Source organism: Polypterus senegalus, chromosome 5 (assembly GCF_016835505.1).
Source record: "Polypterus senegalus isolate Bchr_013 chromosome 5, ASM1683550v1, whole genome shotgun sequence".
NCBI lineage: Eukaryota > Metazoa > Chordata > Cladistia > Polypteriformes > Polypteridae > Polypterus > Polypterus senegalus.
In genome coordinates this window covers 165,442,402-165,514,490 of record NC_053158.1, presented here as the reverse complement: position 1 = coordinate 165,514,490, position 72,089 = coordinate 165,442,402, and the positions used below count along the sequence as shown (strand labels likewise).

At 38.4% G+C, this 72,089-nt stretch overlaps 2 protein-coding genes across 4 annotated transcripts; one reads left to right on the top strand and one right to left on the bottom strand.

Annotated features, from left to right (window-relative positions):
• Positions 1-25,299: 25,299 nt before the first annotated feature.
• Positions 25,300-53,652, top strand: gtpbp4 (GTP binding protein 4). Its single transcript, XM_039753576.1, has 17 exons — positions 25,300-25,402; positions 32,037-32,207; positions 32,295-32,398; positions 32,497-32,633; positions 34,117-34,217; positions 34,598-34,690; positions 36,720-36,911; positions 37,001-37,066; positions 39,036-39,125; positions 39,239-39,349; positions 40,888-40,965; positions 41,868-41,919; positions 45,530-45,630; positions 47,552-47,749; positions 49,250-49,315; positions 52,404-52,541; positions 53,011-53,652. The coding sequence occupies exons 1-17, from the start codon at positions 25,355-25,357 to the stop codon at positions 53,161-53,163; spliced, it is 1,899 nt and encodes a 632-aa protein (XP_039609510.1). The 5' UTR covers positions 25,300-25,354; the 3' UTR covers positions 53,164-53,652.
• A 5,885-nt stretch (positions 53,653-59,537) lies between these two features.
• idi1 (isopentenyl-diphosphate delta isomerase 1) lies at positions 59,538-68,503 on the bottom strand. Of its 3 annotated transcripts, none has more exons than XM_039753574.1 (5): positions 68,161-68,503; positions 66,238-66,410; positions 63,602-63,694; positions 62,190-62,320; positions 59,538-60,553 (listed from the first exon to the last, which is right to left on the bottom strand). In XM_039753574.1, the coding sequence occupies exons 1-5, from the start codon at positions 68,220-68,222 to the stop codon at positions 60,236-60,238; spliced, it is 777 nt and encodes a 258-aa protein (XP_039609508.1). In that variant the 5' UTR covers positions 68,223-68,503; the 3' UTR covers positions 59,538-60,235. The 3 variants fall into 3 exon arrangements, with proteins under 3 accessions (XP_039609508.1, XP_039609509.1, XP_039609507.1); XM_039753575.1 differs by having other exon boundaries at positions 68,077-68,186; XM_039753573.1 differs by lacking the exon at positions 68,161-68,503 and adding an exon at positions 67,177-68,060.
• Positions 68,504-72,089: the final 3,586 nt, after the last annotated feature.

Sequence of the window (72,089 nt, the reverse complement as noted above, 5' to 3'; positions counted from 1 at the left end):
ATGTGTTAATACATATAAACAAGACAGGGGCTATCTTAATAAGACTGACCATAAGGTCACACACAGTTAGATAGATAGATAGATAGATAGATAGATAGATAGATAGATAGATAGATAGATAGATAGATAGATAGATACTTTATTAATCCCAAGGGGAAATTCACATAATCCAGCAGCAGTATACTGATACAAAAAACAATATTAAATTAAATAGTAATAAAAATGCATGTAAAAGCAGACGATAACTTTGAGTAATGTTAGCATTTACTCCCCCGGGTGGAATTGAAGAGTCACATAGTATGAGGGAGGAACGATCTCCTCAGTCTGTCACTGAAGCTACTCCTCTGCCTGGAAATGACACTGTTCAGTGGATGCAGTGGATTCTTCATGATTGACAGGAGTTTGCTTAATGCCCGTCGTTCTGCCACAGATGTTAAACTGTCCAACTTTACTTCTACGATAGAGCCTGCCTTCTTAACAAGTTTGTCCAGACGTGAGGCGTCTTTCATCTTTATGCTGCAAATTCTGATGCTGTTTGATGAAAGCGTAAGTACTGTATGTGTATATGTGCACGTTCACTCAGTTTACATTCAAATTTGCTACACAATAGCTTTGAAAATGAAGGCCATTATCTGTCAAAGTGTGCCCGATGTGCCTATAAGGGGTTTTCTGTGATAATCTGTGTACAAATCTTCTTTCTTTTGCCAGGGCTTGAGAATCATGTGCTAAGAATAAAGAATGAGCTTGTCATTTGTTTGGCCTTGTGGAAAGTGTGCCAAGGCTGCCTGGGGCACCCTTTCATAGTTACTGACATTATTGGCTGCAAGAATCTAGGGAATCTATATTCACAAAGCACATTTTCTCTAGCCGGCTGTGAAAAAAAGCATTAGAGTGCAAAGTGTAATATATTTTTAAAATATAAAAGCAAACAACTCCAGCAAGCCAGAAGCTATGTGTCACAGATCAATTTTTGTCTGCCATGTGTCTTTGATAGATGACTTAATTTTAGGCATAAGGAAATTGGTAGATTTTTTAAAAGCATGCCAGCAAAGGAAAAAAGAATTGTACAGTAAAAGTGTTTCATTAGACATTAGCATTAAATATTTCATCAGGGTTCTGAATCAGCATAACATTCTGATGAGATTATTGTTTCAGTAAATTGTGTTCATTGAGTAAATCTGCCTTCTCCTCTCTTGGTAAAAGTCTATACACTACCATGGGCCAATGGTACCCTCCAATAAAGCATCATGTTCTGCTCACGTACTGGTGGCACCCAGTTTACTATAAAGCATCACTCTTGGCCACACGCTGGCCATAGACAAACTCATTTCCTGTTCCAGAGACATTAACACTTGGATAAGTGCAAATCAAGTAAATGGGTGAACTCTGCAATGTCACCTAATTTTTAAATCATAGATTTTTTTGTTTTGCTTTCTAAGTATATCATCCAAATGACTTGAAGTCTAAAACAGATGAGTAATTTTCAATTCTTCACTTTCTCTTTAGTTTCATTCTGTGTGTTTTCTTAAACAAAATACTGCGCGATAAAGACACATGGGTGTAAATGGAAAGAAGCTAGATGGAGAACTGCTGGTTCCTTTGTCATTTGCATCTTACTGCAGTTTTGCATCTTAGAGCAGTTAAAACAATGAATGCAGCTGTTTAAGACTAAATAAGCAATTAAGGATTCAAATTCTTAAGAAGCAAGACAATTAAAATGAAGATGAAGAACTTGATCAATAAGTCATTCATTTGCAATAAATGACTTCTCAGGAAGCAACTGGGATGGAACAAAAACCTGAAGCCACTGCTGCCCGATAATTAAGTAGAAATTATATCTTCTGTTAAACTATTTTCTACAGTACACGTGTTCTGGGTAATGGGAAGGCAAAGGCAATGCCAAAAGAAATGGGCACAAGACATTTATAATATGTGCTTTTTCAAGGCAATGGCTACCATCTTATGCACAGCTGACTATATTTTTACTGAGTAAGCAAATTACTTAAGAATACTTGGCTTTGATCGGTCCTTACACTCTGCTGTCATAGCATCACCTGGTTCATCTGCCTTGTCAGCTAAGTGTACGTCTCATTTTATTACTTTGACTCTGTTTTTGTCTTCCCCTACCACTTTTGTTTGGCGTACATGGGTTTCAACTCCCCTCTTCATTATATTGCTTTTGTTGGTTTTCTGTGCTCTTGTTCTGTCATGTACTTGCCTTTGTTTGTTTTAACTAGGGGGTTGCTTGGCACAAACATGTCTATAAGTATATCAACTTTAAATAATGACACAGATGGTTACCATAGCTTCTGGCATCCAAAGAAGTCCAGGCACCTGTGACAAGCTGGATGGTCAATTCATAGTGATGTGATATGCAGCCCCTATGGTGTACCAGCCTGCTGTCGGTGGTTTTACACATACCACAGTTAAATGTTGTGTTTTTTCATAAGATGGTAAAAGATGTTGACCCCTGTGATCAGCTTTGTATAGAAAATGACCAGTATGAATAGCATGACTTATGATTAGTTAGATTTCATTTTACAACACTGACAGGAATTTGAGAATGAAGGTGTTATAGGAGCTCTAGGACAGACTTTCAACGGAAAAACGTTAAATTGAATTTCTCCGGATACAGTACAAATGTCCACTCAGCTGAAATCTTTTCACAGCATTTTATGTTTTGTAGAAGTCAGCTACATCCCTTCATTACTGAGCCGACTTGTATTAGTTGTGCTTCATCTTTACCCTGAGGACAGCTTCAAGTTTGGTCTTTATGGTCCCTTTTTATGCCTCAGTTATTTATCTACTGCATGAAGTGCTCAAATGATGAAGTACAACTTGAAATCATCCTTTTTTGATCTTTTGGGATTAAAGCCAAAAATTTATATTGAAGAAAAAAACTTTTTACTAGGTGAAGTAGTTTTCATAGCACAAAAGAAATATTTAATATTAAGTATATTGTTTCTTTGTCAAAATCAGCAGATGGCTCAAACACCCCTGCCCTCCCATCATTTTAAAATTTTTAAATATTAAACAGTGTAGTCCTTCTAAGCTTTTTTGTATATTAGTGACTTTCTCCAGAATTAAATATTAAAAATTATTTCATTTAATTCATTATCCATATTGTTGTGTGGTCTTCTTTTCTAGTTGACAGCAGAATATGTGTGTTTGATCTTAATAAATCACTCTCTACTGGCAGGTAGTGGTAAAAATGTATAAGAGCCCACAAATACAAATTTTGCTTAAGGCTATATGACATGAAAAAAACGCAAATCCACTGAAGTATGCTTTTTTAAATGGACAATTTATCACATCTTAGCTGGCAAGCTGGCATGCAGCAGAGTCATCTTAGTTAATGCAGTGACACGGAGGCTCAAAATGGAAAAATAGCATATAGTTGCCTAACAGATATTTGCTCATAACTAGCCAGAAAGCACACTGGATCTTTGATAAATATATAAATAAAATTAGACACAAAGCAGGCAAAAACTGAAACTGTTAAAATACCATGTTTGAAGCAAAGTAAATGGTTTAGCACAATACTAGGCAAAAAAAAAAAAAAATTCTGTTTTTTTTAATAGAATAAGAAGAGCCAACTGCCTTTGCCTGGTTTTATGGGGCAGATATCACCCATGTTTCTGTCACAATAGGTCAGGTTATGTAAGGCAGACTTTATTATCCCAGAGGGAAATTTGCCTGCTGCAGGAAAGCATAAGGCACTGTTACACAGGTGCAAGAAAGCAAGCAAGATTAGTACAAAGAAGACTAACATCCTTTAACAATACATAAAATAATTCAGAATTCAGTAGCATCCCTACACATAATAGAATTCAACATGCTTATATAGCTCTTGGAACAAAAAATTTCTTAAATCTGTTACTCTTCACCTAAATATGCAGCCTGATGGCACCAACTGAAATTTGAAGATGGGTGCTGTCTGAAAGAATCAAGTTGGTCTTTTTTATAACCCATGTGTGTGATACAGCTCAGTGACAGAGGTCTGTTGCAAAGCAGTCATTTTACTGTTAATTTGTGCTGTGTTGTTAAGTTTATTTTCTCTAAGGTTGACAAACCAACATATAAAAGCAAACATAACAACATATTCAATAAAAACATACAAAAAAGTGTCATTACGGTTTTGTCCTCTTTAAAACAGTGGAGTTTCCTAAGAAAGAATAGCTGTTTCTACCCCTTCTTACAAATTTGTTCTGTGTTGCGATCAGCGGCTAACGTGATATCAGTAACTGTCCTTAGATAATTATTGTGCTCCACTGTCTCTCCTTTAGTTAATGCTGTAGGAGTAAAAGGAGGGGAGCACCTAAGATCTACTGCCATATCCTTTATCTTTGAGAAATTTAGCTGTAAAAAGGAACAATCACACCATCGAATAAACTCATCAACTACAGGTTTATGGCTGTCCTCCTTATCTTGTAGAAGACTCACAATGACATTTCTGCAGATTTTAGGATTTTTCCGTCAATGTGTAAATAACTAAAATTATGTATAAGATAAATGGAAGAGACAGACAGGAGCCTTGAGGTGATCCAGTGGATGAGTTAAGACAGTCAGTGAATGCTCTTTGTGCAGGGCCGGATTAAGGTGGGTGCTATTGATGCTGCAGCATTAGGCTCATTCCTGAAATAGGCCCAAGAATTTTCTGGAAGCCGAACAGTTTTCCTTTGCTATATTAACCTCAAAATAATTCTTAGAATGAAATTTGGAGTCTGACTTTCAGACTACATCGTTATTATTATTCATGTTCAATAAAGGCTGGCTGGTTGCATCGCAAGCAATTAAGGCTCCTTGGTCGGTCTGAGTGTGCATGTACGGTGAGTGTTGAATGCACATGCACCAATGTCGAGAAAAAATAGGCCTTTTTGCGCTGCAGCATCAGGCCCAATTTCATGTTAATCCGGCCCTGTCTTTGTGTTCTGTTAATTAAAAAGTTCAGAATCCACCCCACCAAGTTGGGGTCTTAACAGAATCGATAAATCAGTTTGTCAAATAAAATGTGGGAATGGATTGTATTAAAAGTTGACAAGAAATCTACAAACAGCAATAATATGTGGTTCCTTCTGACTGCTCATACAATAAATTTAGAAGTGTCACTATGTCATCCTCCATTCCCCTCTTTGCTCTATATGCAAATTGATAAGAGTCAGTTTTGTTAAGTAGTTGTCTGTTTATCCACTTTCAAAGGATATCATGATATGAGAAGTTATGACCACTGATCTGAAGTCATTTAATGCTTTTGGGTGTGTAGGATTTGCTATTGGATTATCAAACCCCAACTGAAGCAACCAAGTCTTGGATGACTGAAGATTGCTTTTCGAACAAACAAAAATAAGCAAGACAATAAAATGTATAAAAATGTAATCAACCAACTGATACAAATGAACTAAGGGAGCTGTGAAGTGGACACACTTATCTCTTTACAAAACTTGAGGTACCTTTGCTTTACTAGGTAATACTGAGGATCCTCAGATGCAGGAAGCATGTATAAAATGTGATATCCAAAACACAGGAAATGAGAATAGTGCAAATATTGCATAACTTGAAGATCCTAAAATGCTTATATCTTTAGTTTAGGATTATAGGGTCATTATTGTCACATGCGCAACACATGGAATGTGTTGTGCCATGATTGGGAAATATAACTACTGTTACGTTACCTTACCTTTAAACTTCGGTCTACCCCATCTAAAAAATATCTGAGCATATACAGAAACTGCAGTCACACTGCTGGAAGCCCAAATATTTGTAAATGTCCAAATATTCTTCATAAACAGAATTAGCCTGCACTTGAAATCGAAATTTGCAGTGTCACAATTAGTCCTGAAGTAATTTCATGTAGCATAGGACTACTGGCCACTTACAACACTAAGGAGTGCTCGATGGAAATTCAGGAATGCTCTTTTGGGACCAAGATAGAATCAAAGTCATTTAAACAAAGAATCAGAATACTTATTAGGAATATATTGTATATTTTCAAATCTAATTCACACTCGAATCTAATCCACATTCAGTTTTTGTCGATTCGTTCAATGAAAAGAAGTTAGTTCTAATCCGCACCTTTCCTTCAACCACCCCTTGCCAGCCTGCGCCACAATCTTTCAGTGTTAGTTGTTGAAATGTGGGAGGTGCTTGTTCCAATTTGTCGTGTATTGTAGTTATGGAAAAGGGACGCCAGAAATCTAAAACACTCTTGTATATGGCAAAGATCAAATGTGAAGTTATTTGGTGCACATAGGAGAAGGGAAACCACAAAGCTGCTGCAATTTTTAGAGATGATAAAAGCAACGTTCGACTGTGGCAGAAACACAAGGCAATGATCAGTGGGTGTGAAGTGTCACAAAAGAAATTCACTGGACCTAAGAAAGGGAGATTTCCTGAAATTGATGATGGAGTCTTCACATTCTTTCAAGACAGACACAAGACTAGACTGTGAGTTATAATCTACTTTGCGAGGAGACAACGAAGAAGGTTAGGTCTTTGAACATTCCCCGAAGTCGGTTTAAAGCCAATAAAGGATGGTCCATAAGGTTCATGCACCAAAAGGAGGTGGCGTTGTGGCATAGGATGACAATATGTCAGAAGCTCCCAAAAGATTTTGAGCAAAGGTTGTTGAATTATCAGTGGTACATCACCAAGCTGAAGTAGACGGGAAATTTTCTGATGGGGCAAATGGCCAATGCTGATGAAACAACCATTTATTTCAATATGTCGCCAAACTACACTTTGGGGAAGAAAGGCATGAAAGAGGTACTTTTGAAAACCACCGGGTGCGAAAAGCTTTGACTAACAGTGAGTCTGGCAGGAACTGCTGATGGGGGAAAACTACCACCCTTGCTAATTTTGAAAAGGAACAGATTTTTCCAAAGGACACTGTAGTCAGGGCCCAGGAAAAAGGAGAAATGATGGAGGAGCTGATGTTGGAGTGGCTGAAAATAATATGGGGTTGCAGGCCTGGAGCCCTCTTAAATCAACCATCAATGTTTGTCCTCGATGCATTCAAAGGGCATCTCACTGATTCTGTGAAAGACCAGCTCCACAAGATGAAAACTGAGCTTGTTGTCATCCCGGGTGGAACAACAAAAGTGTTGCAACCAATTGACATATCCATTAACAAACCCTTTAAAGACAGGATGAAGCAACACTATCTGACCTGGATTGTGGATTCTGACCGTGAGTTAACAGAAACTGGAAAAATCTAAAGTGCAGCTCATTCAGAAGTAGCACAGTGGGTGTCGGCTACATGGAAAGCCACCATGGACAGCATTATCATGAGATATTTCAAAAAGTGTTGCATAAGCAATTTTTTGGATGGATCTGAAGATGACACTATATGGGAGAACGATAGCGAAGATAAAGATGATAGTGACTGGAAGGAGAGCATGGACAATCATTCAGTTATAAGTGATGACAGCGAGCCTGATAAATAAAAAAGATTGATGCATTTTTCCCTTTTCTTTTATTTTCAATTCCTTTCCTTTCAGCCGGAAGACCTACCCCAAGAGGTGTAATAGATAATAGTGCAAATATACTGTTCTAACGGCACGTACGGCTCTCGGCTGCAAATCTAATCCGCCTGCAATTCTAATTCGCATTCGATTTTTTAGCCCTCTGAAACTGTTAGGAGGTTGTGGATTAGATTTGCAAATATTCAACACAGCTTTCTTAGGCTATTAAAATGTCCTAGTATAAAAGAAATAAGCAATAAGGATACATAAATATTTTAAATTACACAATAGATTGTGATGAGATACTGTAGGCTGTTAAAACAAAAATCAAATTGCAGTTCTTTATGTGACTGATTGAAAATGGAAGTTAAGTAGCAGAGGATAATTCCAAAGCAAATAAAGTAGCAGAAATTCTTTAGAGTAACATAATTTTCTCAATGGATGTTATTAAATGCTTCACTATTTTGCCATTACCATTTTTCTCTCCACTGTCTCTGCCTTTGGAAGCAATGAGTCTATATGCTCGGGTATCTTCCACTTTGCACATCTGGACACTTCAGTTTTTTCCTGTTCTTCTCTACAGAACTATTCAAGTTGCACTGGGCTCACAAATGAACAGCCTTTTTCAAGTCCAGTCACAACACAAATTCTTAGTTGGCTTAAAATATGGTCTCTGACTCAGCCACTGAGTGTTGTTTTAAAATCATCACCACGTAGCTTTGGATTTAAGCTTTGGGTTGTCATCTTTCAGGAAGACAAATCTTCCCCCAGGGCACATGTTTCTTGCAGATTGCATCAAGTTTTTCTCCAGGATTTCCTCTGTTTTGCTCCACTAATTTATCCCTCTACCCTGGGCCTACCATAGAGAAGCATCTTCATAGCACGGTGGAGCCGCTACCATGCTTCATGGTGGGAATGGTGTGTTTTTGGTAATGTGCAGTGTTTGGATTATGTCACACATGCCATTTAATCTGATAGCCAAAAAGATTAATTTGGTCTCATCAGACGACAGAACCTTCTTTGAGCGTCTCCCGACTGGCAAACTAAAGCCGAGATGCTGTGTGGTTTTTATTTAAAAAAAACAAAAAAAACTGGCTTTCTCTTTGTCACTCTCTTATAAAGCTGTGACTGGTGAATAGTGGTCGCCAGGCTACACCAGTTCTCAGTAGTGGCTAACACAATTGCAATGTGAGTACCAGCAGCTGAGATACGTTTGCCATGCAGTATAACTGGGCTTACACTTCGTGATTGGGTTTGGAGCTCAGCAATATGACAATATCTCATACTTGAACAACTATTCATGTGAATTAGGAGGATCTCTTGGTGCCTCCTATTAGGGATGTGCCAGGTATGACCAATTTGGTCTTTTCCTTGTTCCCAAAACTGCTAGGAAAGGGTCAGCCTCACCTCCTATATAATGGACTAAGCCAAGAGACTAAGGAGAAAAAAGTTCAGTGAATGACCCAGTACCCCATCTGAAAGCCATGTCATCAGTATTATTATTCAGCTGGGAGTATTTTTAGGGCTGATTAGTTGGAAGATAACATTTTTTTAATAAAGGAATGGAATCTAGACCAGCTCAAAAGGCATATGTTGTATTCAATTTTCTGATGAAGAATAATATTAACAGTGAGTGTTCTATCCAGGGAATGAAATCAGCTACAACATGCCAAGGCATTACACTGGGAATATATTTTACAGCCACATACCTTATAGGGGAGTTGCTGATTTGCTTTTAGCACTTTATAATTTCACACATCTAACAGAGTATAACGCACATGTCTTCAATGACACTTATACTTTCATATACAAAGATATGTTAACGCATTGCTTAATTATTTTTAATGCACATCACCCTTTTTTATAGGGTAGACTATAAATAACAGTTGTAGGAGAGACAGTTTGATATGCTTACAGTAAAAATAAATAGTCTAGTTAGCATTTTTGTATTTTGTATATACTGTACTGTAGTGTTCACTGCATCATCTACATTCAGTAGTCACTATATTAAGTACACTTAATAATTAAGAAAAGTAGCCTGCTTCTAAAAACAGCAACTTTTGTGGATACACAAAATATCCAGTGAGTAGTAGTTTTGTGGTTGAACACAAATTTTTAATCAGAGAAGTCAGAGAAGACTCTTTTGAGCTAACTAAAAAGTCCACAAATATTAAAATAAAAGCTCCTTGCAACAGAAGGGCACCTCTGAATGTACAATGGAATCAAACAAGGAAGCAAATGGGCTACTGTCAGCTCTTTTCTTGTCAGGTAAAAACAGAAAGATAAGGCTACAGTGGGCATATGATTACTAAAATTGATTGAGTGACGCTGCGGTGGGTTGGCACCTTGCCCAGGATTGGTTCCTGCCTTGTGCCCTGTGTTGGCTGGGATTGGCTCCAGCAGACCCCCGTGACCCTGTATTCGGATTCAGCGGTTTAGAAAATGGATGGATGGATGGATTGAGTGACGATTAGAAAAACACTGATTAGTCTGGCAAATCTGGATTTCATTTGAGACATAAAGACTGTAGGCTTATAATTTGGCATAAACAACACGTAGTCATGCATCCATCTTACCTTGCGTCAATAGGCTGGTTGTAGAAGTGCAATCAATTGTGGTAAAAATGTTGTCTTGGCACACATTAGGTTTGTTAATACCAGTTGAGGATTACTTGAATGCCACAGCATGCCATCCATTGTTCACAACCATGTGTGTCTCTTGACAGGCACAGCCTACACTTTTCAAATAGACACTTCCAGCTGGGTAAGGCACCATATCACTAAGCACTCATGACAGTGACTTCTGTTTACTCTAAAGGCCTGTGCAATACCCAGATCTCCGTCTAGCAAATCACATTTGGGATGGCACAGAGGTTTTCAGCATAAATGTATGGATACAACATCTACACTATCTCTTTGATGCTATTGAGTCAGAATGGACCAAAATCCCCAGGAAATCCAATACTTTGCTGAATCATGCCAGGATGAATTCAGATTGTTTTAGAGACAAAAGGTTATGCAACCCAGTACATAGATAGGTGTGCCTAATAAAGTGGGAATGGAGTGTATATTGTTCTTTTGCTTTTGGTCTAGCACAGGGGTCCTCAATCACGGTCCTGGAGAGCCGCAGTGGCTGCAGGTTTTTGCTCCAACCCAGTTGCTTAATAAAAAGCACTTATTGCTAAAGTAACACTTCTGCTTCACTTTAGTGATTTTGAGCCCTTATTGCTTAATTTTATCTTAAACAGCTATTTTAATTTCTCCTTATTATCAATAACATGCAAATGACAAGAGAGAGCAGCATTTCTCCATTTATCTTATTTACATTTACACCTGTGTGTATTTATCTGCACTATTGGGTTTAATTAAATACTTGGAAGAAAAATGAAGAGAAAAAAGTGAAGGACTGAAAATTACTCGTCCATTTTAGCCTTCAAATCATTTGCATGATAGAAAGGGAAAGAAAATCTAGGATATGAGAATGACCTGACATAGCAGAGTTAATTTAATTTCATAGCTTGTTAGTGCTTTATTGGCAAGAATTGCTTTCTAATTAAGCAACCAGGTCAGAACAAAAACCTGCAGCCACTGCGGCTCTCCAGGACTGGGATTGAGGACCCCTGGTCTAGCACAGCGCTGAGGCAGGCGCAGCAAGGCCTTAGGAAAAGGAGTGGAGCATTCACTAGAAAGAAATGAGGTATGTAGTCATGCAAGTGCAGAAGGAAGGTTTTACTAGGGGGCAGTATGTCCTGCATGTGTACTAATATCTACAGAAATGTTAGAGAGAGGCATGTGCACTTAGGATAAGGAGAGAGAAGGGTGATCTGGGAGGAAACAAAACAGCTCTTCCAAAATTCTAAAGGGCAAGCAAATGAGCTGGATCCAGGAATGCCTGACAGTCATAATGAGAAGAGAATGAAGTCAGGAACAAAACTCCAGGGGTAGCAACAGCTCTACTGTCCCAGTGTGAAACCTATAAAGCCATGCTAATTATCTAACAGATTTACTAGTAAGAGAGATGCTTTGGACAGTGACCTCCCCTCTTGTTTACATACAGTACATGTAAGACACGCCATATTAATTTATCTTAAAATACAGAGTATGATAAAGAAGCAACCAGTGCACCTCTTTCACCATTTATATATGGTACCATGAGTACTGCAAAGCAGAAATGACCTGCTGCATTGTAGTTACTAAACTCACATGTCCAATTCAAAATCCATGAGTAAAGCATGCTTGCATTAGATCAACTCCTGTTTTTTTCTGCTTTTCCTAGTGACTTGACTTTTGTTGATGTTCAGTGTAAAACACAATTTTATAGGCAAGTGTGTTCTTTTCAATTGAAATGTTTAATAAGCAGGAGTAATGAGAAATGTGAGTATATATTACTATCATTATTAGATGTTTACAGTTTTCATTTGTTTATGACATTCACTCAAGTACATGATTTCTTTTTGCGTTTTTCATCAGTTGTATGTAGTTCCCATTTTAAGTCTGCAGCTGTAAATGTGGATATAAATAAGAGCCAATACCCTATATATGACACTGATCTATTAACGTGAAGAACCGCAAAGCATTTCTCCATTAAAAATTTAAGCACCATTGTCCGAGTCCAAGCTGGGGTACTTGGGCTCGATTTTCAGTGCTGAGACCAAGAGTTGGGAGTTGACAGAGCGAAACTGATAACCAAGATGAGAGGTGGTAAGTATTTAAGAATCAACAACAAAAAACAGCGCTAGCTAACCATTGAGCTTTGCATATATCTTGAGCTTCACCAAACTTTCTCCTTCCATTTCACAATGTGATCACATCCCTTTTTTCTTATCCAGGACGCTACCCAGCCTTCAGTTGTCCATCCATCCTGTTGGTTAGTGGTGCCTCTCGCATGGCCCATCAATTGCTTCTGCTCTTTTCTTCATTTGCATAAAGCACACTGTCAGTGTAGCACAGGCCAAGAAAGTTAGCATAGTATTAATAAATATTAAAAAATAAAAAAACAACTATTGTCAGATAATTTTCTTTTTCCTATAATGTCACCAAACTTCAGCTTTTTAACTAAATGGGAAATTATGTTTTTCTTGATAAGTAAGCGGGTGAAGGAGTCAGTCAGCTTTGCATTATATATCTTCTTCTTTTTCTTTCGGCTGCTCCTGTTAGGGGTCACCAGAGCACATCATCTGTTTCCACATCTTCCTGTCGTCTACATCTTGCTCTGTCACACCCATCACCTGCATGTCCTCTCTCACCACATCCACCTTCTCTAAGGCCTTCCTCTTTTCCTCTTGCCTGGCAGCTCCATCCTTAGCATCCTTCCCAATATACCCAGAATCTCTTCTTTGCACATGTTCAAACCAATGCAATCTCACCTTTCTGGCTTTGTCTGAACTTTGTGTATATATATATATATATATATATATATATATATATATATATATATATATATATATATATATATATATATATATATATATATATATAGATTAGAAATTTTTTATGGCAATAGGTCAGTGCTTCCCAAACTCGGTCCTGGTGAACCCCTGTGGCTGCAGGTTTTTGTTCCAACCAGCTTCTGTTTTTAATTGGACTCCTGGTCTAATTAAGTGAACTGTTATTTTCCCAAGTTCTGTGTGTTGGGAACAATATAGAAATTAGAAAACTAAGTTTGGTAAAAAAACATATATATTAGAATGTACCAAACAGTTATATGGGAATAATGTATTTTTTTTCTTTTTAACAATATGTCTTATAAATGTAAGAAATAACAGAAAAAATATACCAGCTAATTAAAGAAGATAGATAGATAGATAGATATACTTTATTAATCCCGAGGGGAAATTCACACAATCCAGCAGCAGCATACTGATACAAAAAACAATATTAAACTAAAGAGTAATAAAAATGAAGGTAAAAACAGACAATAACTTTGAATAATGTTAGCATTTACTCCCCTGGGTGGAACTGAAGAGTCACATAGTGTGGCGGAGGAACGATCTCCTCAGTCTGTCAGTGGAGCAAGACAGTGACAAAAGTCTGTCACTGAAGCTACTCCTCTGCCTGGAGATGATCCTGTTCAGTGGATGCAGTGGATTCTCCATGACTGACAGGAGTTTGCTCAGCACCCGTCGCTCCGCCACAGATGTTAAACTGTCCAGCTCCATGTCTACAATAGAGCCTGCCTTCTTAACAAGTTTGTCCAGGCGTGAGGCGTCCTTCATCTTTATGCTGCCTCCCCAGCACACCACCAAGTAGAAGAGGGCACTCGCCACAACCGTCTGGTAGAACATCTGCAGCATCTTATTGCAGATGTTGAAGGATGTCAACCTTCTAAGAAAGTATAGTCGGCTCTGTCCTTTCTTACACAGAGCATCAGTATTGGCAGTCCAGTCCAATTTGTCATCCAGCTGCACTCCCAGGTATTTATAGGTTTGCACCCTCTGCACACTGTCACCTCTGATGATCACGGGGTCCATGATGGGCCTGGGCCTCCTAAAATCCACCACCAGTTCCTTGGTTTTGCTGGTGTTCAGGTGTAAGTGGTTTGAGTTGCACCATTTAACAAAGTCTTTGATTAGCTTCCTGTACTCCTCCTCCTGCCCACTCCTGATGCAGCCCACGATAGCAGTGTCATCAGCGAACTTTTGCACGTGGCAGGACTCTGAATTGTATTGGAAGTCTGAAGTATATAGGCTGAACAGGACCGGAGAAAGTACAGTCCCCTGCAGCGCTCCTGTGTTGCTGACAACAATGTCAGACCTGCAGTTCCCAAGACTTGATACCTTTGGGACTTGGGTGATACAAGATGTTTTCCAAAGCCTCGGGACTCTCCCCTGTTCCAGGCTCAGGTTGTAGATGTGCTGTAGAGGACTCCCCAGTTCCAACGCACAGGACTTCAGCAGTCGTGGCGATACACCATCTGGACCCGCTGCTTTGCTGGCACAAAGTCTCCTCAGCTCTCTGCTCACCTGTGCTGCTGTAATTGTGGGTGGGGATGTCTCACCTATGCTGGTATCAGTAGAAGGATGGTTGGAGGATGAAGTACTCCAAGGTGAGATTGGGTTAGGGTGGTCAAACCTGTTAAAGAAGTTGCTCATTTGGTTTGCTCTCTCCACGTCTCTCTCGATGGTGTGCACCCTGCTTCGAGCTACAGCCAGTGATGATCTTCATCCCATCCCACACTTCCTTCATGCTTTTATTCTGCAATTTCTGCTCCAGCTTTCTCCTGTACTACTTCTTCGCTGCCCTGAGCTGGACTCAGAGTTCCTTCTCCACACGCTTGAGCTCATGCTGATCACCGCCTTTAAAAGCCCTTTTTTTCTGGTTCAAAAGGCCCTTGATGTCACTTGTAATGGCTTGTTGTTAGCATAGCAGCGTACTGTTCTTACTGGAACTACAATGTCCATACAGAAGTTGATGTAATCAGTTGTGCATTCAACAGCCTCTTCAATGTTCCCACTATGTGACCCTGGCAGTATATCCCAGTCTGTAGTTCCAAAGCAGTCTCTCAGAGCCTGCTCTGCCTCAGTGTCAACTGGATGATAACATGCATACAAGATCAGTGTTATTAGGTATTGTCACTGATTATGAACCTGGTTGGAACACAAACCTGCAGCCACAGTGGGTCCCCAGGACTGAGTTTGGAAAGCACTGCAATAGGCCATTCAACCCAACAAAGCTCGCCACATCGGCTCCACCTTATTTCTCCAAATAAACATCAAGCTCAGATTTGAAGATCATCTTTCCTCAAGGTTCTTCCCTTGCAGTCTTGGAATCAGCCTGGTCATTCTTTTCTGGTCTTTCTCTAAAGCTGCAATGTCTTTTTGTAGCCTGAAGACCAAACTTGCATGCAGTACTCCAGGTGCGGCCTCACTAGTGCATAATAAAGTGTGAGTATAATCTCCTTTCACTTGTACTCTTCACATTGTGCTATATAGCAAAACATTCTGTTAGCCATCTTAATAGCTTCTGAACACTGTCTGGAAGTTGATGGTGATGAGCCGACTACAACTCCTAAGTCTCCTTCATATGCAGTGCTTTCACTTTTCAGAATTCCCATTGTGTATTCAAATCAAATATTTTTTACTTCCTGCATGTAATACTTTACATTTACCTATTTACAAATTTCATCTGCCACAAATCTGCCTAAGCATGTATGCTGTTTAAGTCCCTCTGTAATGATTCAATGCATTTTTGATTATCTGCCAGTCCAACAAGGTTGGCATCATCTGCAAATTTAACCAACTTGTTGTTTATATTCCTATCTAGATCAATTAGATATATTAAAAATAGCAGTGGTCCCAACACTGATCCCCCTGAGAGACACCACTTTTAAAAATCATCTAATTTTAATAAGCTTCCTCACACAATAACCCTCTGCTTCCCGTGTTTTAGTCAACACGCCCATGTACGCAATACACCCTGTGTTCCCACTTCTTTTAGTCTGATGCCCAACCTCTTACATGGGGCCTTATCAAATATTTTCTGAAAATCAAGATATATATATATATATATATATATATATATATATATATATAAAATTCAATGTATGTGTGTACAGTATGTATGTATGTATGTATGTATGTATGTACCTGCATCACTTCCGAACATCTGGAGCGATTTTCATGAAACTTGGTCGACTAAAAATATTATAGGGTCAAATCAACCCTAACCCACCCTAACTGGGTAGGGTGGGGGATGAGCTTGCAGTCTTGTATGCATGTTATCATCCAGTTGACACTTGGAACGACCACCAGAGGACGAACTGGAGGTAAGTGCCAGCATTCTTTATGTTTGAGCACCACTGCGCCCCTGTTGCTTTTGAAATTAAATAGAGTTGGCAGGCTCCGAGCATCACTTTGGAGGATAACATACATACAAGACCGCAAGTCTTCATTGTTTGTTAATTTATTTTTAAAGTTGTGTTTTTTTTCTTTCATTTTTCTTAAATAATTAAAAAAAAACTTTATTTTCCTCCCGGGCAATGCCGGGTATTTCTGCTAGTAACATCATACACACCACTCTAATTGTATCCTTTTGTTGCTTCCCTTATAGTAAAACACAACCTCCATCATCTGAACCCATGCGGACTATTCTCTGCCACTCCTGTTCTTGCCATATGTTGCTCAATATTCTCTGTAATAATTCCTTCCATTAATTACCCATAATGCAAGTTAAGCTTACTGGTTTACAGTTACCTGATCTGCCCGATCACAGTAAAATATGAATCAGTGCATGTTTTAATGAGAGGTAATTGGACAACACCGCTTTAAGAGAAAGCACAGTTAATATGAAGCAATGTTTTAATGTTTTGAAGTTGTGTAAAGGGTTTGTTGAATCACATATCTGTGTGAGCGTGTGTATGCAGTTCTCAAAACAGACAGCATGTTATGAATTGGAGCAAAATCCATTTCTTTATATAACATTCTCAGATCTGCTTAATGCAGTTCAGGTTTGTGTGAAGTACTGCATACATTTTACAAAAGGCAAACCAGAGTGTATATGGAAGTTATGTTTGGGCAGTAAACTGATGTCAAGGCAAAAATATCTGTGGAACACAAAGACACCAACTTTCTCTTTACCAGATCTTTGCCTGATCAGTCGCCTATCTTTTGCCTATTAATGAAGCTCCCTTCTCCTCTGTCCATCTCACATTACCAAATTCTCATTTTAAATGACAGCAATAACAACAACATCATTTATTTATATAGCACATTTTCATACAAACAAATGTAGCTCAAAGTGCTTTACATAATGAAGAATAGAAAAATAAAAGACACAGTAAGAAAATAAAATAAGTCAACATTAATTAACATAGAATAAGAGTAAGGTCCGATGGCCAGGGTGGACAGAAAAAACAAAAAAAAACTCCAGATGGCTGGAGAAAAAAATAAAATCTGTAGGGATTCCAGACCATTAGACTGCCCAGTCCCCTCTGGGCAAAACAATAGTAACTCTTTTCTTTCAAGGTTGGATCACGTGATACTAAACGCCATGTTGCATGATCTTTCCAGTGATTTTCAGTCGTAGCCTTCATTTACATAATCTTAATGTGGCGGCTGCAGCATACGGTGTGCACATGTGACATTCCATCGTGTAGTTTGACATACCCAGCGACACAGCCCAACCAGCCACTCACCCTGACAAAATAAAACAGGTTTGATTTCTTAGGCCATAGAGATGAGTCTGTGTGTGTTTGTGAGACAGCTGGTTATCAAAGAGCGTCCACCTGGATTTACAATGCAAATAATGCATTTACGAGGAATAAGGAACGTGGGTGCGTTGGACCTGAAAAACAGAAGAGAAACTCATCTGTCTGATGTTGTATGATTTACATCCTATGACAGAATAGAAAGAAGAAAAGCAAGTGCAGAAACTATGGCCAAACTCACCATACTGGTAAAGTTTTTACATGGCGGCAGGCTCTGTCAAGCAGCGCATTACATTTTCTGATTTGGCTGACGCTTTTATCCAAGGCGACTTGCAACATTTATGATGCAATCAGTTACATTTCTTTTTTGGTTTTCCAATTGGAGAACAGGCAGGTTAAGTGACGTGCTCATGGTCACACAGTGTCAGAAGTGGGATTTGAACCCACAACCTCGGGGTTTGCAATCCAAAGCCTTAACCACTACACTACACTGCCAGACATTACTGACTATCAGAAAAAGAATCGAGCTTGCAATGCTTTGGAAATACTCCTAAAATACTGTGCTAGAACGTCATTACACAGTCGTCTACCGTGACATACCCTACAATTTCTAGTTATGTACTCTGATATACTCTGGTGAGGACACCAGCTACTACACCTGTCAACACAGACATCTCCTCCAGCTAGAAGTCGTGTAATGTGACATGGGCTTAGCCATGGAAGACATCATGGTATGTACAGTACAAGGGGTTGAAGAAGCATCATGATGAAGTCTGCCCATTTCTTTGTGAAACTTTAACATTTAGCCAATCCCTTGCACGTCTTCTGTATTCATCGCTCCATTATGTGCTACTAAATATATTTGTTGGACAAAAAAGCATTACCTAGTGAGATTTTTGCTGTTATGTACTGCGTAATACTTTAATAAAATGACACTGTGGTAAAAGCATCAACCTTATTATCTGCAGCTTCAATACATTTACAAAAGTTTGCATTATAACATTGAAGCTGCTTGTCAAAGTGCAAAGAGGTGTTAACATTTGAGCGCTACTTCCACTGCTTGATGCATTGACCACCTGCATGCTGGACAGTAAGTAAAGTGTGGCAACCTAGCAAATCACATGAGTTCAAGCACATACAGATAATTAACCAATAAAGCACAAAGCAGGTTGCCAGTAAACAAGACCATCCCTCCCCCATCCACTGAATAGTTGCTATACAAAGAACTTGCTGTTTAATCCTGCTAGTGGCACAGACTCTGGTGTAGTACAATGCATTCTTGTTTAATTATCCAGTTTCTCATTTTTGTACCATTTAGCAACTCCATTACTGTAGGCCATAAAACAAAGGGCGTGTGAAATAAACATTCAAGATAATCAAAGGGCATGCAAGCCTAATAATGGGGAATATGGGGGCAAGTGGAAAAAATACTGAACAATAAATGCCGGACAATGCAAAGTATTACTTGGTCGTTAATGAGTATACAGTATGTTCAAAGGACAGCAAAGCCATATGCTACAGATAGCATTCCTACAGCGGAAGAATGTACCTAACACATTCATTGTAGGCTAATAAGACAAGAGCAGCAAATACAAGAGCAGTGAGAATCGGCACATTGCCATCCTGAGTAAATTCTTACAACTACATGAAGGGGCACAAACTAGCTTAATGATTGTGGTCATAATGACCTGTGTTTCAAGGACAGTAAAATAAAGGACAAACTGGTGATCTCACAGTATGTGAAAGCTACTGGGCGACATTCTGCCTTACATACAAGAAAGTGCAGATACAGCAGAAGAAACCCAAGTGTATAACAGAATGGGCAGCACACCAAATCAAAACCTATGACTTACTTGCCACCTGTCTACCTATAAGATGTATGACCCTTTGCACCATCCTGGCTTATGCATCAAGACAATTTAAAATTCTCTTGATTTTTTCCCGGTAGCAGTATTTAGGCAGCTGCATGAAACGTGAGGTCACCTCATGGTTCTTCTGGGGTGTTCCTAACAAAGCCTTTCTGTTTCAGCTTTCTTTGCAAGCTATATACAGTAGGCATTTAGCAATGACAACTGGATACAATGGTTTATTGTCAGAGGCTGACTGTTCATTGCTGTGGGCAATTATTTGACTTACAAAGGGTGGTTACATAGAAAGAAACAAATCAGTTGCCAATGGCCAACCTGCAAAGGCTTTACTCAACATGGTTTCACACCCTCTCTAACCAATCTGGTGAAGGGTTGTCCTTTTGCCCACTTAAAAGATTTATAATGCTAACAAACTCAACTCTGGCAACTTTTTCTCCATCCAGGAAATTACCACTTTTGCCCCTAACCCTGCCTCTGCTACTATAATAAGCACTCACCCTGGTAGCCATTTACATACACTTAGTCTCAGCTGCTATTTGTGCCGAGGTGTTTTGAATGAGATAACTAATGAGCAAAAGGGAGAGATCAGCTTACTTCGGAGGCAGAAACTGGAGCTCATGGTTTTGGTCTGGTAACAAAATATCATACAATTATTTGTATAACTATGGCTACATTTTGGGGTTTTCATTCCATTTTTTCCTGCTGAGCACTGCAGTGCTATAAAGCTGGGCAAAACAGACCATATCTCCCCCTCACCCTGAATCCCAGTTCTTCCCAAGGAATCACAAGATGTTTACATGTGAGCTAAAAAATATAAATCTGTCTCATAACCTCAGTATGTCCTGTAGTACATTCCAGGGTATGATGTCCATTGTAGCTACCTAATAGGAGTTTTCAGTAGATGGCCAAACTGTCTTGCTCGGTTACATGATCTTTTGCAGGGAAAAAAATAATTTTGTACATTTTTTGCTATTTTAAAATGTATCAGTTTTTGTTTAGGTTTTACTGAATTTTTGTGACTTCTTCACATCACCATTTTGTTTCTACTTTCAGTTGAGATGTTACTATTTTCTTGCCTTGCATTGCTGTGACCATATCGTTTATGGTTACTATACCAGTCATATGACATAGAAATCACGTGACACCACACTCCGTCAATGGACACCAACTTCTCATAAACAAATGGAGAGGACAACAAAGCACTATAGATTACAACATAAATAATAATCCTGGTATTCAGTTTGGCACCACTACCAGCCTACGATTGATTGCTTGAGTTTAGAGATTCTTCATTTTTATCAATGCAGAGAGCTGTAGCAGTTCTTTTTTTAAACAAAGTAACCTGGTCTTTAATGTACAGTGTAGCAGTGAATTTTAATACTTGTTAAAAGGGATTGTTCACTACTCCCATTTTCAATTTACAAGAAATTGTACCATTCATAATAATACGATTGATTTAAATTATTTGACATCTATTTGTACTGCTTCATTTTTCATAACAAAACAATAATCCTCTAACATAAGTAGCATGGGAGACATACAGATGGCAAAGTAAAAGTAAACAATCAACAAAGCAACATGACTGGAACAATGGGCTTTGAAAGAATTGCTAAAGACTGATTTGATTCAAAGTCAATATATAAAAATCTCCAAAAAAATAAGGTTTAATATTAAAAGATGTGTTAAATCTTGATAATGATCATTCTTTGTTGTTCAATACCATCTATGAATTGATTGACAACACACCTCATATTCACTCTTGGCTTACTAAACAGTTCTCTCTAGTCAGATGTCCCATTGGTGCATCGATCAAGTGGTGATAATTGTGTTCCCTCATATGCTGGTGTAGAAACAGCAAATATGAATCACAGTAACGGCACACTACACGATAACATGCAGTGAATACACTTGACTTGAGCATTCATAATTTTCAGACTCTTTCTCTGTACGTTTAGTATTTGTTTGCTCAGAGGTTGATGTGCTTGCTTCTTCCTGAGCAGCTCTTCTTTTCTCCACCCTAGCAGCCTGCTTCTTCTTCTCTTCTTTCGTTGGCATGTTTTCGCATTAAAACTGATTAAGTCAGCGTTTCTGTTACAATTACTTAGTACGTTTCCCTTAATTTTTGACTTAAGCTGGCACTTGAGGCAGATTGAAGACTTTAAGAATGATTTAAAATATGAAGAGGTAGGGGAAGTGACGGTGAAGGTGATGGGAATGAGAACCCTGTTGGCCGCTGCTGAGAGTTGATTCTACAATAAAATAAAATAAAAATAAAAAGAGGAATAACCTTGGGGGTCAATCATCACCCTAAAAGCGGGTAGTAGATGTCATGTAGTAAATGTGTACCAAATTTCAGGTCAATGGTTCAAACGGTTTGTGAGCTACAGGTGATTTAAAATCCTGGACAGACAAACGGATAGCCACGGTAGCGTGTTATATAAGAATATTGGTTAATATGGCAATGTAGAAACATAATTAAATTTTAGTTGTTTTACACAAAAAAGGGAAAGCCATGCAACAAAACAATCCTTATAACCAGTATCAAATATAAAAAAGAGAAAAAACTCTTAAACTCTTAAAAACTCTGGCATTTAAAAAAAACTATACAAAATATATATTGTGAGTTTCAGACTTTATGCATTTTTCCTGACTTCTGACATTTTTTCTCATTAGTTTTCTGCACTATGTTCAACGTTTCTGAATACACAGATTTTAAATAGTATTTCTGTTATGAATCTGTGGTATGGCATGATAAAAATGGTTTGTTTTTAATTTACTGCATCATCGTATGACAGGAATTTGTATGAACACCAGCCGATTGCTAGGCGATGAAATTCTCAAGTAGCATCGAATGACTCTGGCCTATGGTTTACAAGCCAGCCACTTAGTATGTTTCTTGTCCATGCCAGACTATTCTAATTGCAATTTAAAGTGTTTAGGTTATGGTCTTTATTTCAGAGAACTTAAACCTGTGTTTTGACTTGAATTTTGATTATGTTTTTGGGTTTAAATATCTTTTTGTCCTGATTTTCCTGGTTTTGATTATACTTGTTTCACAACCTTTGTTTCATCTTTGTATGTTATTATTCGGCCCTTGTTACCCGCCATTTTCAAACAGAAAACTCAAAATGTTGTCAAATTCAAAGTCAGAACAGAAAAATAACGGGCCCATCTGTGATCATGATTCCAAAATATTTAGAGCTAAACTTCACTTTCTATCATGTTTTCTTAATGAGGATTATGGTTGCAATGACAAGGTCACCCTGTATTTAGCAGAATTTTCCAGCTTATCCTGGTAAATTTGAAGGCCAGTTGAAAGATACAGTATCCTGATATACACTCCAATATGTCCTGGGTGTGCCCCTGCATCATCCACTAGTAAACATGAAAATCCTGAGCACAACTGGAGATAAGATGCACCCTTAGTAGTTTCCAGAGCCCAAAGTAGTTGGTCCTGACTTAAGAGGATAAATACAACTCTTCTGGCACCCTAGCCATCCAGGGACAAACTTTTTTATTTTTTATTTATAAATACAGCCTTACTTAATAAAGCAAACTTACTACAGCATTTGAATACAAGGCCCAATTATGAAAAAAATATTTTAACTTCTGACACTCATAGCTTGTTCTTTGTGTTCACTTCTCTACTCAACCATCCGCCTCCGCCACCGCCACCTCCTACCACCTTAACTGTTGAAGACTTAACAACATTTTTTCAGAAATGGTGGCTGTCATTAGCAGTTCATTCTCAGCACCCCCTACTGGCCTGTCTATTACCTACTGAACATAATAGAACATTCTCCATTTTTGCCTCTCCCTCCCCACCACTGATGTGTCCAACCTCTTCTCTAGTTTCACCACTTCTCTATGCAATCTTTGCTTTGCTCATTTCTGCAGTTATACATATCATAAACGATTCACTTAGCATCTTCCCTTCTGTGTTCAAACAGACTCTTATAACTCCCCTTCTCAAGAAGCTCATCCTTGATCAGTCTCAAGTAGGTACATATCAGTCTCTCTCCTCTTCATTCTATCCAAAACACTTGTGGTCAAGTTCCTTCTTTTCATTGTTCTAATCCTAATTATTCAGGCTCCAAGAGAGGACATATCACCAAGACAGTTCCACTTACTGGTGTCCTCCTTGCTACTCTGTCTCTGACCTTAGCATCACTGGCACTTTCCAGTGAACCACTATCTATTGGGCAGATCTTATTGTGTGTCCTGGCGAGGACAGATGTCAAGGGTACACCAGGAAAGTATGGAGGTGCTCCAAGGATCAGTGATGAGCCCTCTCCTCTTCTATCTATACAGCTCTTCACCCAGCCCCATCATCCATTTCCATAGTATCTCATATTAGTGCTGCGCCGATGATGAGCACCTGTACCTGTTGTTCTCTTCAGAGGACTACACAGTATCAACTAGAATCTCTGCATGGCTCACTAATTTACAATCTGGAATAAGAAGTTCCATTTCCAGCTCCTGGCAAAGGAAGACCTTGTATTCCTAGTTCGTCCATCTATTCAGCGCCCAGTCTCTGTTCAGCTATAGCTAACACTCACCATGTATGTAGGCAACCTCGGGGTGGTGATCATATTGTAATTGGGTCTTGTTCTTTCAGATTCACTCTACACAACATCCACAAGATGAGACTGCAACTGGCAGAGTATGCAGCACAAATTCCGGTACAAGCTTTAGTTCTTGTGTTGTCTGGCCTACTGCAGCTCGAGGACCAGCATGTATCACCAAGCCTCTGTGGATAATTCAAAATGCAGTTGTATATACAGTATCTGCTGTTTAACCAACTGAAGCAGGCACGTGTCAATCCTCTTTTCAGGTTACTACAATAGCTCCCAGTAGCAGCACATATTAAATTCAAATTTTTGATACTTGCCTACACAGAAGTCAACGAGGTCAGATGCTTGTGATGTCCTGTGATCCTTCTCACCCACTCAGATCTTCTGATGACTTGCATCTTATGATGCCATTGCTGCATGGAATCTAATTACAGTCCAAACTGTGTTCATGTGTAACTCCTAGCTGGTGGACCAACCTGCCCATGCCTATTTAAAATTCTGACTCTCTCATGTGTTTAAGAAGTGTTTGAAAGCTCTCTTGTTTGAATTTCTGTTTAACAGAATTGTTTTTTGCAACCTAGGAATTGTAACTACCTTGCATTTTGTCCTGAACCCTTACTTGTGATTATCAATTTTGTCATCTTGATCTCCCAAACAGTCGCCAAGACTGAGGTTTATTTGATAAGGTTCTCCTCTTCTGTAAGTTGCTTTGGATAGTGTCTGCTAAGCAAATAAATGTAAATATAAAACGTATCCTGTAGCATAAGCACAGGGTACTGAATTAGCAGGATGTAACTGACACGTTATTTGGGCTGTGATCAAGTATATACTGGATACTGGAAGGGTGGCATAGTAGTTCACTTTGCTGCTTGCCTGCTCCAATTCAGTTAATGGCCTGACAATTAACAGTGTGGACTTTGAATGTGGAGATGTTGTGTGTGTGTGTGATTATTTCCACTAGTATCCCGCTCTCCTTTTAATGTGAAAGAATATCATAGACTGTGGGGTCTATAAAATTCAAATAGACGGCAGTATCCATGATTGGCTTCCGCCTTGCGCTGCAATAGCTTTCAGAAAAAGAAGTTACCAAAAGTAAAACTTCATTAAGAGTGTACAGTGGATGATATCATAAATTCTAAAAGTCCAAACCGGCTTGCATTGCTCTTACCCCGTTTAAGCACAGGAGACACTGGCGGTGGCAGACAGAGGGCGCTTTCAGTTTTACAGACGCAGGGAGCAACTCGCGTGACACGTAGGGACGCTGTCGCGAGACCAAGAAGATCGCGGGGTTCTTTCTCCATGTGCGAAGATGGCTCTGTACAACTTCAAGAAGATTATGGTGGTGCCCACCGCTAAGGTAAAACACTTTTAATCATTAAAATATCTATGTGAATGCACGACTGGACATGTTTTAATACGGTTTTTAGGGCTTACCGTTAATACGTGTTTTTTCGAGCCTTCTGGCGCTTCTACTGAGCAACGCAGTAACGAGATGCGTGGACGACTGTATTAAAGGGACACCTTCTTCAGTGACTTTCGGCCTGGTTATTAAAGGGGTACCTCCGTCGGTGATTATTGACTTGTAGTTGGGTGTTGGCTGTTGGCTCATAATCACACTGAATCATTTGTTGTTGTTGTTAATGCTTTTCAAGTGGAATTAGAACAGCGAAGGTAAAGAACACGTGGAGCGCACCGATACGAACAAGGCAGTAGCGAGCTGGCAATTTTGAGGGCATCTATAACGCAAGTCGAGAGTGCTTAAGTCAGTAAAACCGCCCCAGTCGTGTGGACTGGAGTTCGGTGACAACCCTTTTTAACTTATTTAGTAGTGACGTCATCTATAATGGTGACGATGGTGTTTAAAGAGATACTCGCTCCATGACGGTCGGGGTCTTGTTACCTTAGGATAGTCACCTGCTTAATGCTGACCGTATGCGTTACCGTACGCAATGAGACAAAAGGGCAGCCTGTTGAGATCGGGTGCTCCCATAGTTAACGAATCTTTCAACTCTGGAATTCTCTTCCCTCTCATATTCGTCAGCTTGATTCAATAGCACAGTTTAAAACTGCCCTCAAAACGTATCTTTTCAAGCTGGCAAATCAATTGTGAATTCTACACTGTTACTGCCTGTCCTATTTGTTTGTTTGCTAATTATTGCTTTGTGATTTATCATTTTCTTGTTTTTATTTTAATTGTTGTTTAACTTTATTGTAAGGTGACCTTGAGTGATAAGAAAGGCGCCTATTAAATAAAATGTATTATTATTATTATTATTATTAGTCCGCTCTGTACCAGCAGCTACACATGCCATGCAGTGTCTTAATCAGGGGCCAAGTTTTGCCTTTAACTTAGCTGCCTATTAAAGAAGTGTTAAGAATTCTGTAGTCGGCACTCTTTCATTGGATTACACTGTTAGGATTTTTACAAGTATTTATATACCTCTTCTGTTGATTTTTAGAGTCTTTAATTTTAAATACATTTTGTATATACCTTTAAAACTGAATCAGGTAATAAATTGATGACCAGAGCGAGGACCGTTTACTAGTGGGGAGTACTTTTAAGTGTTCATCAGCTGAGTGCACTGTTAAAATACAACTAAAACATTTTTAACTAAATCTAGGACAATAATGTGACAAGTGTAAGAAAATATACTAGGATATAACAACATGTCAGTTAAAGGTAAGACTTCAGTGCAGAAACTTACATTTACTTATTCAGCTGACACCTTTCTCCAGGGTAACTTGAAACGTTTGAGATACAGATTGGAGCACAGGCAGGTGGCATGACTTGCTCGTTGTTGCACAGTGTCAGTAGCTGGATTTGAAATCCAAAGCCTTAACTGCTATGCCACACTATGATTCTGCCAAGATGAAGTGGGTGCTTAGAACTCCTAATCTACAAGGATATGTTAACAATTCTACTCGGGCCTTTTCTGTAAGACGGGGGTGTCTAGCTTAGTTCCTGCAGTGCAGCAATGGCTGCAATTTTCCATTCCCACCACTTTCTGCTATTAGCCAATTACAGATGCTAAGTGCATGTACTATGTTGCATTGATTTTAATTGACTTCCATTTTAGTTGATTCATTTCTTCTTTAACGAGCAGCCAAACAATAATGGGTTGCAAATTGAGCCAAAAGATGACCAGGATAACTTAGATCTCATTTGAACACGTGTCTTTCATACAATACCTGTTTCAGTAAAATATCTGAAAAGAAAATAAAAATGAAGGTCTGATAAATACTGATCTGCACTGGTCCAGAAAATGTTTATACGGTGATCTTAGGAAAAAAGAAAATCAGTTTTGGAAATGACTGGTGTGGCAGAATGAGAATACCAACAAGTCATCAAATTAAATATTGGGTTTCATTAACAACTACATTTAGGAGTCTGATTGGGCAGAAAATGATGACCCTCCAGTTAGCTGGTTATCAGTTGAGAAAATATTATTGTCTGGCTTCTGGGTAAGGAAACAGTCAAATCAGTCATAATTAGGAAATGAGCATTATGTTAAAGTAGCAGCAGTAGCTTGTTTCTAATTAAGAAGGTGGCTGGAATAAAAACCTGCGACCTTCCAAGACTGGAGTTGTACACTCCTGCTATAAGGCAATGCTTGGTGCCATTTGTAGAAATTTGAGTGTTGGGTGTAGTTAGCCCAGTACTGCAATGACATAAAATGGCACTAAAAGGAGCAGTGGCTGTTAATTGTGCAACACGTGTTTCATGTAGTGCAGGTTAATGGCATATGCTAACTCTATTACAAAACAATCAAGATCATCAAAGTAACACATTAAAAAGATCAGAACTAAAACTGAACTACAGAAAATTACTTAGTATTAACAGTACTAGGGTTTTGTTCTGTGTTAGCCATTATGAATGTAGTTAGTATTAACAGAAAAACTTGGCATAATGCAGAGAGAATAATTATATTGGAAAAAGAGAAATCACTGGGACTATACACCAGCAAGTTTGACGATTGGTGGTATAGTTTAGTATAACAGATCTTTTCACTGTGTACACTTAAAAATCCTTGTGGAGGAACAAATCATTTGTTATAAATGATTCATGACTACCACAGAATTCCCACAGCAAATCACTGCTTTGATTCATATCTGGAAGGCCATTCCTCTAATTACACCACTCCAGGTATCTCCATTGTTCCACACACAAATGTTGAAACTCCCAGAATACTACAGGGTTAGTAAATAGTACACTATAGTACAAAATGTATTGCATCTAAAATGACTGAATACTCTGAATACAATGTTTTGGTACATACTGTACATGCAAAAAGCAATGAAGGTTGTCTTCTAAAACTGAAAGTTGCATTGAAGTAGAACAGTACCTAGCCTTGGGCTTCTGAGTGTCCCCATGCCTAGCAAGGGCCTCTCTTTAGTGTAAGGTAGAGAAACTATCCATCCATAAACAAGTCTAGTTTTTGAGCTAGTAGTGTGCATAAAGGTGAGCCAAACTATATCTAACTGGTATTTTTCAGCCTACGACATGAGCACTCAGTCCATGCTTTCTAGAGATGTCATATTCCTACTCTTTAGAGTTAGTCTCCATTTCTAGGGGTCTCGCACTTGCCCTTCAGTCAGCTGTCACTGGATCTAGCTACGTACTCTTTGCCTTGTGGGCTTTGAGCTGTCTTGGCACCTGTATTTGCAGTTTTGTGTGGCTGAGCCTGGCAGGGCTAAATGAGTTGCCTCCAGGTACCAGTACCTACCAAATGTGTATCTTGGTGTCACTGTGCCTGGTGAAATTCTCTTAGATTAACTGCAATTGGAATTATTGTTGTGGGTCTTTATGAATTGTTCTTTCATGGGCCTCCATCTTTAAAAAATGAAAGTTAAAGTTTATAATAAATAATTAAAAGCTACATATATTGTTGCATGCATGCTGGAAACACACAGTTCATCTTCTTCTTCAGGGCAAGGATCATCTTATTGTTGAGACAGTTGTGCTAGAAAAGCAAAAGTAGCATTTAGCTCTCCTGGCCAGGGAGGTTACTACACCTCCTCCACCTTCCACCAGCTTAATGAATCTTCAGTGTGGAACTGTTGTTGCTTCCTTTTATTTCTTATCTTTGTATTCTGTTACACCATGTACTGATTGTGCTGCGATTTGAAATAAAAAAAAAAGAAAAAAAAAACAAATCTAGTGATGAATAGGATATTGTTTTTCCTTTGGGCAGGTAGGCAGACCAGTTTACCTAATCGGAGTAGGACAGTTGAAGGCTGGCTAATAGAACAGTGATATCAGTTAAAGATAAAATGACTCCTTGATTGTGAAACTTGTTGAAAAAACATCTCCAGCAACAGGAGGCTCTAGGGCTGAACTTCAGAAGTTTAGATAGATAGATACTTGATTAATCCCAAGGGGAAATTCACATACTTCAGCAGCAGCATACTGATAAAAAACAACATTAAATTAAAGAGTGATTAAAATACAGGTAAAACAGACAATAACTTTGTATAATGTTAACGTTTACCCCGCCGGGTGGAACTGAAGAGTCGCATAGTGTGGGAGAGGAACGATCTCTCAGTCTGTCAGTGGAGCAGGACGGTGACAGCAGTCTGTCATTGAAGCTGCTCCTCTGTCTGGAGATGATCCTGTTCAGTGGATGCAGTGGATTCTCCATGATTGACAGGAGCCTGCTCAGTGTCCGTCGCTCTGCCACCGATGTCGAACTGTCCAGCTCCGTGCCTACAATAGAGCCTGCCTTCCTTACCAGTTTGTCCAGGTGTGAGACGTCCTTCTTCTTTATTCTGCCTCCCAGCACACCACGTCATAGAAGACGGCACTCGCCACATCCGTCTGATAGAACATCTGCAGCATCTTATTGCAGATGTTGAAGGACGTCAGTCTTCTAAGGAAGTATAGTCGGCTCTGTCCTCTCTTGCACAGAGCATCAGTATTGGCAGTCCAGTCCAATTTATCATCCAGCTGCACTCCCAGATATTTAAAGGTCTGTACCCTCTGCACACAGTCGCCTCTGATAGTCACGGGGTCCATGAGGGGCCTGGGCCTCCTAAAATCCACCACCAGCTGCTTGGTTTTGCTGGTGTTCAGGTGTAAGTGGTTTGAGTCGCACCATTTAACAAAGTCCTTGATTTGGTTCCTGTACTCCTCCTCCTGCCCACTCCTGATGCAGCCCACGATAGCAGTGTCATCAGCGAACTTTTGCACGTGGCAGGACTCCGAGTTGTATTGGAAGTCCGATGTATATAGGCTGAACAGGACTGGAGAAAGTACAGTCCCCTGCGGCACTCCTGTGTTGCTGACCACAGTGTCAGACCTGCAGTTCCATCTCTGTCAGCTTGTCCCTAAGGAGCAGAGGTTGGATGGTGTTGAAGGCACCAGAGAAGTCCAGAAACATAATTCTTACAGCACCACTGCCTCTGTGGGAGAGGGATCAGTGTAGCATATAGATGATGGCATCCTCTGCTCCCACCTACTCCTGGTATGCGAACTGCAGAGGGTCGAGGGCGTGGCGGACCTGTGGCCTCAGGTGGTGAAGCAGCAGCTGCTCCATGGTCTTCATCACATGTGACGTCAGAGCGACAGGCCAGAAGGATGGTTGGGGGATGCATTACTCCGAGGTGAGAGTGGGTTAGGGTGGTCAAACCTGTTAAAAAAGTTGTTCATTTGGTTTGTTCTCTCCACGTCTCTCTCGCTGGTGGCACCCCGCTTTGAGCTCTAGCCAGTGATGATCTTCATTCCATCCCACACTTCCTTCATACTGTTATTCTGCAACTTCTGCTCCGGCTTTCTCCACCACTGCTACTTCGCCGCCCTGAGCTGGACTCGGAGTTCCTTCTGCACGCGCTTGAGCTCATGCCGATCACCGCCTTTAAAAGCCCTTTTCTTTTGGTTCAAAAGGCCCTTGATGTCACTTCTAATCCATGGCTTGTTGTTAGCATAGCAGCGTACTCTTCTTACTGGAACTACAATGTCCATACAGAAGTTGATGTAGTCAGTAGTGCAGTCAACAACCCTCTCAATGTTCTCATTATGTGACCCCTGCAGGATATCCCAGTCCATAGTTCCAAAGCAGTCTCTCAGACCCTGCTCTGCCTCAGGGGACCACTTCCTGAATGAGCGTGTGGTTGTAGGTAGCGCCCTCACTCTTGGTTTGTAGTGAGGCTGAAGCAGAACCAGGTTATGATCTGCTTTCCCAAGCGTAGGCAGCGGGGTGGCGCTGTATGCATCTTTAAAGTTTGCATACAGTAGGTCAATAGTCCTATTTCCCTGGGGTAACACATACTGGGAGAAGGCAGGTAATGTTTTGTCCAGCGTCACATGGTTAAAGTCTCCAGCGATTAGCACAAGAGCCTCAGGGTGTTGTGTTTGTAATGTAGCAACATGGATGGTTGGATGGATTATGTCACCTGCTATCTCCACGTCCGCCCGAGGGAAGGATGTAAACAATAACAACAATGACGTGTCTAAACTCTCTGGGCAAGTAATAGGGACGCAGATTTACGACCAACAGTTCAAAGACCCTGCAGCAAGTGAACTATAGTTTAAACATTCCACAAATTGTTATAACAAAATCGTTAAGTTTAATTTTATGTGCATTCTTAGTAATAAAGTAACACATCAGATGTAAATTTGTACTTCTTACATAGCAGTTCTGTATTCCAAATCTTCACAGTACTCTGAACGTATCGTAAGTAAAAATGTGGGTTGTTTGGAACTTCAGGAGATAAATTTCCTCAGTTTTAGACGTCAAATGGGCATAAACTCATTTGGTTTTTCTAAGACTTAAAACCTAATCGATTAGTGATCTGCAGTGGTTTAGCATACAAGTTACCATAACTGATATTTTTTAAATGAACTTCTAATTTTAACCAGTGGACATGATGTTGATTAAAAAAATAACTGGAACAATCTGTGTTTTGACATTCTTCATATTTCCAGATGTTTATTTTTAGTAGTAACAGAAATTTTTGTATAATCAATAAATGCCTTTTTAAATTTTGTTTTGCAGGACTTTATAGATCTCACACTGTCAAAGACACAAAGGAAAACTCCAACAGTTATTCACAAGCATTATCAAATCCATCGAATACGACATTTTTATATGAGAAAAGTGAAATACACCCAACAGAATTACCATGACAGACTCACGCAGATTTTGGCTGATTTCCCAAAGTTAGATGTATGTATGTTTTTTATTATTGTTGTTATTGTGTGAAAAGTGTGCTTGTATTAATTTTGATCTATTAATGATTTATTTTATTTTCAGGATATTCATCCATTTTATGCTGATCTTATGAATGTCCTGTATGATAAGGATCATTATAAGCTGGCTTTAGGACAAATAAATATTGCAAAGAACCTTATTGACAAGTAAGTGTTTTTCAGCGAAATATTTAACTTTTTTATCAGAGGTTTAGGATTCTAATTCTAAAATGCTTGAAAATAAATCTTTTTTTTTTTCTTTGCAGTGTTGCTAAAGATTATGTTCGATTAATGAAGTATGGAGATTCACTTTACCGATGCAAACAATTAAAACGTGCAGCTTTGGGGCGAATGTGCACCATCATTAAACGTCAGAAACAAAGTTTAGAATATCTTGAACAAGGTAAAGAGGTTCGAGCTATTATTACTATTCAAGCTGACATTGGCAGCACAGTTGGTTGGTGCTGCTGTCTTTCTTGTCTAGAATCCTGACTTCAAATCCTGGACTGGATAAAGTCTGTTTAGAGTCCCGTCCCCAAACCTTGTCCCTTGTCCTCATGACTTTCCCACTGAGAATCCCAAGGATTTACACGTTAGGGTTAAATAGTAATGCTGAATTGGCCCAACATACTATCAACCCATCCAGTGTTAGTTTCTGCTTCAGGAATAGGCAGCACCAGGGAGTCTTAAATAAGTGATGTAAGTGCAGAAAGTTAGAGGAATGCAGCCCCCAAAAATTATATATTTTTTGTTACTTAACACCGTGTGGTTGTAGCGATGGTTGAGAGGAATTTTTAATCTCATGTTTTCATAGGGAAAAGAAATAACATTGTTACTGATAGAATAGGAGGTTGAGGTGACCAATACTGGATAGCAGCAAACAATTAAAAAATCTCATGTTACTAGTGTTGCATAATTTTCTGTTTGTGGACTAAATTTCATTTTCTGGAATTCTTTATTTTAACTATTTTTGCAAAAAATGCATGTGTTTTGCATTTTGTGAGCATACAACTTGATGACTTGAAATATGGATTATGCAACACTAGTAATGTGAGATTTTTTTATCTGACTTTTTATATTGTTTTCTGTTATTTCATAAAAACATTAAATTAAAAAGTTTTCACGGTCATCACTACAAGCCACAAGTGGTAAGTAACACATAAAAATATTTTTTGGTGGAGTGTTACTTAATAGAGCAATAAATGGTATGTTGATATTGAACAGGCTTTTAACATCTGATATCTAAAAAGAACAGTTCAAAAATGCAGGGTGGTCCAGATCTAATTATGCAGATCCTGATCGTCTGGATGACTTTGATTTATGCGGGGATGATTCCAGTTTGGCACTAAGACGATTCTTTGTCGTCAGTTCACACACTTCTCGATGGTCCGGGATTTTTCAGGTGATTTTCTATGTAATAAACCGAATAAGTTATAGCGTAATGAAAATTGCATAATTAGATCTGGACCACCCTGTATTTCTGCTTTCAAATGATACCTTTTTAGCGTCTTTTTGTGAATAACATTGCATTATAATAAGATATTTCATTATATTTGGAAGTTTTACTAAAAACATGAATCCTTCAAAATTCTTTTTGGAAAATCAAAATTAAATAGCATTATGGGATAAATGTCAAAAAGGAAATAAAGTATAGCCCAACTTGAATAAATAATGAGAGGAAGAAAAAGATTTAAAGGACAATTTCTTCTTAGGCATGCTGTCACATTCACATTAAAAGCTGTTGACTGAAGCATTCTGTTTTCTAACTGTCTTTGATTTGTGATGTTATCGTTAGGGATGTTTTCTGGAAAAAGAAATATCTTACTCACACTCCTAAAATTTTGTTTCTTTTCTATACTTTTTTTTCTCTCTCTTTATGTATTTAGTCCGTCAGCATCTTTCACGTTTACCAAGTATTGACCCAAATACAAGAACTCTCATTCTCTGTGGTTATCCCAATGTTGGAAAGTCCAGCTTCATAAATAAGGTGTGTGAAAATATGGTTTGCATTGATTATTGCTTTGCCACGGGCTTATATTTGAAAATGTAATTATTTTACTTAATCATTTTAAATTATAGTTGTGAAACTGTTTAATACTATTATGTAAATGTGACTTTTCACAGAATTCTTTTTATATACTGTATAGTATATTTTACATTGTGATCTTTATGCTGCCTATAGTACAGTGGTATGACATGCTGTTTAAATTATGGTAATTGTATTGTGAGTACCAAAGGACTTTTTTTCCTTTTTTCCTTGTAGGTAGCTAATAAGATTATTATGCTGTTTATGTACCCTACAACCTGGATGTATAATTGTGAGAATATGACACAAAATAGAAAAGACATTTTTGTAATTTTTTTTAGGTAACAAGAGCAGATGTTGAAGTTCAACCATATGCCTTTACAACAAAATCTTTGTTTGTTGGTCACATGGATTACAAGTATCTGCGCTGGCAGGTAACAGAATTCCTTATGTGTTTAATGTAATTAAGTTTGTAACATAACTGTTATGCCAGTTATTATAAAAATGTATGTTTCATTTAGTAGAACTCAGTTTGTTGTTTTTTATTGTTAATTTGTTTATATTTCTGCAAAAAAACACAATAAAAGAAGACTATAAAAGCATTCTTCAGATGTTTACATAAAATAATGCTGTTTTACAGGACACTTTGAGTTAATAGTTGCTGTTTATTTTTTTCTTCTTTTTGGAAAGAAAGCAACCTAAAATGTTTTGGTGTAGGTTAGTGACAAAATTCCAAATAACAGTGTATTTGTTTAGTTATTTTCAGATATCTCATTTTTCATGTTCTTTGTTTAATGACAGTATTTAGTGTGTAATGTAGTTACACAGCTGTATGTGTTATAATAATCATCAGTTTTAACCACAATACACAGAATCTTTATTTTAAACTATCACATTAGATTTTAAAAAGTGACCTAGAATCATCTACAGTAATGATATACATTTTGTGTGTTTTGTTGTGTCTATTCATGTCCAACTGTCCCCCCACCAACGGCAATCTATTCTGTCAAAAAGGTGTTTTTAAAACATGAAAATGCAAGATTTTCATAATGATTATAAAATTATGTTAAAATATTAATACAGGTTGAGCATCCTTAATTTGAAATCCCAATATCCGAAATACTCCAAAATCCAAAACTTAAGCGTTGACCTGGTGTCATAAGTGTAAAATTCCACACCTGAACTCACTTGCCCAACAGTCCCTGTATTATTTATTTATATTTAACTAATGAGAGGACGTTAATAACACCTGAGCTATAAGCACCAACATACGAGTTCTGTGCAGCAACAACACACAACACACAGTGCAGTTCCCGGTAGAGTTTATGGAGCCAGAGATGAAATACAAAAAAAGAGTGAAAGGCATGATAACAGTTACAAGGTACTTCCAAACTGATGCACGGGACGGGAGGTGAGTGGGGCAATGATGCCTGCATGACAGTTCAAATATAATTACGTATACGCAAATAATTCAGATTCTGAAAATATCCAAAATGCTTCTGGACCCAGGTGTGTCAGATTATGGATGCTCAGCCTGTACTGATGATATACAAATGCTGCATTGTACCTAATTAAAGCAGAAAATAAAAGGTACTATGGCTTTCCTCCTTTACATAGAAGAAACTTTGTAAAATGTTTGCAAAATTATTATTCTTTTTAAATATAAGAATGGATCATCACTATAAATGAGTGCAAATGAAGGATGTAGGTCCTAAGCTTAGATAATCTCCAGGTTTTATAATTAAGTACATCAGATGCTATCTATTCTGTAAGAAACATGTATTAATTTGGATTAATTTGTAACCTGGTTCTGCAGGTCTGTATTCGGATAGTACCTGTTGTACTCTCTAATTCACTGTCTTGAAGTGTATTAAATAGTTTATACTGGCATTCTATGAACTGTTTCAGTTTAATTAGTAATGATGTAACATAATAACAATTAAAATATTGTAAAATTCCAGGTGCGTAATACAAAACAGGGTAGCAAATAACAAAAAATGGTTATGTAAGACATGAAAGTCTGCCTTTATGTGGGGTCTTTTGCATATTAAACCATATTAAATATTTAAAAGTTCAGTTGTGCCTAGGCATAACACGGTAACAAAGTGACTGCTGTTTCATGTTCTAAATGCAAAGTCAGCTATAGCACTAAAATTTATATGTGATATACTTGTTATCAAAATCTTGTATTCGAAGTAAAGAACAGAGGATTTTTAGATAAATGTTACAATATTTCTTTCTGTCATAGGCTATGTTCACCTTGGGTTAAACTGCATTAATTAGTAAAGAAACATAAAAAAGTAAATAATTAATATAACTCTCAGAATGACATACATTCTTGAACAAGTTACACAAATATTTGGACTTTTTAGTGGTGTAAAAGTCACATGATGTGTTTTAGTTTGTTTGAGTGCAGTAACAGTGGCATTGAAGCTAATCTTGATAAATGTTACACTTTACTAGGTAGTGGACACACCAGGAATTTTGGACCATCCTCTGGAGGAGCGAAATACAATAGAAATGCAGGCCATTACAGCCCTGGCTCACTTACGTGCAGCAGTTCTCTACATAATGGATGTCTCAGAACAGTGTGGCCATAGTCTGGAAGAACAGATGGAACTCTTCAAAAACATTAGGCCCTTGTTTGCCAACAAGGTCAGAAGCATGATAAGGTGCAACTTTTTTGAGACTAATATCACTTTCTTTATGATAACTTTAATGAAATTGTTTTAATTTTTTAACAGCCATTAATTATTGTGGCCAACAAATGTGATGTGAAGCGTATTGAGGAACTTTCAGAAGAAAATCAGGCGAGTTTCCTTTTTATTTTGTACCAAGGGGTTTTATTAGTTAAATACAATATTAAGTGTTGGTCCAAACTTTGTGTAGTAATGAAATATGAGCATCAGGTTTATTTACTTGGTCACAGTAGTAAACAAAACGTTTTCGTATAATGGAAACATTTACTGCTAAAAGCATAATTTTTTATAAATCAAGATATTTATAGTAAACTTGCTTGATATTATTGAAAGCTGAAATATATTTATGTCAGAGGCAGCATAAAACATATTTGGAATAAAATCGGGTAGCAGAAGACTTTTTCCAGCCGCTGTAGTCATTTAATTGTAACATACTTTTCCCATGCAACACATTCTATCTAGATTAACGTCCATATTTTAATTTGTAATATTTGTTTTGTGCTGTTGAAGGTTAACTTGATCATTTTTGTACCCATTAGTGGTAGAACATGGTGATTCTTTTGTTTGTATATTCAGTTTCCTAGTTTCCCTAGGTCATAGTGGTATCTGTGCCACTGCAGTGAAAAAATAAAGTGTAAAGTTACTGCAGATTGCTAGTTATTGCTAAGTAGGTTTATCCTCTTTCTGCCTTTGACTTGTGCCAAGATGTTCCTACAACTTTGGAGGTTACAGCCAATGTGTTTGGTTACTAACTGGAAAATCATAATAGTTTAATAAAGCAAACTATGACTATCTTGAGCCAAGACAGCAGTAAAGGGCACACTGAATATCATACAGCAAAGGTGTTTTGTACAGATCTCCTGAAGAGAGCCATTGGACAATGATAAGAGTATCAGGGCAGGACAAACATAGTGTAGTTACATGTCCAATAATTTTGTAAGTCAGTAGGAGCCCATAGTATTATGGAGGTCCATAACTATTTAACTTCTGTATGTGATATGTATATAATGTACATTTGTATTTTAAAGAACTGTTAATAAAGTACATTACAAAATCAAATCACAGATTAACTGATTAACTAAAAAGCAGCGTTGAACAAATGGACTGTTTTGTGGGGTGTTGTTATTGGTGGATCGTACATTTTTATGCTAGGAATTGAACAGATTAGAGCTGTAACAACGAGTTCTTAAAATGGCCAATATGGAGTTAATCTGACAAGCTAAGCGATTTGGGTGGCATGTGCCTATCGTATCCCTAAGTTAGCGTGGATAAAGACAAACATGTAAACATTTAAAAAAACAGAATTTTAAGACCAATTCTGGAAGTGATGTGGATCCAGTGAAGAGACTGATAAACAGGAGAAACAGTCCCCAATGCTAGTGAAAAAGAGAACTCTGGCAGCCGCATTACTGGCTCTCTGATGGAGGGGGTGTGAGCAGGGGGGCTGTTTGCTTAGAAGATATGGACACTCCTCTAAAAAATGCTGAAAGACTACCTTCACATTGATCCCCGCGGTGCTTCCACTTAAAAGCCCAACAGCCCTATTGATTTTTGATTGTTTACTTTTCTCTCTCTCTCTGACATTCTCTGCTACGCGCACTTCCTTGAAGTGGAAGATAAGTTTGCATTTCTTTTGTGAGAAAGAACTGCCATCTCTGTCTTGTCATGGAGCACAGTTTAAACTTTTGACTAAAGGGTGTTATTTCATGTCTAGAGGGCTCTAATAATGTTAAAAAATGTATTTAGAAGGTTGTAAACAGGTTTTCTATGCTCTTAACTGTAAAAATATTAGATTTATAAATAAAGAATCCTACTTTGTGGAAATTAATTTATTGCGGTAGAGTCTGGAACGGATTAACCGCGATAAACGAGGGTTTACTGTAATTACCCAGACCAGAAGAGTTGAGGTTATTTTTCTTTAGTCTCTCTCTCTACTTCAATATATAATAATGGCAGTTTTCAGATAGTTTTGAAAGATTCCCAGTTTTAGTGATTGCCCACTGATGATTAGCAAATACACAAAGGCTTTAAATATAAATTGTCAAGGTGAAATTGTGAAACTGTTTCTATGTCCCCATAGAAATTATTCAAGGATTTTGAGGAGGAGGGAATTTCTGTAATTGAAACCAGCACTTTAACTGAAGAAGGTGTTATGAAAGTCAAAACAGAGGTAAGCTTAGTGATTATGAGATATACCTTAAAGCTCAAGTTTTAGCAGTTTAAACTTTAGCTAGTGAAGCTGAAGTGCAAATCTTACTGGTCATCTCAAATTTTACATTTTAGGCTTGTGATAAATTGCTATCCTATCGTGTTGAGACTAAAATGAAAGGGAGAAAGGTGAATGATGTATTGAATAGACTCCATTTGGCAGTTCCATCTAAAAGAGATAACAAGGTAAGATTTTAATTGTTTATCATATCTAAATTTAATCTGTATTAATTTCTTTCATTTAACTAATCCAACTCTTTTTATTGTTTATCAAGAGAAAGGTGAACCCTTTGGACATGTAAAAATACTCTGATCTTGCCTTAAACTATTGCAGTTCCCCAGGGTCATTGTTAGTTGAATGGTGATGGTTATAGCTTGTACCAGGGAAATGAAGAGTCTATAATCTTATATAAATATGAACATAAACTATATTTTTTACCTTTTTGCACCAATAGGAAAGTAAAATATGTAAATTATCAGATGTTAGTCCTACAATAGTTAAAAAATCTTGATGGCATACTTGTAGCGAAACTGCTAGAACAGTTTGGAAAGCTTTGTGGGATCTGGGTATAGAAGGAATGATCGATTCTAAGCTTTAGATATTGGTGCCAAAAAGTTAACTAACAAAGAATGACTGATGTCGACCTCACTGGAAGGTTACTTAGTGTCCTCGTGTCCATTGCCTTTGCGTGTGGCTTTCTGATCCAGCCTTCATCTCTACTAGCGATTTGCTTTGTTTCCATGAAAATACTCTGGAACTATGCTTTCAGTCCTTCAGGATAAGCACTACGAAATGCGTGTAAGTCAGCTTTTGTCATAACATTACTGCTCCAAACCTCTTCCATTAATGAGGAATAATTTCTTTTTTCTTACTTTTGAAATACTGTAGAGTGTACATATTTAGTATGTTTCAGTTTAATTCATTCAATCCCTCATACTCTCACAGAGATGTGACCTCAGTAAAGGTGCTACAAACAAATACTCAAGTACTCAATTTGTTGCACTATTTCTATTTTTAAGACAGTGGAGTGTCTCTCAGTATAAGAACCATGAAAGTAAATATGGTACATACTGTATTTGAATAGTATGAGGGCATCTGAGATGCAGTTGCAAGCACACTGACAGATTATGTACTTTTTTAATAGTGTAGATGAAGCATAATTTTTAAATTATTTAAACAAAATCAAATTACATGTAGTGTATGGACAAGTTCATAATACTTTTTAAAATTATTCTTTCTAAATCTTACTGTTAAACTTTCCCCATATCTCTAAGGTACCCCATTGCAGTGTTAACATGATGGGGAACCCCCCTTTCAAAACCAGAATTCAGGCCCAGTGGTTTTTGGTTGGATGTTTGGATATGTGTCTTCAACAATTTGAGGCAAAAAGTCCTACTGTATGCAGCCTGCAATTTTTAACACATAGCAACCAGCTGGTATTGAGTGGATGAGTACCTTGTTTTATTTGAACGCACATAAAGTGAAGGCCAACTGTGATCAGGCAAATTGACATTTGATTCCAAAACACAACTGTGCCCACCCCTCTCACGACTCTCCAACTGTGGCATGCGTTCTCATAATTGTCAGATCCTGTTTCATTAAAACAAATGTGGTAACTTAATCAGAATACATATTATAATTGCAGAGTGTTTGCACTAAGATACTTAGGTGTTATGAAATGTAACGTGTAGGTAGAATTAATGTACATTTTCTGTTTGTGCAGGAAAGACCACCTTTCATTCCAGAAGGTGCTTTGTTGCGTAGGAAAGCAATGGAAGTGGACATTCCAAAACGCAAGCTTGTAAGTATAGTTAACAGATAGTTAACAATTATTTGAGAGCAAAGGGTTGTTAAAATAAAGTAACAATAGGATGGTAAAAGAATTTGCTGTATTATAGAGTGTTCTATTAATCAGAGTTTCTTGATTTAGGATATCACTGTAGGAAAGAAAATGTGAGCTAATGGCTTAAAAAAATGCTTTGCGAAAGCAACTTGTACATTTTTCAACTTTAGAGAAAGAGAGAGTCACCTTGACATGCTGAGCCAGATAAACTAACCTAATGATGCAACAGAATCCAAGATCTAAGTTGAGAGTGCATGGACTTGAATTTCTTTACATCACTGCATGGAACCGAATATTTCAAAATGTAATAGTTTTGAAAATATCCATTTTTAAGTATTTTTACTTACAGAAAGCTTAATTAATAGTATGCTTTGATCACACTTACTCACTTCAAATAGCATCCATCTTTTTATTTTATAGTTGTCGTCTGTTGCTAAGTAAATGAAGTGTGCATGGCACAATCAAATGAGAGACAATTTTAGCAAAGAGTTACTTAAATCTTTGCTTCTGATACATAAAAGCAGCTGCTACAGAGCTTCTTGACTAATACCTAGCTTGGTGTCCTAGATTACTGTTAGTTAAAGCAGGGTCTGTAATCTGCTCAGCCATTAATATTGGTTCAGCTATGATGACTTGGGGAGTAATAAAGGATGTCGAATCAAAATAAAAAAATGTTCATTTTTGCTCATTATCAAAAAGGCAACATGCTTTTTGTTGATACCTGCCTAAAAGCTGCTAAAGGAAATATTCTTTGCACATTCTAGTGAAAATCACTAGCATTTAACAGTATCTTAAAATGATCACCCTTGTTACTTATTTATTTATTTGTTTTATTTATTTATTTATTTTTACATTTCCAGGAGAGAGATATAGAGCTGGAACTGGGTGATGACTATGTTTTAGACCTTCAAAGTAAGTAGTGCCTCCTGTCAGCTTAACAGAAACTTATTTTAATGTTGTAAGTTCTGAAGGTAAAAAAACCTTTGAAGGACTACTTCACAAATATGTTTTTTTTTTTTTTTAACATTTTACTTACTCCATGTGGTTTGTAGTGGTGGCCAAGAAAAACATTTATTCCTGTGTTTTCATAGAGAACAGAGATTACCTTTCTAATAGAATGAGAGTCTGTGGAGACCAACACTGGACCACAACAAATAACAAAAATACAGAAGAAAAAAAAAATCCCACTTTACTTGTGTCACATGATCTGCACACCAAGTCGTCTGGTCATTTACTCGCAATGTCCTAAACACTTCTGGAAAATCAGAGCAGTGCTCACAGATGGCACTTTTCCACTGCATAGTACGGCACGACACGGTTCAGTTCAGCTCACTTTTGGGGGGTTTTCCACTGGGAACAGTACCTGGTACCTGTTCCTTTTTTTTAGTACCACCTCAGCCGAGGTTCCAAGCGCGCCGAACCGTTACCAAACGTGACGTGTAAACTCTGCTGGTCACTGATTGGCCGGAGAAAATCGTCATTACTGCGTCACTGAACTTGCGACACGAGACACAACAGACCCGCTAGATTTTTAGCACAGCCAGCGAAGGTTCGGACGCACCATTTTGTTTTAACCAAAAATGGCTGTTTCGTGGTCTATTGAGGAAGTACAGACGTTCCTCTCGTTGGTAGCCGAGGAGCGGATCCAGCGAGAGCTGGATGGGGCGACGTGGAATGAAAAAGTTTTTCAGGAGGTCGCTTGTGGCGCGTTTACGATGAATTCACAGCAGTAGAGGCGGCGCAACTATAACGACACGTGAATAATCCCGCCCACTCTAAAGCGGTACTAAACTGCAGTCGAAACGCAAACCGAGCCGAACCAAGGTGAGCTGTACTGAACCGTGCTGTGCCATACTATGCAGTGGAAAAGCGCCAAGAGAAAGTGTGTTTGCATGGGTCAAGCTTTTAAATTGAAGACTGTCCTCCTGCTCAGCTTCGTATGCTGAATAATCTCCTTGCCATTCTCCTCCTTATTTTTTCTACTCAGTGCTGATTTTAGTCCTGTGGCCACTGATAAGGTTTCCTCACCCTCAGCAGGAAACAAAAGCTGATAAAGAGGGAAGACAATTTCAAGAGAGATACAGGGCAGAATATGTAGTTGTGATGAGCAGAGAGGTGCATGTGTGTCCTGTTTGCAAAAAATTGTGTTGGTAGTTGTTTGTTGATCTAATCTTCCCCACACTAGGTATATAAAAGGTTGTATTTCGCCCTCATTAAAACTGAGTTAGAGGGCCCTGGTGTAATGGATCACACAGTTTTGTCATCCTTTTCAACTCATGTAAATTACAAAAAGTCCGTTTTTTTTCTTATGTCTCGTTAACATCCGTATCTACTTTGCCTTCCTGTCCTTTCTAAACACTTAGATGTGTGACTGTACTATCATCATGGCTCAGTCTTGTTTCTGTACTTTACAATGGTAGATGCCTCTTCTAATCTTTTATCTCATCCTCAATTAGTTAAAAAGAGTCAAGAGTCCTTAATCAGATTCATGGCAAGGGAGGATGTAGAGTTTTATGTAACTTTGCTTTCTTGGATTGAGTAGAAAATCCTTTTCATAGCTATTGAAGCTTCATTATCTACAAGTTATGATATTTCAGTCCACCCATACCAATATACGTTTTGCTGACCTTTTGTGGACTCTGCCACCACCTTCATACATGTTTTCCACAGCCTCCTCCTGGACTTCATTCCCTTCACCTCCATCTTGGTGCACCTCTTCTGTCGCTCTGCATGTCTGAACCAATTCAGTATGTTTTTCCTTACTGTAACACATTTTGACTCCATGCAAAGCTTTCCTGTGAAGCTGGCATTCATCTTCATCGCAAACTGTTATATTCAAGCTTTACACCATGCTCAGCCTCTGTTGCCCAAATCTCACTCTCCAACTGCATACTTCTCCTCATCTAACTATTGTCAACAGTCCACATCAGCCTTCGAAGTGTAACACAAAAGATCCCACAATATAGCATTAAGGCACTTGGAGTAACGAGAAGATGAGCGAATATATTCAGACTTTCCCGTTCAGTTTTGAAAATTCAACTTGTAACACATAGCTGAATATATTCAGATTTTAGATATTTGACAGTCATATAATGGCCTAGGATGGACACGTATCCTGAAGCAGAAGTCGTTGAGTCCTATGAGACTGTGAAGGAAGTGTTGGCTTCAGAACATAGATGAATTAATGCAGATTGAGTAGACTGGACTACAGTCACTACTAGGAGCCCACCCTGCTGTTTGTAAGCACAAAAGAAGGATGAGAAAACACTATCGGTCAAATGTTTTAGAACACCTCTGGTTTTCTTCAAATTTAATCAGAAATGCAATATAAACACAGTGACCTAAAATGGTGAAATGTAAGTAGTAAACTGCCTGAGGTTTAAATTTAAAGTTTAGGTTGGCAAAAACTGAATAAAGGAAACTTCAGAATATTACAAATGGGTCTTCTTCAGGGAACAACTAATAGGTTACAACCAACAGATGTTCTGCAGCAATTAAAGTACATTAAGCGTTGCAAGATGAAGCAGACAATTTGCACAGGTGTCCCAACTTCTGTTAATTACTTAAAAACCCTCCTTCTGTCTTAAAGCGGAGTTGGAACAGACTGTGTTACTACACCCTCTGAAGTACAGCTTGGACAATATTATGGACAATGTAGAAAGTTGTACATTCCAATGATAATAGGAAGAAAATGGCAATTGAAAAATGAAATGAGACGGAGCATTACTGCCCTTAGAAGTGGTAGGCCTTTTATTTAAAGAAATTGCAAAAAAAATTGAACTGTCAGCGAGTACGGTGTCCTACACAGTCCAAAGATAATCGGAAACTGGAAGAAGCTCTGATAGAAAGAGAACCCAAAGTTATAACCCAATCGGAAGACACATTTCTGTGGGTCACCAGCTTGTGTGATAGGCGCCTCACAACAGAACAGCTTCAAGCACAACTTAACAGTGCCCCTCCAAAAACTCTGTTCTCAGTTCCTACTGTGAAGAGGACACTTTGTGCTACAGGTTTGACAGAGCGAGAGGCAGTAAGAAAGCCATTCTTTAAAGGACAAAATAGGGCCTTGAAGTACCAGTTGTGGACTGCTGTGTGTTTCCTTACTGAATTAAATAACATATTTAAGCATGTTTCCTTTCCTTGTAACATCTGATCTCGGTGTTGAACTACACCAAGTAAAAAAATACTTGGCTAGGTGTAAAAATTGGCAAAGATAAATAAATACCACAAATACCTAAAGTTCTTAACATTTTTGAAATGCAATATGAAAATGAAAGCAGTGACATGGTTATACAGTATATTCATCTGCATTAGCCTTAAAAATCGTATTCTTTATGCAGTAGGTTGTCAGAGTTTCAGTTGTGGTGTGTGTTCATTCATTTCAGTATGTTGCATTGCTTTTTACCATATGTATGCTGCTTGGGAATAGAAAAAAGTTGTGAAATCTGTGAAGGACAATGGTGTTCACACATATGTGGAAAGCCCCTCCTTGTGTTTGTCTAACACCTAGTTTTGATTGCAGAATATTGGGATCTGATGAATGAGAATGAAAAATATGATAAGATTCCTGAAATCTGGGAAGGCCATAATATTTCAGATTACATTGACCCTGACATCATGAAGGTAAGTGTCACCTGCTGTTGACTGCATACTCCTTTCTAAGGAGTTGTGATCTTTGCTGATCTCAACATTCTTTCAGTGTTGTTAACACACTGATTGTTCTCAAGCTCTGTGCCATGACAAGACATGATTTAGTGTTTTTAAAAAATACAGGTTGAAGAATATATTTTATTTTTTTCCATTTAGAAGTGTGCATATGACCAGTTAGTAGTTTACTTTTTGATTTCTTCAAAGACGCTTTTTAGCTGAATTAATAGAGGTTAACTCGAATAAAGAAGATCAGTATAAAGAGTCTCTGTGACAAAAGTACCTTCTGCATTTGCTTGAATATTAAATAAGGCTGACCTAGTACTTGATGTTGTGTAAATCTGCTTGAAGGAGTCTTAATGGGAACATGTATTAAACATTGGTTTGCCCTGTTTACCAACATGCACATTTGGTCAGTTGTAAGCCACACAAATGTTAACTGTTAACACACAAACTGTCACCAGTCACATGACCAGGGCCAGCACAGCACAGCACTTGTGTCTGTATGACTTACTGTAGCCCGCTTTTAACAGTGATTTAAACAGCCACGAGACAGAGAATACAACAAATGCAGTTCAAAGTAAAAGTCCACGGAGGATCCTGGTGGTGACTCAATTCAATACTTCATAAATGATCCAGTTAGTTGTCCTTTGAACTGAAGAAATTAGCCCTTAGTAGTTGAGATCCCATTTGCAGAAGGTTTGTTCAGTGTGGAGGAGACCCAAACAGAAGTGCAATATAAGATGTACCTGAGGTGTGAAACAACGCATTTGAATAAGCTACTGGGGGACCGACTGTGAACTGCAGTTCACCGTCTTCAGTTTGAGGAGGCCTTTGCTAGTTTAGATTTTTCTGGTTTATCAAGCTTTGCTTCTCTCTTTGCAGTGACACACCCGGCTCTTAAAGCCAGTCCTCACACAGCCTTGTGGTATTTTGAGGTTGTTTGTATCGTACTACCACTACTACTACTACTGAGGCGTTGTCATACCTACAGCAATATACCTTGACAGTGCCTCACTGGGACTGCTCATTTTATCTGTATCTAAGTCAGAAGTTTTCTTTGTTTTTAGTTATTCTGGTGTATTTGAAGTGGGGTTGTTGTGTGTTGTGATTCATATTTATTAATTGAGGTTTGTAAAAAGCTAAAATTCTATAAAGTTCTTTCTGTCTGTCCATCTATTCTGATTAATACAAGAAACAAATTTACATCAATTCTACATGAAAATTTAAGGGGAATCAGAAGAGTAACTTCAGAATATTTAAAAAAACAAACAAAAAAAAACCTTGTGTTATTCTGTAAAAACATATAATTCAGTATGTTGAAAATTGAATGTGCTGAGCCTTTGCCAGTTTTCCTGCCTACAGTTTGAAAAGCAGTTGGACTGTGTGAGCAGAATACGCGGCAGATAGACAGCTCTGCTTAAAGAGTGTCGGAAAGTCTGAATAAAACATTTACTGAATTTTAAGAATGTATCTTTTAGTTATTTTGGTGTGTATTTAAGGTAAGTTGTGTGTTATAATTTTTATTTGTTTATTGAGGTTCTGTAAAAAGCTACATTTTTCCTCTCTTCAGGGGCAAATGAAGTTCTGTCTGTCTGTACTTGCAAGTTAAACTAAATACAATTGTGGTTTTTCTGTTAATATGAAAATTTAAGGGGAATTGGAAGAACAGTTTCAAACTATTAGAATATCAAGCACTTTGTTTTCTGTAATTTTGTTAAAGTGCTTTTGCTGTTTTTTGGCTACTGCTAATTTGTCCTTCAACTGAATGACCATATTTTAATTTCACTGCATCACAGTAAAGGATTGTGTTGTGCCAGGAAAGAAAGCTGGCTTAGTTCTGATTTAAAAAAAAAATGGCTGTATAAGATTTGTTTTTTTATTGTGTGTGTGATAGAAACTGGAAGAACTAGAGCAAGAAGAAGACTTAAGAGAGAAGGCTGGAGAGTACGAATCGGACACTGAAAGTGAAGATGAAGAAATGCAGGAGATCAGAGAGCTGGCAAGGAAAATTAGACAGAAAAAGAAACTGAGAATCCTGGAATCAAAGGAGAAAGATGTGCACGGACCAAGAATGCCACGGACTGTCAAAAAGGTAAACTAAGAAAAATGTGGTGTACTACACCACAAGCGCTGCTCACTCTTCAAAACAGAGTCACTTACCGGCAATTTTGTTTTCAGTAAATCATGATGTTAAATGTTAATCATCCTAGAATGTTTATAGGCCTTGGAAAATTCATATTTCTTTCTATTGTAGACAAGAAACAGAATGAAAGAAAATGAAGAGAAGTTTTAAAGATGTTAACGTTCAGCTTAAATAAGTTACTATTTTTCACGTTGCCGTATCAAAATCAAGTAAACTACTTGATCATCTTGGAGTGTATAAAATATTCATCCATTATTTTGAATTATAAAAGGCAGAATTGTGAATGATAAAGATATTCTTTTGAAGAGTGAGCAGCGCTGGCCTCATGGCCTGGTAAGAGTTAGGGATATGCTGGTGGTCCAGAGCCCACCCATGACATAGCGTCATTGGTTCGCTGACTTAACTGAAAAATTCAGACTTGTTCTTATTGTTTTATCACTAGGTGCATTTGGATTTACAGTAATCCCTCCTCGATAGGTGAAAATCCGCGAAGTAGAAACCATATGTTTGTATGGTTATTTTTATATATTTTAAGCCCTTATAAACTCTCCCACACTGTTAACATTATTAGAGCCCTCTAGACATGAAATAACACCCTTTAGTCAAAAGTTTAAACTGTGCTCCATGACAGGACAGAGATGACAGTTCTTTCTCACAATTAAAAGAATGCAAACATATCTTCCTCTTCAAAGAATGCATGTCAGGAACATAGAATGTCAGAGAGAGAGAGAGAGAAAAGCAAACAATCAAAAAATTAATACGTGCTTTTGGGATTTTAAGTATGCCGAAGCACCGCGGTAAAGCGGCATTTTTTAGAGGAGCGTCCGTGTCATCTAGGCAAACAGCCTCTGTGCAAACAGCCCATCTGCTCACACTCCCTCCGTCAGGCAGAGAGAGTGAGAGAGACAGAGAAAAGCAAACAATCAAGCACCGCGAGGGAAGCATATCGTATATCATTGAGTTTTATTTAATACGTAATACGTGCTGTGATTGGGTAGCTTCTAAGCCATCCGCAAATAGCGTCCCTTGTATGAAATCAACTGGGCAAACCAACTGAGGATGCATGTAGCATAAATTAAAATACCCATTGTCTGCAGAAATCCGCGAACCAGCGAAAAATCCGTAATATATATTTAGATATGCTTACATTTAAAATCTGCGATGGAGTGAAGCCACAAAAGTCAAAGCGTGGTATAGCGAGGAATTACTGTATATATAAAAACGTCCTATAATTTGAAATAGTGTGTCTAATAGTGAATTTCTTTGTAAGAAGTTAATCCCCCTCTGTTGAGCAATGTTGCTTTAAGGTGCTGTGAAGTAAAAGGTGGCGGCTAATGGAGATGGTTGTGTAATTTAAGGCGTTCCGAACTGAGTTGGCTGCTGAATCTGAGCTGTTAGGACCACATTCAAAGAGCCATCTTAATACTTTAACATTTGTTTGTTTTACAGGTTGAGAAGAAGACGCTTGAAAAAGAAATGAGTGGCCTTGGCATTGACATGGAAGACAAGAGTAATGTAAGAGCTATGTCGTATTTTCTTATACCTGCATAAGTAATGAATATTTGCTTTAAATTATAATTCAGTACATTTTCAGTTTCTCTCATCTCTCCAAAATTGTGATCAGAATACAAGTTATTCTGTATTTGAAGAGTCAAAAACTCTAAATAAAAATTGCAAGGTTAATGACAAAAAAAAAAAAGCTATGTGACTTAGTGACTTATAATTCATGCTCTTTTATTTACTAGTACTGAAAATTACTTACACTCTTTAAGCCATGTATATTTTTTCTAATGGAATGAATAAAAGTTGCTGTGATAGAACATATAAGAACAGGGAAATGTTTAGAATACGAATGGCAGACGTAATAAGTGAAGTGGTCAGTTTCAGTGCCAGCTGAATGATGACACAGACAAAGAAGAGCGATTAGATTTATTAAAAGATACTGGTGGTAATGTAATAATTAGTTTAAACTACAGCAGACAGCAATGGAAAATTCAGAGGAAAGCAAAAGATTTTGCTATCCACAGTGCAATAAAATAAATAAATACAAAACCTAATACCTAGGAAGCGGATAAAAGTAAAGACTGAACGGTGTGAATATGTTAAATAAGGCACAGATTTTTTTTTTTTTTAGTAATAAGCAGTTTTTGGTATCTCTTACATAGTGTATACAACATATATACAATATATATACACACACACACACACGGGGGCTTTGCCCCCTGCCGCCCACCAATCCCCAGCGAGTGCTGTGTGCCAGCCATTTTGCATCTCTGCTGCTCACGTTGTGGGGGTGGGGGTCGTCAGGGGTTGGCTGAATGCATGCTAAGGACATGCTGTCGGATCAGCTGCTGCTGACGAGCTACGTGCTGATTATTTAAAAGCCTGTACGGCAGCTGTCCTTTTCTCTCCCTTCCTTGTCTCGTAGGACGTTAAAGTGTGTCTGAGAAAATCACGTATCTTCTCCTTTCAAGATTTTTATTTATTTATTTATATATATATATATATATATATATATATATATATATATATATATATATATATATATATATATATAATCCAAATAAAAAAGGATATAGATGGCACTCAAATCATGGACTTGCAGTGATATGTGCCACCATCTGCACTGTTCTACTACATCCGTAGACCAGCACTAAGATCAACCTTTCCAGTTATTGAATACTAGCAAAATACCCATGCTTCGCAGCGGAGAAGTAGTGTGTTAAAGAAGTAATGAAAAAGAAAAGGAAACATTTTAATAATAACGTAACATGATTGACATTGTCATTGTCATGAGTGTTGCTGTCATATATATTTATATATACATATATATATAAATATATATATATATATACACACACACACACAAACATATACACACATATATACAGTATATATACATGTACATTCCACATATATATACATATCCACACATATATACATATATATATATATAATATATATATATATATATTAGGAGTGGGACTCGATTAAAAAAATTAATCTAATTAATTAGAGGCTTTGTAATTAATTAATCTTGATTCATCGCATGTAAACGCACACGTAAATTTGCCCCAATTTTTTAAATTTTTTAATTTAAAAGGGTTTTAGTGGGCGACAGAATCAAATAATAGACATGGACATGAATATTGAAAACTCAAGCTCTTTTAATTTCTGAAAAAAAAAATGCATTTCAATTCAAATCAAAATCATCATCCATGGCTAAAATTGGGCAGACTTAAAAATAAAGTGGTATTCTAAATACTTTAAGTACATGTTCAGAATGGTATTGTCTTTAAATAATAATACGAAAAATTTCAACATAAAGTACCGTTTTTCATCTTAAAAAAATAAGGCAGAAACATAAAAGTTAATTTGACCAGCTTCACCTTTGTGTTATGGGAGGGGAGAGGATGACGTGATTTCCCCCACCAGCCTCAACTGTCAATCCCCCCCACAAAGACAGTCTCTCGGAATTTGCATAAGCACAGCCCTTCACCAGAAATTTTAACTTAGTTACAAAGTGATCAAAACTCTTGTTTTTATACCCTGCGTACTCTCATTAAACTTGTATCCCGCAATAGTCGTGGGCATGACAAACGCCAGCAGCAGCCTGTCTATGAACTTAATTTAAACTTTAGGTTTACAGTACACCGTGCTTTGTTTCTGAAGTAGCTGCAGTCATGAATATGCTTGTATGCGTCACTGTGCATGACAAACGTCAGTGGGAGCGTGTCTATAGACTTAATTTAAACTTATGGTTTATACCGTGCTTTGTTTCCGCAGTAGCAGTAGCTTATGAATATGCTTGTACAGTATGTGTCACTCGCTCGCTTCTTATTGTTTTGCTGCCTTCTCAATTGTGTAATGCATGTTTTCTTCAGCACTTTTTGGAGCTCTTCCTTGTTTTCTATGTACTGCGTACTACGTGATTACATGGGAGGCGTGATGATGTCACATGAAACTCCTCCCCCCCACGGCCATCGAGCTGAACTCCATTACAGTATATGGAGAAAAATAGGTTCCAGTTATGACCATTACGCGTAGAATTTCGAAATGAAACCTGCCCAACTTTTGTAAGTACGCTGTAAGGAATGAGCCTGACAAATTTTAGCCTTCTACCTACACGGGAAGTTGGAGAATTAGTGATGAGTCAGTCAGTCAGTCAGTGAGGGCTTTGCCTTTTATTAGTATAGATGAAACATCATTGCAGGTTTCTCTTCTTTTTTCACAATTAAATGATCTTTTCAACAAGCTCGAAGTTTTTTAGGTTCAGGGCCAGGAGACTGAAAACCGCATTTCATTTGATTTTCAGCAAAATGCCCAAAAAACCTCATCCATCAGTCAGGGAGGCATCATTTTATATAATATGTATGTATGTATGTGTGTGTGTCTCCCGGATGAAGAGCACTTTAACAAACAAAGCCAGTAAATTCTGCTAGGAGATTTGCGTGTGCATGCGCAGTGTTTATTTTATTGTATTCTTCAACGTATTTATTTTCAGTTTTTAAGCTTCAAGCATTGCTCCTTTAGCACAGTAGATATTTGGAAATGCAAAATTGTTTTCCTGTAATGAAATGCTTTTTTCATTGAACAATTTCAGAGCCATTATGCAGTTCAGGCACGCCGATCGAGAAGTGTGACCAGAAAACGTAAGCGAGAAGCTTCAGAAGCACCAGCCTCCAGGACTCGCAGTTCCTCCAGACCCCCTCGTGATGTTTCTGGTGTGCGCGATGCCAAGGTGGGTTTTTCTTTAATGTCAGTGGAGAGAGCAGCATTATGTTTGTGGCTTGTAAGTGTGTTATGTAAAAGTTAAGCAAATCTTAATAGTGAGGAGATGGAGAGAAGTAAAGACTTACATTTTTAGAAAGCTATGGGACGCCATATCTTTTCTCTAGCTTGATAATAACTGATCCTGTGATTCACCAGTGACACCAGCCTGTATGCCTCCATTATTTGCTGTTGGGTAATCCTAGTTGGTTTTTTTTTTTAAATCCCCATATTTGCATGCACAAAATAAAGAAATGTATACATTATATTACCATCGCCAGTCATGGAATGAAAAGTTTTTGCATACCTTGATTTGTGTTTACTGTACAACTGATTTATAACACATTTATCTTTCAAAGTTTGGGATTATGCTCCTTGTTAAACTGATTTAGTTCTAAATTTTCCAGATTGCATAGTCATATTTTTATGTTACATTGTAGATGCTGAAAAAGGTCAAACAAATGATGAAGAACTCACAGAGAGACATGAATCGAATGGGCAAAAAAGGGGAGGCAGACAGACACGTATTCGACCTCAAACCCAAGCATCTGCTGGCAGGAAAGAGGAAATCAGGAACCACAGACCGAAGATAAGAGGAAACAACCTAAAAAAACCTTTTTATTTTGGACTGTTGTATATATTGAACGGGAAACTTCTCATTAATTTAACAGACACAAACTGTGCCTTTTTGTCCACACTTTATGATGAATTTACATTCTACCAATCCCGTCAGATAGCTGAGTACCCAGATATTTGCAGCGGAACAGCTGTGGGTATGTGGCATGCCAGCACGTTTACCACACTGCATTCTCATACAGGGCGAGTACGCGTCCATCAGGCCATCGAATCTCTAATGTCTAGTTAATGTGATTACTATAGTGGCCAGCTGACTGGGTATAAGAACACATACATACATACATATAGGTATAGGTATGGGTATGGACCTGCAGCTTGTATGTATATTTGCACATATATACAATAATTGCTTTTCATTAAGATCTACAAGTATATTGCAGTTGTATGCTTCCAAAATGGTTTGCATGTGTCTCAGAAAAATAAAAAGTTTGTATTTGCCACTTTTATGAGTTGTGTAGCCATTTCATGCAAGCCTTGGGCAATTCCACATATTCCCGTGCAGCTTCAGTTAAGAGTTGTGCAGTACACCAGTAGAAATGTGTCAACCGAGAGAAATACGTGTTTATCATTTACCATGATGGTACAACTATGGAGAAGAAGGTGAAGAATGAACATCGGACTTCCTTTGTGAACATGGAAGGACCGCTGGAAAGAGGTACTTGGCCATGATGAGGTGCCTTTATGGGAGGAGAAGAGTATGGCAACAACTGAAATGCTTGTGCACAGACAGCGGCTGTTTTGTACATAAGCAGAGAGAGCCGACTGTTACTTCTCGTTTTGTGTATGCTGCCTGTGCATTGCGATGTTTTATGAAGTACCCAGCCACCATCAGTGTGACTTGTGCTGAACTCTTCGGCACTGTGCTCCGCACCCGCAGCTCTTTCTGTCCAGTGAGCCGCCTCGTGTGTTCTTCTTTCGCCACGTCAGACTGGTGCTGGCTGGGTACTTCATTTGCCGACTGCTTTCAGACACTGGCACACTTTAGTGCTGGCTTCACAATTTGTATTTCAGGTTGTGTGAAAACATTGTGCGTTAATGTGGAATATTGGGGGCTTTCTATTTATGATGACGTGCAGTGAATACGCTTGACTTGAGCATTCCCGGGTTTCCTCCTCTTTCTCTGTACGTTTAGCATTCGTTTGCTCAGAGGTTGCTGCACTTGCTTCTTCCTGATCAGCTCTTCTTTTCTCCACCCTAGCGGCCCACTGCTTCTCTTGCTTTGTCAGCATTTTTTCGTGTTAAAACTGATAAGGCAGAGTTTGTGTTGCAATTACTTAGTAAGTTTTCTTTAAATATTCACTTAAGTCTTCAATCTGCCTCAAGAATGATTTAAGATATGAAGAGGTAGGAGAAGTGACGGCGAAGGTGGTAGGGATGAGAAACTGCACCCGTACACGTGCCACATGACTGCTGCTGAGAGTGGATTCTACAAAAAAAAAAAAAGTAATAGCCTTGGAGGTCAATCATCCCCCTGAACGCGGATAGTAGACGTCACATAGTATGTTTGTACCAAATTTCAGGTCAATGGTTCAAACGGTTTGCAAGCTACGGGTGTTTTAAAATCCTGGACAGACAAACGGACAGCCACGGTAGCGTATTATGTAAAAAGATTTCTGCACTGCCGCTAGACAGATTTCATCCTAAAACAGTATTTATTACGTGGTAACTTGTCTGTTGGGTTTAATTTACACGACTGTTCAAATATAATAAAACAAGTCTTGTTTGATCACAAGTTTCAAAAAAAGGACTCCAGTAAGTAGTTTGATATAATTTCATTCATTTTAGGGATCTGGACATGTTGGGTCTATTCAGTGATGATATATATTGTTACTGTTTAAAATGTGAATATCCTGACATATCGTTTTGCTTATATCATCCACTCCTAGCTTCAGTAGCAGAAACATCTTTCTCTGGCGATTGCAGCGAGTGATTTAGGGATACCATCAGCTTCAGTGTTCAGCAAGGCCGCAGCGGTAGGAGATTTTGTTGTTCTGTATTTTGAGGGGGAGTTTCTGCGCAATACGCATGGGCTGGTACTGCTCATCAATCCTTCTACACAGTTAAACAAAAGTAACTGGGAAGATTAAGTCGTCTGACTGAGTTTGCTGCCAAAAGCCTATTAAAACAAAAAAAAAAAACATGCAACACGGGCAACTACATTGAAATCTGAGCAGCTGCGCTGACCACTGTGCCACCCAACCAAAATAAAATGCCTGTCAGATGCCAGCGAGTGCCCTAGTGTTTAAAGGGGCAACTAAAATGCATGAGAGAACATCGAGATAAAGAAACTGGATGAAAGGTCGAAGTCTGTCCACGCTAGGGGAGCTCAGTTCTAGTGCTGAGGGGATTGGCACTGCAGCTAATCCATTGGCGAGAGGCTGTCTGGTACCCCAAATAGAACTCCTAGTTATGTGATCTTCTAGTTCAGAGTCCATTGTGAGGCTATTACTTACGTGTAGAGATTTGTTAAACAGCCTACATGATCCTGACCTGTACTTTATACTAAATTGGCTCTTAAAAGCGCAAGTAAACTTAGAAGTGACCCATCAACTGATGACAAAGATACAAATTCACATGCACAAATTAAATGTTTTATATATACTGTATATATATATATATATATATATATATATATATATATATATATATATATATATATATATATATATATATATATAATCTCCTAAACTTGATTTCTGGAAGCTCAAACGTCATCTGTAAGGATACTCCTCTTCAGGGGTGTTGCGCCCTGGAGGGCTGTAAGTTTTCAATCCGGCCTCTTTATATGATTTATGCCAGTGTACCATACTTGGGTCTGGCTTTTAAGATTTAGAAACTGTTTTTTTGGAAAGAAAAAAGTGAAGTGTTGAGAAACACTGATCATCTCTTGTTCTTAAAACATTTTCATGGTGTTCTCAAAAAAAAAGAAAATCAACAGTTATGGAAGTATTTGGTGAGCCAGCCTGAGAGCACTAAGAGGCGCTTTAAGAGAATGAAATATGAGAATTAAATAAGGCACTTCATCAGCGGCAGAAATACTGGCTTCTATTTAATAGATTACAGGAAAAATAATGGCAGTCCAGGAACCGAGTTTAGTTTGAGCCCCCTGGATTAGTGGATCATTTGTTAGTGTGTTGATATTGTTGGGAGGTGGTCCAAGTTTTAAAAAGCAACTCAATTAATAAAGGCTAACAAAATGCTAGCAGCAGTTATTGACTGATAAGAAAACCTACAACCACTGCGGCCCTCTAGCTTTTGACCCCCCTCTTCTAAATCTATCTATCTATGCTGTTGAACCCATTTGGCCCGCCTCAGGATGGTGCTGAGCCATTTTAGACTTGCCAAGCTTAGCTAACCTGCCTGATTTAGAGACGTGGGAGGGAGGAAGGAAATGAGAAAGGCCATCACCATACAGGAGATCTGGAGATGATCCCTCACTAAGGAGGCTTATCCCTTTGGACCCAGTAGGGCAGGGGTGTCCAACTCTGGTCCTGGAGGGCCGCAGTGGCTGCAGATTTTCATTCTAACCCATTTTCCTAATCAATGACCAGTTTTCACTGCTAATGAACTTCATTTTAATAGCCCTGTTTTTAAGGATTCAGTCCTCTGAATTGATTTCTTTCTTCATTAAATGACAGCCAAACAGAATCGAGATGTGAAACGAGCCAACAGACGACCAGCTAAACTGGGATTTCAAACTCCAACCACTCTTTTAATGAGAAGCTGATTCTTACTGTTAATCAAACCCATTATTTAATTCCATGGCTTGTTGCTGCTCTCATTCTGCCACAGCAGACATTTCCAAAACTGTTTATTTTTCTAAGACCACCATCAAAAAGTTTTGGTGACCTGAGAGATCAACCTTACTGAGACCTTCACCTTTCTTTATTTTTAGATATTGTGTGATGGGCACAGGTGAGCTGTTCATGTGTTAGCTTGTTTTGTGTCTCATTACTGTTTGGCTGCTAACTGAGGCGCCTGAGTCAAGTTAATTAAAACTAAAGCAAAAGATTTTAATTAGCAGGAAAAACTGGTCACTAATGAAGAAGATGGTTAGAATGAAAACCTACAGCCACTACGGCCCTCCAGGGCTGGAATTGGACACCCGTGCAGTAGGGATTGTCAAGTACATATCTACGGTGCTTTAAAGATCATGAATTTTAAATGTAATTTATTTCATGGTATTAAAGAATTAACCTTTGAGAGTGCTGCTGACAAGAAAGTAATGCCTGCTGGATAATAGTCATAAACATTACATAATGATATATGTAGGAGTCTGACTTCACGTAGATTATCATCCTTGTTATTAATGCTGTTGTTTCATCCTGTTCTGTGTTGCTTGCTCAATAAAGTGGGTGCGTCTTAGAAATGCTTCATCGTTCAGTTTAAGTGAAGTGAAAATGCAAATTTAGGCTCTAGCTCCGCAACCAAATGGACTAAGTTAATTTTGCAATACAAATATTGTTATACACCTTGAAATATTTATTCAGTGATGTTACGGAATGATAATGTTAAATCTGCTAGTGGCTAGTGAAGCAGATGTTAAGATGATATGCACTCATCTACAGGAAAGGACTACTCCTGCTCTTTTCCAATGTACTGTAAACATGACTGATGTTCTAGCATATCTAAGAATCTTTAAGGAAGACAAAGAAATGGAAAAATTTGAAGAGAATGTGCTGCGTGTTTCAATCTTCACCCCTTTAAACACGATAGCGAGAGCACTGCAGCCTCATTAATCAATCAGTGTGTCTGTTAAGCACTTGTACGACCAGAGACCATGAACAGCATGTGAAGTGGAGCTCTGTTGTGGTTTAATTCACGTGTTTAATGTGGATTATAATTTACTCTGAATTTCAACCTAAACTGTGGTCTTTCTATCAGTGTGAATCCGTCATGTATGTATCAGAAGCATGGCACAGCACACACACAACTGAACTGTGCTCTTGCAGCTTAGAAGCTGTCCCATCTGTGGCAGGTGGTACAATCTTCCTCTAGCTCCTTGAGAAACACTAAGGCTGTTTCTTTGTATGGTTTGCATCAAGTAGGCAGCACTTATTGTTCAGTCCTCTAGTACTTGTGTTACTTAGCCCCAGCTACAATACCTTCTTGGAACTCTGTTGTTACACTCCACCAGATCACAGATGAGGACATATGTTCTGGTGTGACCCTTTAGGCACCATTACTGTACCTGGCTGCTCCTTTGCTATACTCCACAACATATTCTGGCAGTATTGATCATTCTAAGATTACCCATTACAATGTTCCATTTACATCCAAATGAGCAGTCTCGTCCATTTTCTTTTTGAGTGAATTCACACACAGTCCTTGGGGAGCTGTAGAGCTAATTTAACACTAGAATTACAGAGCCTATGAAAAAACTTGTAGATCCATCCCAGCTTAAATCACTTCTCACCTCTCTGTCAGCGTCTTTTGTCCTTTAAACGTGTTGATAAGCAGCAAGCAACCTGCTGTCACATCCCCCACCAGCACACAGTTTTCTCAGCTCAAGTTTGTCTACTTGTGTGTCAGTTGCTTGAAGTTGTATAGAGTGAGAAGTCAAGCAAAATCACACCTTTTATAAATACTATATCGTTATTTGGAACACATGCATTTCATGTGTGTTCCTTGTCTACAACGATCTATGTAAACACACTGTTAAAACAGAAATGTTTTTCATGTTTTAGTAATAATTGACAAAATGTAGACATGAAGTGTATAATGTGTGAAGCCTGAAGTCCAAATATCAAATAAACACTTTCACAAAAGTTACAAATATAACAGAACAAGTGCGCTTCTATTCAAAAATATAACGGCAGAAAAAATCACACACATTAGGGTGCGACATTGACACGCATTTACTACGACTGCTTCAGTTGCGCAATGGTATCAACTGTTGACTGGTAATCAAAACTTCATGGGTTCGATCACCGACAAGTCTGTTTTAGAAGTGAGCTGCTCGTATTACTATTTTAGAGTAAAAACATACATTTGATTCCAGTCTGTAACAGCCGGTGTAATTTATGATACTTGTAAAAGGTTAGCTTTGTTTTTTTTTTATTCAGTTTCATTCTCTCAGCGAAAGAAATTGGTAACTGCGCTGCTGCAACAAAATTTGAGTTGTCTGTGAAACTGATGGGAGATTGGAGGAGGCAAGAAGATGTATTAAAAAAAAATAAATAAAAAAGTGCCACATTTTTAAATGGGAGTACAAGTTGGGGTCTGATTTTATAATCGATTTTTCGGTTTCAAGACCCGACGTATACATGAGTATATACGGTAATCGCATCTTCACAACAGGCAAACATACTTCACTGTCTCACACATCCCCTACTGTTTTGTTTAGCAGCATTGCACTTTTATTAGGAAACTTTCAGACACATCTCTTCATCAGTTCAACACATGTTTAAGTTAAAGAGATTGGTGAAATAATAATTAAAGAAATACACATACTACCCTGAAATCATAACCAGGCTGATCTATGTCGGCAGTGAAAGCTCAATCTTCATATCAGTTTACACAAGCCAGTATTTGACCTCATCAGACAATTGGAAACACCTTTAGCAACATGATCACAATCACTAAAAAGATGGCCAAAGGCCTCTTTGTTACACACCATTCTGTGCAGAAAGCACTTCATAAGACATCTCATATTGTCAAAGCTTATGGGGGTACTGAACATTTAACAAGACATATTTCATCTGTATAAGTTGCTAAGCCTGTTCCTTCCTTCTAAAATTTTAAAGTGTTCCTTTCCCAGAAGTTCTATAAACACGTGTTCTCCAAACGATAAACTTAAAAACTTATAAAACTAGTTTGCACTCTCCAGCACAAACTATTAAGTTTACACCTGTCACTTTACATTAATATAGGATAATTTAGTTATCTGTATGCTTGTCCAAATGCAAGTAAGTGGTAAACACTTCCCTAAAAACAGAAAAAGTAAATGTGCATTAAGTTAAACACCACATAAAAAGCCATTAACCTTTGCAAAATAAAATGTTCTCATTCTAAACCAACATGTAGTCCTCACATCCTGAATATTTTGTCATGATCCATAAACTGTTTAAGGTTTTGAAGGTTATCCCACCACTTGAACAAAAATTTGTCAGCAATCAGACTGAACCAAGGAGTGATCTTCAGTTCGCCTCTCTTTGCTTTTGCCAGCATCTCTTTGAGTTCCTCTTTGGTTACAAAGCAGTAACTTTTGATTTCATTGGAGTCAGGATTTAACTCCACGTCCTTCTGAGCAAACAGAATGTAGTCAATTTCATGCTCTCCCCAGATCCCATCTGACTGGGCTTTATAATGAACGCGGGTCAAGTATGTGAGATCCTCTGGAGGCACCTGCAAGCAGACGAACAGCAAGAAATTGTTTACATCAAAGTGCCATGGTGAACTGAAGTATATGAAAGTTAAACGCTTCCTTCCTTCCGTCCGTCCGTATTCAGAAAAGGAGTCGGCAAATGATTAAGAGGCTTGTGGCAAACTCATCATTCAAGTGGATATGGATTTGTGCTCTTGCATGCAATACATTAATAATGTCAATTTCACATCAATTAAATGTGTTACAAGACTGTATTCACAACTGACAAAACATCCCAGTTCTGATATCAGCAATAACTGTTGCCTTTTATGAAATGCTTTATTACTTTTGCTTGTAAGAAAATCAGAAAGCAAACTCAATTAGTCTGTGCACCCCATTACATCTTCTATTTACCCACCAGGGAAAGACCACTGAATTAAACTGAAAATATCTTTCATCTTCATTATTTGTCACTTGAGTTGATATTAATGCAGTTCAAGGAGTTAAAGAATTTAGCTAGAAACAAATTTAGTTGCTAGTTTTTTACACTTCATTAAATTTAAATTGCATTTCTTTCTATCATTCAGATTTAAATCTGTTTTTACAAACCATCAATATAGATGATAAAATAATCTTCAGGCAAGTAGTAAATGCTGTATCTTGCAAAATTACTTTATACCTTTAAATGGCTACTTTTCAATTACACTGAATATACAAGGTGAGACACAAAAATAACTGGATTGGTAAAAAATATTTATTGATGAAAACAAAAATAACTGGATTGGTAAAAAATATTTATTGATGAATGACACCATTCTAAACACTGTCACCTTCTCTATACTTCCCCCTCCCGATCTCTATACTGCTCCACCATACGTATCCTCCATTGATTGAAACAGTGCTGGAAGTTCTCTTGCTTGAGGCTCTTCAACAGGCTTGCCGTTTGTGTCTTCACTCCATCCATTGAAGAAAAACTGTGTTCCCTTCAGGTCACTTTTGATTTTTAGGAACAATCACAGGGTGCTAAATCAGACGAATAGGGAGGATGATCGAGGACAGGAATGCTTTTGTTAGTCAAAAACTGCTTTATGAAAAAAAAAAAAAAATTCACGAGAAATCCAATGTTGATTCGCGGTTCTATACTTTCACCCGACATTATGTAGCGATTGTTGTGCAAATACTGACTGGGCTATTTATAGGATATAACTAGCCTCTCGGCGATTTAAGAGGGCGTGTAGGAGGGGATATCGTTCTATGATTCACGTCCAGCCGACCTCCAGACGGTTTTCCAGAAAAGCCCCAACCCCAGTCCGGTTATTTTTGTGTCTCAACTTGTATGTGCTAAGAAAAATTTTGTAAAATGTAAGTTATATTAAATACAATGGATGTTCAAAAAGTTTCTGCACTTTTTTCAAACTCTACTTACTAAGAATTTCAAAAACAAATGACACCACTTTTCTACATAGTCATTTCCTTTGAGATACAATTTTCCCAGCGTCATTGCAACTTTTTAATGCCATCAGCAAAAAATGTTTTTGTTTTTACTGTTTCCAACAAAAATATAAAAAAGCGTGGAAACTTTTTGAATGTCCCTCATATATAAAAGAAAACAAATTATTTACATTTTGAACTACAAATTTTTCAAAGCAGAACTTATTTTCAAAAAATGAAATATACCTGCTCCAGTGGGATACCAAGCTCAGCTTTCAAGCGACGTTGTGCAGCTCTCCTAACCCCAAGAGCATCCTTCTCATCAAGTTCCAAAGTAGTGTGCAGTGGGTGACTACAGCAAGTGTTTGTAAAGCAACCTGTTAGTAAAGGTAAAAGATCCAGAAATATGAACCAGTATAAGCAAAACATCTAGAATCAGGAATGGCTGTTCATTTTCTACACAGTTCTACTTTATTGTTCATTCCATACATTATTATAGATTATGAATAAGGTGAAATTAAACAAGAAAGTGCTGAGTACTTTCAGCCAATTGTTTAGCAGAAGTGTTTAATGAAATGCTACTGTGCTTCCTTTATACCAACAGTACAGTAAGTGCTAAGTGCCAAGTCAGAAGATTTTCTTTTCCCTTCTTTTTAGCTATTCTCCTCCGGGAGGAGGCCCCAGGGAAGACCCAGGACATACTGGAGGGACAATGTCTCCTGGCTGGCCTGGGAACGCCTCGCGATTCCTACAGAAGAGCTAAAAGAAGTGGCAGAGGAGAGGGAAGTCTGGGCATCTCTGCTCAAGCTGCTGCCCCTGCGACCTGATCTCGGGGAAGAGGAAGAGGATGGATGGATGGATGGATGGTGTGAGAGGGGTTTGTCATTTGTTGTAATATAATAATTTATTGAACTTCATTAAAACGCCCCATTTCCCCATGGAGACAAATACAGTATATGTTTAAATATCCACTTGAAGGGAACATTTAAAAAAAATTAATATATTTTCTACAGCGTGTTTAACACTAGAATTACCAGAGCCTACGAAAAAACACGTAATTCCGTCCCACCTTAAATCGCTTCTTAAATCCCTTCACACCTCTCCGCCAGTGTCCTTTGTCCTCTAAATGTGCTGTGATAAAGAGAAGCTAGGAGCAGCCGGCTATTCCATCCCGAACTTCACTCTCAGATACTCAATCAAGGCATGAGCTGAGAGAAGTGGAGTTTTAGAGTGGAAATAATAGATCATTATTTGGAAAACACGCATTTCTGTTCCGTTTCTACAGTAATCTGTGTACACACATTGTTAAAACAGAAACGTTTTTTATATTCTAGTAGTAGATGACAAAATGTAGACAAACTATATAATTTATGAAGCCTGAAGTCCAAATATCAAAGAAACATTTTCACAAGAGGTAAAAATATAACACAATAATTGCACTTTTATTCAAAAATATAACTGCAGAAACAAAAAGCCGCCTTAACATGCGACATTGACACCTGACACCCGTTTATTGTAACTCACGACCTTTTGATTCCCAGGCGGGAACTGATTCTATTGCACCACGGAGGAATTTAGCACTGCATCTAAAACGAATGACAGCAACATTGTATTCCGAAAGGTTTACACCTAACAATACAATTTCTACAAAGACTTACCTGGGAAGGTAATTTTGGCATCCGACCGTTGTTGTAACAGCAGTTTGTCTTCACTGTTAAACAGGAAGACACTGAAGGCTCTATGCAACAAGCCTGTGGGGAAGCAAAAAAAAAAACAACAAACTGAACTTGTAAATCTCCATAAACAAGTTCTTAGAGGCACTACCCAATATTATCAGAGACTGCCATCACTTCCATCCATGTCCTTTCGGGTGTTCTTCTTACCCTTATTCACACCATCTCCAACTCAGTCTACTTTTTCACCTTGTCATACTCCCCTCCCCTGAACAGTATACTTCCTCTTCTTTAGTTAATCTTCCTCCTAACCCTTCCCATACAAAGGTCTAGATCAAGATCTGTGTACATCTGCCCATTGTTTTCACATCCATCTACATGAAACATTTCATGCAAGAAGCAGAATGTTTCCACTTTCTTTTTTGCATTCAAAAACTACCTCACACACCTTCAACAAAATGTAAACTCTGCATGTTTAGAATTATCCTTGTATCACAAATTCTAGTCAACACTTCCTGTTATTTCTAGTGAACTCCTGGGTCAAATGGGACCACTCCTGACACAAGTACAGAGGGAGATACCCAGGGGCAACAGGACTACAAATATGAACCTACTCAGCTGGATGGATCCTCCTGATGTACAGAACTAGCAGTTCTATCCCAGGGTATCCTCCCATAAAGTTGTGTTCCACCGACTCTATTGGGAAGAATAAGACAAACACCCTGGCGGAGGAACCTCGTTTCAAATGCTCATACTCTCAAACTCATTCTTTTGCCAAAGCTTATGACCACACACGATGGAAATGTTGTTTGGTAAATCATAATCTCCAGCTCCGATTTCAGTTCTGCCTCCATTCTCACTTATGAACAATGTAGTACTTACAGTCCTTAGAAAAGCTGCTTTTCCCTACATGTATAAAAAGCATAAACCACAAATATTAAGTAGAGCACCAAGCACTCAGATTTTGAGATTCTAATTCTCATCCCAACTGTTTAACACCAGTGCTCAGTGTCCACAATGACATGATCCAAAAAAGACATCAGAATTTCCAAAGATTAATAATAATAATAATACATTTTATTTATATAGCGCATTTCCCATGCTCAAAGCACTTACAGAATATAAGAACGGTAGGGTATACAGTATATAGCATTATACAAACCAAATAAATAAAGAAGACAGTGAATTCAGAGAAAAAAAGCCTAACAGACAACATAATTGATGGCCTAGCACACACACACACAGGTTACATGAGCATCTTGACAGAGAGGTAAACTGAGAGAAGGGTAATAAAGTCAAGTAGAGCTAAAAGCCTTCCTGAACAGATGAGTTTTGAGTTGTTTTTTTTAAAGAATTCATGGAGTCAGCTGATCTAATTAATTTCGGTAGGGCATTCCAGAGTCTGGGCGCTATACAGCTGAAGGCCCTGTCACTCATGGAGTGAAGATTAGTGTGGGGCACAAGATTTCCAGAATCAGAGGACCTTAGTGGGCGGGCAGGCACATAATGATGGAGAAGGTCACTGATGTAGTTTGGTGCGAGGTTATTTAAGGCTTTGTAGGTTATTAGTAGGATTTTATATTCAATTCTGTAAGACACAGGGAGCCAGTGAAGACGGAGAAGGATGGGTGTGATGTGCTCGCTGCTGCTGGTTTGAGTAAGGACTCTTGCAGTCGTGTTTTGAATAAGCTGGAGCTGTGATATAAGATTAGAAGGGGCACCTGCCAGCAGCGAGTTACAATAATCGATGCAGGATGTGATAAAAGCATGGACAAGTTTCTCAGCATTAGAAAAGGAGAGGAAGGAGCGAACACAGGATATGTTACAGAGGTGAAAGTAAGAAAAAAAGCCAACAGCCAGGTCATCAAACTAAATATTCTCTTTGCCTCAGGTGTGAGGCTAGGGATCTGTACCGACAAATGGAAGGTTGGAGTCCTGTAAATGCCAGAAGTGATTCCATTCTGTTGGACCCTTGGTCAAGGCCCTCAACCTATAGTTGCTCAGTACCGAGTAGGACTTTAACCTGAATCCAGCCCTCAAGTTTTCCCTGCAAGCTGGAGGACCTGCTTGAAGGGAAAACTTGAGGGTCGGTGGCACAACTGGCACTCTAATCACTGTTCCATTACACACGAGTTAGTGTGGTGCCGAGATGTCACCCGTTGCATGGCTGAACTCGGGTCCTAATCTGGAATCCTGAAGTGGTTCATCGTATGGATGGTGCAGCAATGCATTGTATCAGTGCATGCTCCCAACTTCACATGCACTTGAATATACAGATAATTTTAGTAGACAGGATAATTTAAAGGCTGCACGTCAGCCAATAATGTCATCTTGGCTTTATTGGACAGATCTCCACTGCACACTAAAATACCGTAGTTTCTTCTGGCCATTAGGATGAGAAAAAGCACTTCCAGATCTACAAGAGTAGTGGAGCTTCTACATCAAACAGAGTTGAAGACATATCTCAGAATCTTTTTAAAAGCAAGAATAAAGGCAATAGACAACTTATGCATCTGCCTTCATCTATACCTAATGTCGTAAACTTTTGGTAGTGACTTTAAGAAGGAAGAGAGCAGAAGAAGCCACACAAACCACAGATATCTTTCCATTCATTTGCTTACCCTTACTGATGTTTGAATTCAGATGACAGTTTTTTTTCGTGTCTGCCCCAAGTTTACAATCGTTCTCATCAATCAGAATGCACATCTCTGAGAGAAGCTGGACTTGCTTCTCATCCAGGTTATCTGTATTTACCTCAGGCATCCTGTACAGCTTCTGGTAACTTCCAAAATACCTAGGATGGTAAGCGAACAAACACAACAACAGTCTTATTTATTCACTGTAAATGTTAAGACAACAATGACATTCTTACTCGTGTGTCTCCCACAGACTAGTGGCAACAGTACATTGTCAAAAACAATGAATACCTTATACATCAATATATACTGGACAAGAAACACCCATACAATTTTCAGTTAGTTACTATTTATATACTCACTAAGCAAATTATTAGGAACACTACTGTGTAAATCCTACTTTTGATCTCCAACCATCATTAATATTTTGTTGGATGGACTCGCAATATGTTGTAAAAATTCCTCTGGTTGGCGTGGACATGACTGCATCACACAATATCTGCAGACTTGTCACCTTCACATTTACGCTGTAAATCTCCCACTTCACCACATCCAAAACAAATAAAATCCAAGATTTTACTGGATTCAGATCCATTGACTGGGAAGGCCAATGAAGAATACTGACCTTATTTTAACATTTATAAAACCAGACTGTAATGATGTTTGCTTCGTGACAGGAAGTACCCATTAAAGGATGGGAAACATTTGCCCATAAAGTGATGGATGCACATGGACAGCCACAACACTCAAAACTGGCTGTGGCATTCAGGTATATTGAATGGTATTAATGGGCCCCAAAGTGTATCAAGGAAAAAAAAAATCCCCACACTATTATGCTGCGGCCGTTAACAGCAGCCGTCGCCTGGACTGTTGACACAAGACAGATTGGATTGGATGTCCCCCACTCCAAAATTCACAACTAACCATTCTGGTGAGCCAGTGCCAAGTGCAGTCTTGCCTGACAGGAGTAGAACCTGATATAATCTTCTGCTGTTGTAACTCATTCACTTCAAGGTTCTGAAAAGTTTTAAAGCTCACCATAGCTGTACAGAGAGGTTACCTGGGCTACCATGCTCCTTTAAGAACGTATATTAAAAGTTAAATGCCCTTCAATTGCAGGAACAAGTAGTGTAAATCTCAGGTGAGCAGTGAAGAGCCCCAGTACTTCTTTTCTTGCTCCCAGGTTTAAGTCAACGCACTTGGCCCATTTGATTTGTCATGTGTCCATTCTTGAATTTGGAGTACTAGGCAGGAGGAGTTTACCACTGTCTTTACATGCAATAGTACGCTCTATGCGGTTTTCTTGTATTTTAGATCATAAAACTGGTCGCTCATATAAAGTTTTCATTAACAAAAACTGCCGAGATTGAGTGTAATGTATGGATTACAATTAACTTTTATTAAGAGTAACATTCTCATTTGCGGTTTTGTTTGATGCGGTTTATTTAAATGACCACATTACAAAGACAAATAAAAAAAGAATCGCTAAAAAGACAAGGAGCTTATGAAATCGTATAATAAAAAACGTTAGGAAAATACAAAAGTATACAAATATTTCCAAAAGATATTATTTTTATATCGTGCGGAGTTTTTAAATTTTAAAATAAGTCAAATAAAAATAAGTAAAATGAAATCACTATTAGGCATTTTATATACCCAGAATAAATAACAAGCTACATCAGGAACCTGCATCCTAACCACACAAGACATGTTACAAAGTAAGGTTCACCGTTACATACACAGACATAATTAACTGCATACGCATGCTTTATGGTTTCGCATGGATTACGTTTCAACATATTTTTGAATCACTCTACAACTTACTGAAGTCACAAAAATTCACGGACTGTAATGGAAGAAAAACTCTTCTCCTGCTCTTCTACCTCGCCATCCACGGGCTAACCTTACCTGCGCAGCAGAATACCACGGCAAACGAGTCTTAAATGCAACCCTAATCTTTTCCCTGTCATCGTCTGTAGCTGTAAGCACGCACTGGAGCTCCGCCCTATGACGCACACGTCAGCGCCGCCTACATATCACGTGGCGTCGCCTGACTCCTCCACTGCAGCCAATCATTAAAACTCTGCCGACACACACGCCATCGCGCCACTGACAGTCTGACAGCGTTAGCTGGTAAGGAAAATAATCCAGGTGAAGTATCCAATACACCGATATGTCTCTTTCACCGTCTTTTGTTAAAAACTGTCTGTCTGGCCCAAAGTAACTATTGCTCTTCAAGATTCATGCTGCGTCAGCGCGCACAGTTATGAAAGAGCATCTAATGAGCGACGTCAGTCCAGGTGATGACGGTGGCTCAACGAGGTCAATCAGTGCTTCAAGATACGAACAAACCGATGTACATTAAAATCGCACAATCACTAATTGCATATGCATGTAAACTAGCGCATTTAAATAACTCTAAACCTGGGAACTCCAAAACTTTACTGTTGAACTTAAACAAAATACAATCACTGTAAGTTTACTGTTAATAACTGTTTTTTCTCAGCAAAATCACGATTGCCATAGGGCAGTGGAATGAGTTCAACTCAGATCCTGGAGGGCCGCAGGTTTTCATTTTAGTCACTTTCTCTATTAGTAACCAATTACTAATGCAAACAGCATGTTTTCATTGTTAGGTGTTATGGAATTGGTGTGGATTGTATTTTGTAAATAAAAATTACTTTTATAAAAAAAAAATGCCTTGATTTCAATTGACTTGCATTTTAATTGTTTCATTTGTACTTTAACGAGCAAACAAGCCACAATGAGATGCAAAGCGAGCCAAAAGGAGACAAGTCAAATTTAGATCTCATTTGTATCTGTGTCTTTTATACAATATCTAATTCAATAAAATAAAGATCTGAGAAATAATGATCATGTCGTCTATAAAATATTTGAATGGTGATCTCAGAAAAATGAAAATCAATTTTGAAAATAACAGAATGAGAATAGCAACATACCACAGAATTAAATCACATGTCTGCAAAATTTAACCAATAAGTTGTTTTAATTGCGAATAGTTATTGTGTCCATAAGAATTACTCATGAACACTTTGAAATCGTTTTCAGTGCCACCTGAATCACTGGTAAGAAAAAAACTGCATACAATACACTGTTCAACTCATCTTGATGTTTATTTATGCAAGATGTCAAGCTTTTTGGCATCCCCCCTCCCCCCATTCTTGGCAAACTAGACCTGAAAAAAAAAAAACACTTTTGGCAACTAGGAAATTACACTCTTTTGATAATGAGTAAACCAAAAGGTGTCTTCAGCAAAAATGATCAGAAAGACTTAAAGTTGTACAGGCCACATCCGCCAACCCCTGGGATTCATTCCTTAATGTAATATGAGGGGTCAAAGTTAGCCTACAAAACTTCAGAAAAACGTGACTCTGTAATACAGACACATGGAGTGTCATTTCATGCAATTTCAAAGTTACTGTCATAAGTACAATATTTTTTTTTTTATCAGTGGTCCTAGCCCTCTAAGAGCCACTCTTAGGTCAGGTCAGGACATGTGGCTGGGGAGCACACACTGGTACAACACATTGCTGCACCCACAAATGATGAAACAGCTTGGGATCCCGGTTGGCAACCCCCAAGGCAAACACTCATCTACCTGCCACAGCCAGGTGTTACGTGGGTGTCCCCTTTTCCTGTTCCAGCTGCCCAAGCTGGATCATCCTCAGGGAATCGTGCCACATGGCCACAGTGCCATAACTGACACTTCCTCAAAATGCAGGTAAAGTGCCTCATTCAGAACTCCATGAACAACCGCTCAATCGATACAAAGTCAAACCAGTGGTACCCAAGGATTCTCCAAAGAGACACAGTACCGAAGGAGTCCAGTCTTTGTCTCAGGTGGCATCCAGTGAGGGTGAGAGTGCAGTCCGTCTAAATTGCTTCATTAGTTTTCTGTGGTGGACGACTGAGGTGCTGCATCCATGGAGGCATATAAGGGGGAACCAGCACGAGAAAAGGGGTCAGAGAAAAATCTGTGACGAATAAGCGAAAGAGACCGGCTGGCAGCAAGAAAGAAAGACGGGGGCTGATAGAAAGGATGACGGAGGTGGCAGGTGTGTAAGCAGTGTGCAGGTGGATGGAGGCAGGAAGCCAGGAAGAAGAGCACCAGGTGGAGCATAGGATGGACACTCAAAGGGCGCTGAAAGTGGTCGGCACAGCTGAATATTGTTGGGGAGCTGGAGTGACCCAATGCCTCACAGTGGGCTCCTGTGTAAGTCCGGGGATAAGCAGCAGGAAACAAAAGGAGCTAAGCAAGGTTTGTAGCAGCACAGCAAATGCACCAAAGGAGGCAGTCATGTTGAGAGCCTGGATTGAGGGGTAGCCAGGCCTCTCGGCGGGTTGTCTCATTTTGCTGATTGACCCGTAACGGGTGAGCTGGAGAGATGTCTGCTTGTAGAAGGAGGCACCTCGGCTTAAACATCTTTGGATGTACATGTTGTAAAGATTTTACCTGCTGCAGATTTTAATTTCGTTTTACTTGAACATGTTTGTGGATATTTTAACCTCTTTGGGAATTACTCCAGTTTTAAAAGATTTTAACTGCACTGCTTGGATGCTGTACTGTTGGATTTTAATAAAAGCACTATGACACCTTTATGCACCTGCCACTTGCTATGATTGTGTGTTGGGTCCTGATCCACTGGCTTATCCCTTAGGTACGTTTTTGATGGTGCTGGATTCCGGAGACTCCCAGGATGCAACTGGTAGTGTGGCACTCTGTCAAACTCATCTGTTGACTTGCTTTGCATCTCTTTACTGCTTGGCTGCCAATTAAGGAAAATTACAATCCACAAACTTGATCACAATTATGGTATAAGCATGTTAAATTATCACCATTAATTGATTACTAATTATGAAAGTGGCCAGGGGATTTCTGCAGCCACTGTGGCCCTCCATAGTGGCTATAATTAATATTATATAGAATTATTTTATATAGCATTATTAGAATATACAGTAGTACCAAATCTAGAAATGATCAGTAGGGAAAAAAAACCTGTGTGTAACAAAATAGTGCACTGATTGTAGGTGATTTTAAGGTTTAGGTCATTTTTCTTTTCCACCCCCAACAACCAAAATTCTCAAACTCACTCAAAACTTTTCTGGGCTGCAGTCTGAGGCCTATCTTAGCGGCATTAGAAATATGTCTGTCCATTGCCAGGCACACTCATGGACACACCTCGCTCACAATGATTAATAATAGTCATGTAAAGTCATCGAGTCATGTACAGTGGGATGCAAAAGTTTGGGCAACCTTGTTAATAGTCATTATTTTCCTGTATAAATCGTTGGCTGTTACGATTAAAAATGTCAGTTAAATATATCATATAGGAGACACACACAGTGATATTTGAGAAGTGAAATGAAGTTTATTGGATTTACAGAAAGTGTGCAATAATTGTTCAAACAAAATCAGGCAGATGCATTAATTTGGGCACCGTTGTCATTTTATTGATTTCAAAACTTTTAGAACTAATTATTGGCTTGGTAAGCTCAGTGACCCCTGACCTACATACACAGGTGAATCCTATAATGAGAAAGAGTATTTAAGGGGGTCAATTGTAAGTTTCCCTCCTCCTTTAATTTTCTCTGAAGAGTAGCAACATGGGGGTCACAAAACAACTCTCAAATGACCTGAAGACAAAGATTGTTCACCATCATGGTTTAGGGGAAGGATACAGAAAGCTGTCCCAGAGATTTAAGCTGTCTGTTTCCACAGTTAGGAACATATTGAGGAAATGGAAGACCACAGGCTCAGTTCAAGTTAAGCCTCGAAGTGGCAGACCAAGAAAGATTTCGGATAGACAGAAGCGATG

What these genes read in the sequence shown, in the direction of transcription:
- idi1 (XM_039753573.1), bottom strand. Translation starts at nt 67,256, where the DNA reads ATGAGTTACAACAGCAGAAGATTATATCAGGTTCTACTCCTGTCAGGC. An exon ending in GGCACTGGCTCACCAGAATG is followed by an intron (nt 66,411 to 67,176) that starts GTTAGTTGTGAA and finishes TTACCATCCTAG; the next exon opens with GTATTTTGGAAGTTACCAGA. An exon ending in TGCCAAAATTACCTTCCCAG is followed by an intron (nt 62,321 to 63,601) that starts GTAAGTCTTTGT and finishes CTTTACTAACAG; the next exon opens with GTTGCTTTACAAACACTTGC.
- gtpbp4 (XM_039753576.1), top strand. Translation starts at nt 25,355, where the DNA reads ATGGCTCTGTACAACTTCAAGAAGATTATGGTGGTGCCCACCGCTAAG. An exon ending in TGGTGGTGCCCACCGCTAAG is followed by an intron (nt 25,403 to 32,036) that starts GTAAAACACTTT and finishes TTTGTTTTGCAG; the next exon opens with GACTTTATAGATCTCACACT. An exon ending in AACTTTCAGAAGAAAATCAG is followed by an intron (nt 37,067 to 39,035) that starts GCGAGTTTCCTT and finishes ATGTCCCCATAG; the next exon opens with AAATTATTCAAGGATTTTGA.